The sequence below is a fragment of the Desmodus rotundus genome, chromosome 5 (genome assembly GCF_022682495.2).
Source record: "Desmodus rotundus isolate HL8 chromosome 5, HLdesRot8A.1, whole genome shotgun sequence".
In the NCBI taxonomy this organism is placed as follows: Eukaryota; Metazoa; Chordata; class Mammalia; order Chiroptera; family Phyllostomidae; genus Desmodus; species Desmodus rotundus.
In genome coordinates this window covers 81,339,519-81,411,607 of record NC_071391.1, presented here as the reverse complement: position 1 = coordinate 81,411,607, position 72,089 = coordinate 81,339,519, and positions in this window count along the sequence as shown.

The following is a 72,089-nucleotide window of genomic DNA, read 5'->3' as shown; positions in this document are numbered from 1 at the left end:
ATTTTTTTCATTTAACTCTTTTCTAAGGGCTTACTGTGTGCAAGCATTGATCCAGGGATGACACATCAGTGAACAAGGCAGGCAAGACAACTGCCATTACTGCATGCACATTTTGTAGTGGGGTTGGAAGGGGAGGAAGGAGAGAAATTGATGAAACAGATGATAAACAAGATGATTTTAAATAGGGCAGTTATAAATAAAAAGTGATGTGATTGGGAGGGTGGCTGGTAACCAGATGGAACTTTAGATAGTGATGTGTCCTGGGTCAAAACCACTTATTTGCTGGAAAAAGTTACTCTATTTTTCTGATCCTCAGTGTTCTCATCTATGCAGTGGGTATACTAATAGTACACACCGCATCATCACTGTGAGGATTAAGTAAGCTGTGATGTTGCTAGCATATAGTAGGCACTTGGTAAGTGCTGACTTGTTGCTACTGTTGGGTTAAGGGACTTACCCCAAAGGAGTTTTTAAAAATCTTTCCACATAGTATCATTTATGGAACCTAACATCACTCAGCCAGGAACCACTTCACAAATACTGGTGGTGGTGGTGTTGTGGGGAGAGAGGGTTGAGGAGAGTCTGTTTGAGCCAGTGAGCTCTCCTGACCTCAGCAACCCCCAAAGCCAGCAGACAAGCCTGGGGCACACTGTGGGGTTGGTGCCAACATAGTGCCTGGCCTTCAGGTGACATTCCATGAAATCCTGCCTCTTTCCATGAAAGGGCCTGCATCTCCATTGATGGCTAGGAGGTAAGAGATTGAAGATACTCAAATCTGCAGTACAACAGAGATGCCACAAAGCCAAACACAGCAGGTAAATTTCATGCTCTGGAGTTGATCTCTTCTCAGTATAAATCCACATACCACCACTTAGCAGCTGTTTGACTTTGGACAAGTTACCTAAACTCTCTGAATCTCAACTACCACATGTTGAGTTTTCCTATATCCCAGCTTGTCCAGGGGACAGCTCAGAAGTATGCCTCCTGTTGCCATGATGTAATCACTGGCATGATGCAACCAAAAGTGTCTCAGTCCAGATGATAAATTAATTATATGACCACTCTATTCACCTTCCTCTGCTTCTAAGGTTGCTAAGTAGGTGAAATGCATTAATGTTGGCTAGGACAGTTTATACAGCAAGTGTGAGAAAATGCAATTAACTAACGTAAAAAGAAGAAATTTGTGGCTCATATAACTAAAAATAATTATTTTCAATTTCAGGCTTATGGAGTTTATATTTTGTATTAATGTTAGTGGTAGCAGTAGGCATAGCATTCTCAGTATTATTACTCCTCCCCATCTCCTTTAAAGCTAGCCTGAAAATTTGGTTACTTGTGAACATGGTGAGGTAAACAGAACATGGGATTTGCAGCCAGAGGGCTTCCTAGATGACACTGAACTTCCTTGAATATGAGTTCCTTTGTCACACATACATCACTGGGCTTTTGTGTGGATCCACTGAGATCCTCTATGTGAAAATGCTCTGTGAACACAAGAAGGGTGAGTAATATAAAGGACTGCACAGCAGCTTATAACAAAAGCTGCCTTGTTTCCAAACACACTTGAGACTAACCTCTGATCTTCGATAGGAAGCAAGAGAATAAATACAACTGGGGTTCAGAAATGGTAACAATTGTAGAGAATAATAGGTGAACTTGAATGGGGAAGATCAAGATGTTTTAAGGTTACTAAAACAATATAGTTCATAATTGTGATGATAAAGAATCCTTAATTATTGAGCAACTGAAGTGGTAGTTGGGTTAAGGAATACAGAATTCAAATTGAGAAAGCTTGGGTTAGAGGATTAAATGGGATAATGAAATAAGATGCTTAGCACAATACTGGAAGTGATATATTAAAGGAAGCTGTTACTGTGATTATTATTAGCTTACCATGTGCCAGGCCCAAGGGGAGTGACATCTCCCCCAGCTTCTTAGCCCCTGAGTGCTAAGTGCCGAGGGAACTAGCCCTCATCTTCTCCAGTCTTAATGGCTGATCTGAACAAGTGAGGATGTCATCAATGGCTGGCAACTGGTGATTCAGTAGGATCCAGGGTAGGATTATTTCCTGGACACAGTGAATTTCCCTCACAAATTCCTCATAGAGAAAAACTTTTTACCAAGATGGACATTTTTCTTTAAAATCCCAGGATATTAGAGGCATGAGGATCCCTAAGTGAAAGGGTGTGAGGCAGGAAGCCTGGTTACTTCCTGCACTGCCAGAGGTGCTAGCCTGGGTTTTTGACGTTTTCCCCTGTTGTTCACGCTGTCATGTCAGGGAAGCTCTGGACTTGTTCGGTAGACACACTCCAGGAGGCAGGGCTAACCCCTGGCACTAACCACATCCTGGCTGCTCAATAATTTAGGTTAGGTTCTAGGCAATACAATGAGCATCTGTGGTTAACCTGAAGGAGTCCTGCAGCTGCCAACTGCCCTTCCCAAAGTGGGTCGATCTCATTATTCCTCTGTGGTCCTGTATGTTTGTGGTGGTAGTTGCATGAATCTCTACATGTGAAGAAGTTGCATAGAGCACACCACTTATACATGTACACACACGTGAGTACATGTAAAAACTAGCAAAATCTGAATAAGGTCTACCGATTGCACTCAACTTACTGGTTTTGATATAGTTCTAAAGTTATGTAAAATGCTACCATTGGGGAGGCTGGGTGTAGGGTACCGTTTCATAGCTTCCTGTGAAGTTTTAATTATTTCAAAATTAAAATTTTTATTGGGCCAGGCTCAAAATGAGGTTATTTCCCTGTTTTTCATTATTTACATTTGGGTAGGTGATAGGAGAATTTAATATGCATAAAAGCAGCTAGAACAATGCCTGCATGCATATTAAGTATTTTTGCTACCTTCAAATTCACTTAACCTACCTTCTTAGATGTTTCTTTCTTACAACATTATGGTCCTTATATTGAAGTCTGGGGATAGACCCTATCTCATAACACCAGTCCTGCTATGCCTGAGTGTTCTCAATACCATACTTCTCAATCTTTAATTGCATGCAAGTCATCATCTAAGGATCTTATTTTAAGATGTAGGTTCTAACACAGTTGGTCAGTTGTTGAATAGAGTTTCTGACCCCCAAGCTTTAGTTGACAAGAAATTAGCTTTCTTATAAAAGCATCTGACATAACTGTTTCCACAGCCCAGACAGAGAGAAAGTGTTTGGGGCCCCCATGTTAAGATGGTGAATTCCCAGGTGAGTGGTGGGGAGTGGGCTCCATTGCTTGCACATTATCTTATTAATTCTCACTTATGCATGCCATTACTGTGTTCTTTGACACCAGTGCTGTGCCATACTTGTAAAAGACAAAGAGGAATAAGATATGCCCCTTGCCCTCAAGAAGCTTCAGAGGAAGGTATATAATTAGAGGTATATAATTATCCTAGAGTGTCCTCTGTGCTAGGAGAGGAATGCGGAGGTGTGCTGGGAGCCCCAAAATGATGATTTCAATCAGATCAGGGATCAAGGAACACTTTGAGTGACCCTCACCCTGAATCTTGAAGAAACAGGCAGGGTGAGAGGAGAAGTAGGGAAACAACAGCACAGACCTTTGGGAGATGAGAATTGCTCCTGGAAACTACCCGGAGGTAGATGTGGCCAGAGCTAGCCTGTATGTTGCTGAATGGCTGGAGATGGTTAATAAGAGTTACTGGCTAAACTGGTTTAAGAAATTTGCTTCAGGGCATCCCAGAACCTGCAGTGTGTTCTCCCAAAAGTCTCCCAGAAGGGTTGTCAATACAGCATTTCCCACCCTTATGTGACCAGAACCTTTTGTTTAAAGACATCTTGTGGGGCACGAATTCCCTTGACCACAGTTGGGAAACAGTGGGCTACTCAGACATTCTGACCATGGTTGGTGTTTACCAGACAACATAAAGATATTTTTCTGGGGGATCACGGTGATGGATAACCCCTCCTATTTCTATGGCTTCATAGTTAACTATCGAATCACACCATATTAGACCAACCTAGTTTCCTCCAAGTAAGGGTCTGTAAGCAAGACTCTAGGGGACAGCAGTTTAGTGTTATGTTAGCACTGGGGAATCTGCCTGGTCTACTGGACAGCATTAGTGCTCAGTCTCTCTTTTGTGTACCAACTCACCTTCCCAGATTTTTGCAAAATTAGAGGCAAACGTGGCATCTTGTACAATGAAGGAAAATGTTGAAGTGGATAATCTTTTTGCAGTGATTACTCAAAAGAGAACAATAAAAAATCAAAAATTTCTCAAACCTTGAAATACAACCAGGCTGGGGAATTTTTGAAATTGTATTTTGTTTTCATAATAAGAGTAGGACTGACAATTTTATTATATATAGTTTTTAAAATGCTGGAGTGGGAAAAAAACACTCTGGAGTCAGTTCAAGTCCTAAAAATAAGTATCATAACAAATCATGAATTCAATCCTTCACTCCTCATCCCCTCTGCCTGCGCTGCCCCACCCCCAGAGTACTCATAAATTCCTTCAACCAAGAAAAATATTTCTCATATGCCTTAGTGTAGAATTTACTGCCTTCTTCTCTACTAGCCCTGCCTTGATTATCAGCTCACTAAATATTTATGGTGGTTTTTCAAGGTACAAGCACTCGGAGTTCAGTCCCTAGGGCCACTACACTGATGAAATGTATGACATTCAGGTTTACTTTTGCTTCACTGGTACCATCTATGAGGCACCTTTGCCTACATGGACTTCAGGCTTTATACCTTGGGGCTTTTATTCTTTCAAACAAATGATAAATACTAGTGGATCTAGCTAAAGAAAAGATAGAATCTATAATACCTAGCATATTGAAAATGGAGATTCATCAAAAACACAGAGTACCTTCCACATTTCGAGATATAATCCTACATGGAAGATTTAAAGGAATGATAGGTTAAAGTTACCAAAGCATGAATGCAGACAAGATGGGTAAAATAAGGAAGAGCCACCCCATAAGTCATCAGGATGGGAGTAAATTGTACCCTCATACTGCCTGACAATTAAATTAATTTCTGCCCTCTCTCATCAATTCAGACTCAGCTGATATATTAAGTACCTGACCATCTTTCAAGAACTTGGGGTATGGGAAAGTAATGGGACCCCAGGATGTGCTCCTAAAGTTCAGGTCTAAAAGCCTTTCCTGTGGTGGGGTCAGTGGAAGTGACCAGAGGCTTCACACCAAGCATCCTCTCTTTGATACTGTCCAGAAGGGACTCCATGCTTCATCCTCTTCACTTGGTAGCACTGACTATGCACAATCTGAGTTATCTTTAAGGCCACTAGACAGAACCAGGCAAGGTCATCTTTCTGTACTTTGAAAGCTCTAGCCTTTCCTTTCACAATTTCACAGTAAGTTTTATGGCAGTGGCAAGAGATTAGAATACACATATATACTGCCTCCAAGCCTATTCTTTTTACAGAGTGTAGCATATCTGCTCATTGTAAGTCTGCAGAAACCTAAAACCTGAAATGTTGATGGAAACAGATATGTTTTATTTCATGTGCTAAATGAAAAATTAATGAGGCAAATATTGTTCCTGTAGTCAACTTGGGATGGAAAAAGTGACAATCTCCACCTATATCATTATAACCATGAGGCAAGAAATAAGACTAGAGGACAAAGATAATCTAATTTTAAATTCCTTTGAGAGAAAAGTCACAGTTCTTATTAGGAAGCAGACATTCTGAGGGCTGTGATAAAGGATTCCAGAAATAAATACAATTGTCCCTTGAATGAATGTAAATGTGAGTGCTCACCTGAGGTCCAGCCCCTTTCCCAGGGCCTGTCCCCAAGTGCTGGATCAGTCAGAGGTGACATAAGACACCAGGGAGAGGGTCGGGCCAGGAGACCTGTAGCAAAGTTCTCAGGTCCATTAGTTTCGAGCTAGAGTAAAAAGAAGTTGGGCAGATGCCCAGACAGGAGCTTTGTAGGATTAACATTCCTCTTGTTGCCTGGGAAGGCAGTGAACCACAGCCTGGAAGTCAGAAGATGTGAGGGTGTGGGGTTTCCTCACACCAGGGAAACTTAACCTTATACCTCTAGTATATAGACTAAGCCCGTGGATTCATGATAGGAAAGAGGAACAAATTGAACAGCCTTCAAACCATGAGCTCACAGCAGAAAAGGGAAGACAGCCCAGGTTTTGAAATGCAACTGAGCTCCCAGGATATGGTTTCTGTTCCTGCCTTTCTAAGCCCACTGTAGTGTTTGAGTGGCTCTGCATGCAGAGAATGAGTGGAATGGGGAGGAACAGCCAGGTGGGTGCAACAATGCTGTGGCTGTTGGTGTGAGAGTAGAGTAGGGTGGGAGGCCTGGGCATGGGTGATCCCATAGTGGGAGTGGGTCACTGGGGGGAGGGATGCTAAAGGGTGATTTTGGGATACCAGAGACTAATTTAACAGGCTTAAACCTTTTGTATGAGAACACCCTGAGAGGGGAGGGGCATCACTTGAGTGGAGTTGTCCATTCATTTATTAACCATATGTTGTCATGGACATTGCAAACCCCACAGACTCTGGAGTGTGCTTGCCTGTCTTCACCAGCAAGGACTATCCTGGGGATACCCCATGGGTAGGAAACCCTCCCCCAACACTTTCAAATAACAGGAGGGCTGTGAGTCTTTGTTTGGGAGCTGGAATACTCCCTGTTCCTGAGTCACTAACCCCACCAAGCCGGAAGCGGCTCTCCCCCTGCAACAAGGCAATATCTGTGCCCTGAGACAAAGGCCAGAACCAAACTGATTAATCTACTATTCCTTTAAAATCAGCTCCAGCTTCCAGAGTGAAAAATCAAAAAATAACAATTTTTTAACAATTCTCTTCATGGAAGCATGAAGAGAAAACTTTCTGAGAACACTAAATTTGTCCTTTTCTTACCTTTTTGTACCAAACTTGCCCAAATGCTTTGACGGCATTTAGAATTCTATCTGTTATATGCCTAGGGATGTCATTCCTTTGAACATCCATTGTGAAACCACCCAAGAAGTTTAAAAGTCCTCACAGGCCAAAGTCAAAGCCTGCATCCGGTTAGAGTCTTGGTGATGACAATGTGAGCCACTGTGACATCCACCGTGTTAATGGCTGCAGTGCTGGGCTCTGCAGGATGTTCTGAATTATTGGGCATTTTCCCCAAGAAGAGCCTAATTAAATGAGAAGGGACCAAATCTATAAAATGTAAAATAGTTCAATGTAAAATTGCTTCCACACTGGGAACTGCAGAGAATTGCAGCTCCAGAGACAATTTATAGGGTATCTTGATGTTATAGAGCTTATTAAAATCATAGATCATCGATCTGGAGGGCTGGAGGAAATTTCAGCCATATTTCCACTATTTCCCTACCCCATAGGTAAGATAGTCACTTTAATCTCTGGGTTGAAGAGACTGCATAGTTATGACACTGAACTGACCTCTACCATCCTGAGCTTTTCCTACCCATATAGCCCCAGGATTCAGAATGAGTTTATTTGTCTTCCATGAGGGTTCCTGTGCTTTATCAAGACTCTCCACGTGTCAGAAAAGCTGCGTTAAGTCCTATGTCCCCTTCTTCCCTTTTCTACCACCTTTCTCCCCTTCTAGAGAAAAAGCAATTCCATTCTCTATGCAATTTCCCATACCTCTCATTCTGCTAGCCTTTTATTACTTCTACACTGGTCTTAGATTCAGATAATTGGGAATAAAACTGGGGTTATCCTTTTACTAGTTATTTCACTTTGAGAAAATACCCACTAATCCCTCATCAGTGTGCCCCAGGGTCTGAGAAAAAACAGTCTCACTCCCATAGTGGAGGGAGACCTGCCCCAGGAATCATAAAGTCTGGGTTCTTTCTAGTCTCAATTCTAGACTAACAGGCTGTATAGGCTTGGGAAAATCTCTAAATTCCTCTGACCCTCACCTTTCTCCCTTCTAGGTGGAAATAAATAATACCAATTTCTCAGAGTGGTTAGAAGGGTTGAAAATGATGATAGAAATGCTTTGTTTCTGTAAAGCACTAAAGGCATTCAGGTATTAGCTTCATGAATCTTCTATTCTATTGTTGAAGTCCCTAACATGGAGCTTGGGTAAATCATCTCTGTGTTAGGCAATGCCTAACATTTTTATTTGAGGATTGCTCCCCTTTACAGAGTGGGCTTGGGGAATTATATTTGTCTTGCACAATCTTTCCCTCCTAGTCAAGGAGAATCATATTCTCTTTCTAGGAAATCCAGAGTTAAGATTTAGAGACCCTAGTTAGTTTCTAGTGCTCACTTGAACTGAAGATGCGAATTTGAGAGAAGAGGAATAATTACAGTTGGTCCATACACAAAGAAGCCAAAAGAGAGAGATGGATGAAGGAGCCACTGGCATTCACATTCTTTCCTGTCCTAGATATGGGCTGTGGAACTATGAATGCTATAGCAGAAGGTGGACCAGTGGGTCCTCCCAGGTGAGGGAGGGTATGCAACTGGTGACCTCCAGACTTACCGGACACTCACAGCTAGGCCTTGGTGTTCTCCTGTTGAACATAAATAATTTTCCAGAATGCCAATTTCAGACAGGCCACTCTGTGACGAGGATAGTTCAAGACAAAAACAAGACCACTCCACAACCATGTCTGGACACAGAAAAAACATGAACATTGCCAACTATATACATGATCAAACATCCCCATCCTGGCTCATATGAGTGACTGCTGACTATTTACCAATCACAGTCTTAGCTTCGTCCAGTCTTCCCCTTCTTCTGGACAAGATAGCCCATATATTTCAAGCAGCCTTGAACACAGTAACAAGCTCTCCCCACAGACTAATCTAGGCACTTCACTGTGAAGGATTCAAATGGTGCAAAGGGAGACATTTCTCCTCTTTCTGTATTCTCCTGCCTTCCTTTTTCCCCAAAATAGCCTCACAGCTTATCGTCTATACTAAAAAGTCCATTCATATGCCTCAATGCTTCTAAGTGAAACAATAATGGGAGTCTTGGTGCCCTGCTTCTCATCACAAAAGAATAGGGTATAATTTCTCATACTTAAGGAGACCCAATTATCAGGAAACCAACAACATTCTTCTCACTGTTAAAATATATTCCCTTTGTATCTTGATGAAAAAATAATTTAAGTATAAAAATCAATCTAAAAAAAGCTGTAATTTTTGTTTTACTTTTGGGAGTTACTGAGATTTTACTTTTTAAAAGGCTCCTTCTTTTTTTTGCATATACTATATATTTGATTAATTTTTACTTAAATATACCCTCACATTACAAAGGCAGTATAGTGGAAGAATCTTTCTTTTGATATTTGTATCATCTGAAATAATACAAACAGAACCATGCATTTTAAAAAATCCTCTTTGAATACCAAAAAAAAAAAAAAATAGGACAAGTTCAACAAGAACAAAATGCTTTTCTCAGAGGTGGACATTAAAGTGGACCTAATTTGGTTTCCTTTTAAAAAATCTTCAAAGACAGAAGCAGCTTAAAATTGAATTAAAATTAATTTTAAAAAATTGTTTACTGAACTACTGGTCTCCAGAACAATTTTCTGTTTTCTGCTGTTTTGATGCAGATTCACCTTCATTTCTCCTTGTGTTCTTTTTACTGGTTCAGCTGCACCATTTTTTATCGCATTCATCATTACTACCAAATTTCATTTTCTTGCTCTAACACTGTACTTTTCCTTCAGCTAACCCAGCCTGGACAGTTTTACTTCCCTTTCTTTGTCCTTTAAATCTGTGACCTATTCATTTCCATTTATTTATGGGTTCTTGCTGATCTTCTATGATTTTTTTCCCAATGCTTCTTGTTCCACATCTCTCTCTAGCACTTCCCACATCACTTTATTCTTTAACTGTAAGTTAACATTTTGGGTTTTTGTTTGTTTGTTTGTTTTTTGCATTTTCATCTTTATCCAGTGGTTCCTTAGCTTTCTCTTTAAATAGAATTATTTCCTCTTTTGCTGCTCTGACCAAATCTATCCATTTTATTTCACCATGATTTGAGAAAAGGATGTGCAAATATTTTCTAGGTGCCTTCTTTATGTCCTCCTTGGAGAAGTGTCTATTCAGGTCTTTTGCCCCTTTTTTAAATTAGATTGTCTTCCTTATGTTGAGTCATATGACTTCTTTATATATTTTGGAGGTTAAACCCTGTTCAGTGTATCATTGGCAAATAAAGGGTCCAGCAGAAGTGAGGCTTGCTTGAGTGTAGTTGGTAAGGTATCGGAATGTCTTGCGTGAGACAGACAGCAATTTGAACTTTTCACTTAAAATGTCATATGGTGTGCTCGAGTATGATATTATGTTCCAGAATTACATGCTTATGATTTTGTAATAAAAGGTTTTATAATAAAAAAGGCATTATTTGTGCTGGACCCTTTATGTTATCACATATGGTTGGTTCCCTTTTCATTTTGATGATGGTTTCTTTACCTGTGCAGAAGCTTTTTAATTTCATGTAGTCCCACTTGTTTATTTTTTCTTCTATTTCCCTTGCCTTAGGAGATATATCAGCAAAAATATTGCTGTGTGGGACATCTGAAATTTTACTGCCCATTTTTTCCACTAGGATTTTTACGGTATCATGACTTATATTTAAATCTTTTATCCATTTTGAGTTTATCCTGATGTATGGTGTAAGTTGGTGGTCTAGCTTCATTTTTTTTCATGTACATACCAGTTCTCCCCGAACCATTTATTGAAGAGACTGTCTTTATTCCATTGTATGCACATGCCCTCTTTGTCAAATATCAACTGACCATAGAGACATGGGTTTATTTCTGGGCTCTCTATTCTGTTCCAATGATCTATGTATCTGTTCTTATGCTGGAAATATACCCTAGGAATCCCGAAACACCAATTCAAAACAATACATGCACCCCAGTGTTCATAGTAGTACTATTTACAATAGCCAAGCTTTGGAAACAACATCAGCACCCATCAGTTGGTGAGTGGATTAAAAAACTGTGGTATATTTACACAATGGAATACTACACAGCAGAAAAAAAGAAGGAATTCCTACCTTTTACGACAGCATGGATTGAACTGGAGACTATTATGCTAATTGAAATAAGCCAGCTAGTGAAAGACAAACGTCACATGATCTCATTTATAAGTGGACTCACATGAACAAAATAAGCTAGGGAGCAAAATAAAACCAGAGGCATAGAGTCATCGAACATACTGACAGCTATAAGAAGAAAGGGTGGAGGTGGGGACTGATTGAAAGAAGGTGAAGGGATTAGTGAAAGAACCTATAAGAAGGACCCATGATTGTGGAAGTCTGGAGTGAGCTGGGGGGAGCAAAGGTGGAAAAACTGGGACAACTGTAATAGCACAAACAATTAAGAAGTGATTTTCCTCTAAAAAAGAAAATAATGCTTTACTAAATAGTTTTGAACATTCACTTTTGTATTCTCTGATTGTTCTTTTAAGACAGATTCTTACATGATAAACCAGTACAAAATGCATGAACATTTGCTTTATTAAAAAGTTTGAAAATATGAAAAAATATTAAAAATAAAATAAAATAAAATAAAAGGTGCCTTCTTCTTGGTAGCAAGGAGCATACCTAGTTCTTTCATCTTGGATTCTAAATATCATTTTCCACTAACAGCAATCAGAGCTCATTAAAAAAAGAAAGACTGATTCTAGGGCTGAAGGAGTGAAAGCACAAGGTGACCTATGAGCCTGTGAAATCTTGTTGAACCAGAAAACAAGGACTGCTCAAATACTGGTAGGTTCATGCCCAAAACACACACAAATCAACTTGAAGGGGCCCACATTGGCCCAATAAATATTTTAAAAATATCTATGTGTCCACAGTGGTATTTAACACAAAGAAAAGGAGAGAAAAAGGGGAGCTAGATGGGGAGGAAAATCATCCTTTACAGAAGAATGCCAGGTAATAAAAATGCAATGAAAGAGAGAATTAGTAAAATGGTATTCTACAATCCTCAATATGATCATTGTTTAAGGCAAAGACCACGGACACTAAAATCATGAGGTAGAAGAGCAGAGGGTTTGGCGAGTACTAAAATATCAATCCGCATTTTAATTACTACTTCCAAAAAAGGAAAGTAGACATTTATGATGGAGTGATCTGGTAGCTGTTACCTTAACCAAGGGACCCGTTATAGCAGGGCAGCCTGACAGCACATGTCTACTGGCAGCACGGAACATGGAATATAAAACGGCACCTAGGAACTAATCTTGCCAAAAATGTTTTTCTGATTCTAATCAAGCCTCTGGAAGGTGTTTTGATTATAGGAAATAGAGGAGAAATAAGAATAGATTAAATAATGCATAGAAAACAATCAGGAAAACCCAGTGTGTGGGAGGGACATTCTATAAGAAAACTGGCCTGACTCTTCAAAAACTCATTATCATTAAAAAAATTCTAAATTAAAAGAGAATAAAATTCCATAACAACCAAATACAATATGTGAACCTTAACTGAATCCTGTTTTGAAAATCAATATCTATAACACTGGCTGGGTGGCTTAACTGGTTGAAGCATCATCCCATAAAACAAAATGTTGCGGCTTCAATTCCCTATCAGGGCATGTACCCAGGTTGCAGTTCCATCCCATTAGGGTGCTTATGGGAGGTAACTTATCAATGTTTCTCTCTCTATCTTTCTCTTTCAAATTAATAAACATATCCTTAGGTGAGGATTTTTAAAAAATTAAAACAGCTATAAGACATATGTTAGGACAATTAGTACTAGATATCAGAGAATTATCGTCAATTTCCTTAGGTATATTAATGGCATTGTTATACCATACTGGATTTGGGGGAAAATGTCCTGATTCTTAGCAAATACATGCCCAAGTATTTAGGAGTTAAGTATCATGCTCTTTGCAACTTACTTTTAAAATGATTCATCAAGAGAGAAGGAGGAGCTCTGGCAGGTTGGCTTGGTTTGTTGGAACATCAACCCATACACCAAAAGGATGTGGGTTTGATCCCTGGTCAGGGCACATACCTAGGTTGAGGGTTCAATCTCTGGTTGGAGCACATGGTGTGGCAACTAATCATTGTTTCTCTCTCACATGGTGTTTTTCTCTGTCTTTCCCTTCCTCTCTGCCCCTTCCTCTATCTCTAACATCAATATCCTTGGGTGAGTATTAAAGAACATAAGAGAGAGAGAGAAGAGGAGGAGGAGGGAGATTGGGAGAGAAGTTGCAGCTCTGGCTAAATGTTAACAACTGTTGAACCCAAGTGGAGGGCATATGAGGTCTTATTATATCTTCTTTTCAATGTTTCTATTGTTACCAGCTGAGTTCTCCAGGAAGTCAACTCTGAGATGGAGATTAGCACGGAGGAGGTTTACTAGGGAATGCTCCCAGGATCAATGCTGTGAGGGGAAGGAAAGGAAGTGGGGTGAAGCAGAGGATGAAGTTAGACTGTGTTGGAAATACAAGGACTCAGCTGAGCTGATCCTATGGGATGTTTGGAGCAAGGATGGCCCTTCCTAGTTGGTCCCTATTAGTGTGAGCAGTCAGGGCCTTTATTCCCACTGTCCCATATCCTGGGCATCAAACAGTCATTGGATATGGACTGCCTGGGAAGGGAGCATGGCCTTGGGCCAAGGCAGTGGTGACAACACCCAGCAGGTGAGAGAATAAACCCTTCAGTCTGAATGAGGGATCTGTGCAAGTACTAATATAAAAAGGGGCTTGGTTTGCCCTGAAAACTTTTGGTAACTACTGACCAACAATCATTACATCCTTATTAAATATTTTTTAAAATTTATTTTTAGAGAGAGGTGAAGGGAGGGAGAAAGAGAAGGAGAGAAACATTGTTGTGTGAGATATCAGTTGCTTTTCACACGCCCCCAACTGGAGACCTGGCCCCAACCCAGGCATGTGCCCTGACTAGGAATCAAACTGACAACCTTTTGGTTCACAGGCTGGAGCTCAATCCACTGAGCCACACCAGCCAGGGCTCATCCTTATTAAACACCTTAAGTGCAAATATTGATATCCCCATTTTAGAGATGAGGAAATTGATTTAAGTGGTAGGGCTGGAATTCAAATGCAGACTTTTAACCACTGCTCTGTACCAGCCCTCTTAACCTCTTTTGTCAGAGTTTCTGCTATTTCTGCCTGTTCCAACAGTCTTATTGCCCCATTTGCTTAAGAAGGAGTGGTTCTCATCCAGTGGCCAGCTCTATTGACAATAATTTTGTATTTTTTCCACAGAAGTCATTTTCTTCCTTATTCCATGCCTGCCTCCATCTCATTTAATAGAGAAGGAATAGAAGTGTATTATTTTAGCCTCCATGTGTCCATTTCTGAAAGGTCCTTTGTTTACACCGAGGAGGGAAGGCGTGAGTAGCTCTTAAACACCGAGTGTCACTGGCACATAATAGGAACTTGAGATTTGCTTCTCAGATAGTTGAATAAATGAAGCTTTAGTTGGATGCAGTAGGGAATCTTGTATTTTAAAGGAGTTCAATAGCAAAACTTTTTGCTTGTCTTTCTTGAACATCATTGTTCTCACCTTATGATTCCATAATGGTTCAGGTGTTTGTGTGTGGCATGTAAAGTGAGAAGTAGAAATCTCTCCCTCTCTATGTCACAAAGAGTTAGGAGGGCCCCCAAATCTGGTCAATTGAGACTCAAAATGTTAAGAGTTCAGTAGTGTTGCTTGTTCTGTCCACACACGTGTCATTTGTGTCCTCAGTGTGTCCACATGTCTTCAGAATGAATAACAAGACTGGGACACGTTTCTATGCAGCCACCTGGAACAGCACTCCCCTTTGACCCTCTGGGTTATCCTTGAGTCTGACTGATGAAACCTGGCTCCTCTCTCTAGGGTCCTTTTATTGCTCTTAAATTTCGCTTCTGGGAAAAATCTACCCACACATGAATGTGTTCTCCCACACAATCTGCATCTGAACCCCAATTATAGATATACTTGAGGTTTTATTTTATTTCCCCTCCAAACAATTGTATTTCTCATGTGTATTAGTACATACACTAGAGGGTAGGGAAAAGGGCATCATCATCATATAGTTTCTGTGTATGTATATGTGTATATATGCAATTATATATGCAATTCTAGATGAGGAAAAGGATATGGCTAGCTCTCATGTCACCTTTCTGAAGTCTTCCAATTCCCCTAAGCAGACTGAACAGCTCTGCCTTATAAGTTCCCTCAGAGTATAGTTACATTTCTACTATAACTCAAAATTTTAGTACAATTTACCTATACATATGCTTGTCTTCCCTACTAGCTTGAGAGCTCCCATGAGCAAAAAGCCTCATGGTTTTTTATTCTTTGTATTCCCAGTTCTTAGTACACAGTAGTTGTACAAAACTGCTGTATGTTAACAAAAGAATGGGGGCCAATCAACTGTATTATTTAGGGATGACTCAATCCACCAGGACATGCAAGTGTGGAAAAGGGCTCATATGTATTCTTATCTCTGGCCTAGACAAGCCTACCCTGTAGTAGTCCTTCCAGAAGACTTTTGTTCTTTTTAGAATAGAAATTCTTGAATTAAAAAAAAAATTCTCTCATCTGTTTTATACAGAGACCACTAAGGACTTCATAACTGTTTAATTTTAGTAAGCAATTTTATTCATGGCCCAATATTATAAAAATTGCTTTCCCGCCATGCTGCGGCAAAATGTAAGATTTCCTTAAGCCAGTCAGAGAAAGACAACTACAATATGATTTCACTTATATGTGGAATCTAATGAACAAAATAAACAAATAAACATAATAGAAACACTAAAAAATACAGAGAACAGACTGATTGCTGTCAGAGGGGAGGGAGAGTTTGGGGCTGGATGAAAAGGATGAAGGGATTAAGCAAAAAAACAAAAAATCAAAATAAAACAAAACAAACTCATTAACACAAACAATATGTGGGGGAGCTTTGCCTGAAGAGTCCCCCATCTGCCACAGATGAAAATGAGTCTACCAAGACATGATCTGCTTGGGGAGGAAAGGTGGATGATCTCTCAAAGGAGAAGGGCCTGAGCCTGTTCCTCAGTGGGCCTTTATTGGGTTCAATTTGCACAGGAATACAGATAAAGCTCATCAATCATTGTCAGGCAGTAAGGATCAAACAATAGATAACATACAAAGAACTCTGAGGGCTTATTCTGAGTCAGGGTCCATTAGCTATAAAACTCTGGGGAACAAACTCATTCATGCTTGGACCCTTATCAGAAAATTCAGGGCATTCTTAGCAAAGCAGGTTTCACAGGATTTTATGTATTCTTTCTTAGGCCTGATTGCCCCGGGAACCTGCCCTTTCCAGCACAGGGATTGATTCACCAGCCTCTGTCATTGTTTCAGGCTTAAGTCAGGCAGAGGAACTAAGGCAGCCAAGAGATTAGGAGACTTCTTGCAGACGGAATGAGGACTCAGGCTATGTCAAAGCCTAGGGGCAAGGGTCCATCACCTCCTTTTTCTATAGTCCCCCAAGCCCTTCCCTGAGGGCCTCTTTGTGACTGTGCCTGTCTTAGGTCATCCCTCCCTTGAGGAATCTTACCCATCATTGTCTAATTGGTCATCCACTCAGGGCCAAGCAGGGTGAAGTAAAAGGGGTCAGAGGCAGCACCCCTGCTAGAAAAATAAGCTTTGTCTCCTTAGTGGCTTAGGGTCCCAAGGTCTCTCACTCAGCCTCAGGCAGGGTGGTTCTCAATAACAATACAGTGATACCAGAGGGAAAAGGGGGTGGGGGAAGAGAGGGGATAAATTGTGACTGAAGGAGACTTAACTTTGGAACTGTACATTAAAATCTATATCATTGACCAGTGTCACCCCAATAAAGTTGAAAATAAAAACAAAAAATTACTTGCCTTTCTTATCCCTCATGTGTATGTGTATTTTTTTAATACACTCATTTTACTTTTTCACCTCTTTAGAGAGAGGAGCAGTCAATCTTAGTGGTTTATTTTTATAACTCCAACATACAACCATGTTTAATCAACATTAAATTATAAGAAGCTGTAACTGACAGCTTAGAAAACTGCTTAGGGAGCAGCTTTTAGCTAATTAATAGCTCAGGGATCAGTGTTATCTACATGACATTATCTACAGCTGTGTCTCCAAACACCTGGCATAGCAAATATTTGGTGGAGTTGGTCTTTGTAGTAAAAGAGCTCAATGGTTGGTTCCAAAGTAGTTTTGTCTGAGAGCTTTTAATTTCAGCAATGTGCATAGGAATTTTGCTACACATGCAGCCCTTTCCCTCTCTCCCCATCCCTCCAGAACTCTTGCTTTCCCCTACTATCTTTCTCTCTGGCTGAGCACCAAGGTCTCTTGTGGGCTTCTCTCAGTACCTTGCTCCATGGTGGCAGGAGAAGGGAAGAGCAGCTTCAAGTTTAAAAAAGATGTGAATCAAAGGGAGTTGATTCCTAAGTAGTGGTCAGAAGAAGAGCTAGGGGCATGGAGAGGAGAAAGAGATGGATCAAATTAATACTGTTGAGTGTTTATCATGTGCCATGTATGAGGTCAGACATTACATATATTATTTCATTTAAATCCCTGAATAACCTTATATATTGCATTCAGTTTACAGATAAGAAAATGAGGTTCTAATTTCCACAGTTATGCAACTAGGATGTGACAGGACCCAAGCCAGCCATCTCTGATTCTAATCCATGTGCTTTCCAGGATACCAGGCTGGGAGCTGGGAATCTTCTGATGGTTCAATCCCCCCACCGCAAATAAATTCACTGAATGAAATAGTTTGAGTTTCTTTCAAGTTTTTCATTTATGGAATACTTGACATAACAGTAATCTTCACATAACATCCTGTATTAATAAATTACACAATCTATATCTCTTTCTTACTGGAATAAAGTAGGCAATCACATCTCCCACTAAGATACCTATGTTCTCTTTTAGCTTAAATTTGGTGGGGAAGAATATCTTTCCTTTAACCCCATACCTAGCCAAAGTCTTAGTTAGGAATGACTTGGTTACAAATTTTGAAAAATCCCCTCAGTCAAACTTGTTCAGACAAAAGGGACTTATGAGAAAGAGACAGATGTGTCTTATAGAACCCAAGGTTAGAAAGTATAGTCAGTCCTCATAACCGACTGGAGGTGAGAATTAAAGAATCAACAGGAAGTAAAGAAATACTTTCTCTTGTTCTCTATTTCTCTTTCTCTCACTCTTTCTAAAAATTTGCATCATTCTTTGCCCCTTCCATGCCTTTGACCTTTTCTGTTTGGGCAAGTACCTGAGCCCCCACATGAGCTGTACATCTCTTCTCAGTTCAAGCACCTTACTCAATGTCTAGGTCCCAATTCAAAATTCTCAGAAGATAGAATCTGATTGGCCACTTTGAATCACATGTTCACTGCAATTCAATCAGTGGTGACCATAGGGATAGGTGACTTACTTCATTGATCTCTCCTTTCTGAGAAAGAGGTATGGGTAGGTTTTGAACAGGGTATAGGAACATGGAAGGCATGATTAAAAGGGGAAATAAATGGATCTCTAGTACAGCATGAAATGTAGCAAAGCCTATGTGTACCATCAATGAAAACTGAAGAGTCCAGAAACCATAGAGGACCCAAAAGAGAATTCATGTTAGCACAGCTGCTGATAATGCAATTGATGACTGCGGAGAGAAATTACTGGGATCATGACTGCTTTAACACCAAATTACATTTCTTTGACTTTTTTTTAAAGCATATTTTATTGATTATGCTATTACAGTTGTCCCAATGTTTTCTTCCCTTCATCCCCCTCAGCCCTGCACCCCCACCCTCCAGCATATCCCCTCTTAGTTCATATCCATGGGTCGTATATATAGGGTCTTTGGCTTCTCCATTTCCTATACTATTCTTAACCTCCCCCCATCTATTTTGTGCCCACAAATTATGCTTCTTATTCTTTGTACCTTTTCCCCCATTCTCCCCACTCTGCCTCCCCACTGATAACCCTCCATGCGATCTGCATTTCTGTGATTCTATTTCTGTTCTAGTTGTTTGTTTAGTTTTTGGTTTTTAGATTGTTTTTTAATTACTTTACTGTTGTTCAATTAGAGTTGTCTGCAATTTCTCCCCACCACGCCCTGCCACCCCAGCCTCCCTCCCTTGCTTCTACCCTCCCCCTTGGTTTTGTCCATGTGTTCTTTATAGTAGTTCCTGAAAACCCTTCTCCCCACTGTCCCCACCCCCCTCCCCTCTGGCTATTGTTAGATTGTTCTTAATTCCAATATCTCTGGTTATATTTTGTTTGCTTTTTTCTTTTGTTGATTATGTTCCAGTTAAAGGTGAGATCATATGGTATTTGTCCCTCACTGCCTGGCTTATTTCACTCAGCATAATGCTCTCCAGTTCCATCCATGCTCTTGCAAAGGGTAGGGGCTCCTTCTTTCTCTCTGTTGCATAGAATTCCATTGTGTGAATGTACCATAGTTTTGTGATCCACTCATTTGCTGATGGGCACTTACGTTGCTTCTAGTACTTGGCAATTGTAAATTGTGCTGCCATGAACATTGGGGTGCATAGGTTCTTTCAACCTATTTTTGCTCCATTTTATGCTTCTGCCTCCTTTATCAAATATTAATTGACCATAAAGACTTGGGATTATTTCCGGGCTCTCTGTTCTGTTCCATTGGTCTATGTGCCTGTTTTTATGCCAGTACCAGGCTGTTTTGATTACAGTGGCCTTGTAATACAGTTTGATATCAGGTATTGTGATCCCTCCTGCTTCGTTCTTCTTTCTCAAAATTGCTGCAGCTATTCGGGATCGTTTATGGTTCCATATAAATTTCTAAAATGTTTGTTCTATATCTGTGAAATATGTCATGGGTACTCTAATAGGGATTGCATTGAATCTATAAATTGCTTTGGGTAGTATGGCCATTTTGATGATGTTAATTCTTCCAATCCATAAGCATGGTACATAAGCAACTTAGGTTGCTTCCAGCATTTGGCTATTGTAAATTGTGCTGCTGTGAAGATTGGGGTGCATAGGTTCTTTTGGACTGGTTTTTCAGGGCTCTTAGGGTATAATCCCAGCAGTGGAATTGCTGGGTCAAAAGGCAGTTCCATTTTTAGCTTTCTGAGGAAATTCCATACTGTTTTCCACAGTGGCTGCTCCAGTCTGCATTCCCACCAACAGTGCACTAGGGTTCCCTTTTCTCTGCATCCTCTCCAACACTTGTTGTTTGTTGATTTGTTTATGATGGCCATACTCACTGGTGTGAGGTAGTATCTCATTATGGTTTTAATTTGCATCTCTCTGATGGCTAGTGATGCTGAACATCTTTTCATATGTCTCTCGGCCCTTTGTATGTCCTCCTTGGAGAAGTGTCTGTTCAAGTCATGACACCATAAAAGTCCTAGAGGAAAACATCAATAGGAAAATCTCAGACATTCCATGCAGCAACATCTTCACAGACATGTCCCCTAAGTCAAAGGACATAAAGGAAAGAATAATCAAATGGGACCTCATCAAATTAAAAAGCTTCTGCATGGCTAAGGAAAACAGCATTAAAATGAAAAGAGAACCAACTATATGGGAAAACATATTTTCCAATGATACCTCAGACAAGGGTTTGATCTTCAAAATATATATAAAGAACTCACAAGACTCCACTCCAGGAAGACAAAAAACCCAATTAAAAAATGGGCAAAAGACTTGAACAGGCACTTCTCCTAGGTTCAGTAAGTTTGTGAGTTTGTTGTCATTTTACTGCTCATAGTTTTTGATCTTCTTTTTCTTAGATAAGTCCCTTTTTTAAAAAAATTATTGTTATTCAATTACAGTTGTATGCCTTTTCTCCCCATCCCTCCACCCCACCCCCGCTGAACCCACCTCCCTCCCCCACCTCCACCCTCCCCCTTGATTTTGTCCATGTGTCCTTCATAGTAGTTCCTGTTTGGATGGAACTGGAGAGCATTATGCTAAGTGAAATAAGCCATATGGTGAGGGACAAATACCATATGATCTCACCTTTAACTGGAACATAATCAACAGAAGAAAAAAGCAAACAAAATAGATAAGTCCCTTTAACATTTCATATAATAAGGGCTTGGTAGTGATGGACTCCTTTATCTTATCTGGGAAGCACTTTATCTGCCCTTCCATTCTAAATGATAGCTTTGCTGGATAGAATAATCTTACATGTAGGTCCTTTCCTTTCATGACTTTGAATACTTCTTTCCAGCCCCTTCTTGCCTGTAAGGTTTTTTTGAGAAATAAGCTGACAGTCTTATGGGAACTCCTTTGTAGGTAACTGTCTCCTTTGCTTTTGCTGCTTTTAAGATTTTCTCTTTATCTTTAATCTTGGGTAACTTAACGATGCTGTGTCTTGGTGTGTTTCTTCTTGGATCCAAGTGCTTTGGGATTCTCTGAGAGTCCTGGACTTCCATGTTTATTTTCTTCACCAGATTGGGGAAGTTGTCCTTCATTATTTTTTCAAATAAGTTTTCAATTTCTTGCTCTTCTCTTCTCATTCTGGCATCCCTATGATTTGGAAGTTAGAATGTTTAAAGTTGTTCCAGAGGTTCCTTAGACTCTCCTCATTTTTTCAAATTCTTGTTTCTTCATCCTGTTCTGGTTGGATGTTTATGTCTTCCTTTTGTTCCAAATCATTGATTTGAGTCACCGTTTCCTTTCCTTCACTGTTAGTTTCCTATATATTTTCCTTTATTTCATTTTGTATAGACTTCATTTCTTCCATCATTTTGTGACTGAACTCAATCATTTCTGTGAGCATCCTGATTACCATTGTTTTGAACTCTGCATCTGATAGGTTGCCTATTTCCTTGTTGCTTAGTTCTTTTTCTGGAGTTTTGATCTATGCTTTCATTCAGGCCATATTTCTTTGCTTCCTCACACCTGTTACATTGTAAGGGGTGGAATCTTAGATATTCATCAGGGCAGGGCTATCCGCTTTGCTGCATTGTGGGGCTGTATGTGGGGGAGAGGTCAAAGGGGGAACAATACAGCTTGATCGCTTGCTCGGATCTTGCCCCACTTTCCATCACTTCCCTCACTTCCCTTGATTCCCACAAGTGGATTGTGCCATTTGAAGTGCTGATTTCCAGGTGGGTGTGTTTATGAATGTTCTAGGACTCCATGGGTCTCTCCAATGGGCTCTCCTGTAAGACTGGCAGTTTCTCCTCCCCGTAAACCCCACAAGTTTTTATAGCCAGAGGTTTTGAGGCTTTAGTTTCCCACTCTGGAACCCTGGGTTTCGTGGTCTGTCTCACTCCCTAGTTGTTCCTCCTGATTCATCCATGTGCAACTGTGGGTCCTCTTGGTCAGCCAGCTGCTTCCTCGCCCACCTTGTCTGCTGCCTTGCTGCACATCCTCTCTGCACCAGCTGCCTGTCTCCACCCCTCCTACCACTTTGGATGAATGTTTTGTCTTTAACTCCTTGGTTGTCAGATGTCCATGAAGTTTGATTTTCTGGCAGTTCTTGTTTTCTGTGTTTATATTGATTGTTATTCTTTTGGTTGTGTGAGGAAGTGAAGCACTTCTACCTACACCTCCATCTTAGCCAGAAGTCTTCTTTGACTCTTTGTTTCCATTTCTTTCTGTCAAAATTTAATCTATTGTATAACAAAATTCTGGAAACAACCTAAATGTCTATCAATGGTGGGTCAAATTCTGGGATAGTCATTTTACAGAACATTTTGCATCTCTTTAAAGAAATGAGTTGGTTCAATATGATTTAAGTTGAGAAGTAGTCAGGATTTTACTAAATTAGAAAATATTGTAGTCTGTTCTCTGTCTCTATGAGTCTGTTTCTATTTTGTACATTAAAGTGCACATATAAGTGAAATCATATGGTACTTGTCTATCCCTGAGTGGCTTATGTCACTAACAGACTGACAATTGTCAGAGGGGAGGGATATTGGGGGGATGGGTGAAAAAGGTAAAGGGATTAAGACAAAAAATAACAACTCATAGACATAGACAACAGTAGGGTGATTACCAAAGGAAAGGAAGGTGAATGAGAGGAGGTGGAAGGTAAAGGGGGAATAGATAAATTTTTAAAATATATATTGTAAAATAATGTATATAATATCCTCCTGTGTAAAATAACTAAATAAATAACAACAACAACAAGAAAATAAAGTTTTAGGCAGTAATCTATGTGTAGATACGTTTAGATGAGTAAGTATATACAAACCTTATACAAATCAATGTTGGCATCGATTACTTTGGAGGTGGGAGAAGTGGGATTAGAAGGGAAAGAGTAAATAATGTTTCTTTATATAACTCTGAATGACTTAACTTATTAGAAAACCCACATGTTACATTAGTAAGAAATTGAATAAAAAGGAATAGTAAGCTATTAAATTAGAAAGGTTTTTAAAATTCTGTATTTAAGAGTCCATCTTAAATACTACCATTTCTGGCCTTTCCTGTTCCCACATAGAGATGAATACCCTGTGTGAATTCCCACAGAATGTGGACCTCTGTCATGATTCTGATATCCTGCCTAGAATGACAAATGTTGACTACTATTCTTATCCTCATACTTACACTACATCTCCAACATAGACCCACTTTTGGACCCTCCCTATCCTAACATCTAAAATGGTGTTTTATACAGAAGAGGTACCTATTAAGTCTTTATTGAATAGGATTAACTCATTACTCTGCTATTCTTCTAACATGACCTGCATGTTTTCAGAAAGGTAGACTCTAAGATTTTGCCTTAGCCTGTACATGCAGCAATCCCTATTGACATTTTTCTAATACAATGGCGTATTATTTTCTAACCATTTCTAGCCAATTTATATTTTGGTTCATAATTTGAAGGGAACTAGAATGAGTAATTTCTTTTAATATTGTGAGCTGATAACTCAGTGAACTCCAAGCAGTCATATGTCTTTAAAATTAATTTGGGGTACCCAGACTGCCTTTGGCATACACAGTCCAGCAAGCCCAGGGCTTGAAAAACCAAAGTAGTGATTAACCCTGTCAGAGATGAAATGGCTGATGTCAAACTCCTCCAAATTATACCCATGCTTGACCAGCTATTCTCCTTCTGAATGCACCTCATTACTGAGAAACCATCATTCAGGGGATATATACTTAAACATTTAATAAATCTGTGATCAAAATCAAGGAGCATAATTAAACCTTTAATGAAAATGGGAGGGAATAAGAGCAGAACGCAGGTAGAAGACAGAACAAAGGGAAGATGTTTGTGTTAACTCTGTGGTCAGAGATTCTGACCCTTTAAATTGTCCTTTAGATCATGATACCACTTGGATCTGGTGACAGCAAATTTATAAGGGACTAAAGTCCAATTGCCATGGACATTTAAGAAACTTCCAGGGCATTAGACCAAGGCACTTTCAATAATGCTGGCAATTGAAGTTGACCTTGAGTTCACTCATTGCCCTACTGCAAGAATAATAGTCTCAGTTCAATATAGACCCAATAAATAAAACACTGTACCTCTAAAAATTACTTTAGATTTTTAGAGGGGGTTGGGAATTACAAAATGTATACCAAATAGAGTGAATAGCTAAATAATATAGAGAGGAGCTCCAAGATATGATGAGAAAATAAAGGAACAGGGGTCAAGAGACCTATTTCTGGTTCTTTCTCTGCCACAAATATCCCCATGTGACTTGAACAGATCACTTCACCTCCTAAAAGTCTCAGATTCCTAACTTTAAAAATAATGGGAATTTCGAGAAATTTCATTAAGGGGGAAGATGGCGGCAACATAGGTGGGAGCGGAGTCCACTTCCCCTCAACGCCAGGGAAATACCTAGCTGATCTGAGGAGCAGAGCGAACAGCCAACAGTATTCCAGCATATACGAAGATCAGAGACCAAAGATAGAGGACACTGAAAGATCTGACGGTAAGAAGAGTGCTGAAGGACAATAAGGTCCACGGGACCCAGGACCGCGCGGTACAAGGGCGGCAGAAGCGCCAGCCCTGGCGCAGGGGCTGCGGCAGGAGTCTTGGGAGAGGGCCAGGCTGCGCTGTGAGCAGCCAGGTGCTTGATTAGACCAGGGGGGCTTGAAAAGGAGGAATTTCTCAAAAAGAAAAAGAAAATAGAGACACTCAGGGGCTAATTAGAGAACTCTCGGTAGTAGCCGAGGCCCCTGGCGCCCCTCCCCCGCCACCCCTGGACTGCTACGCTCACCTGAGGTCCGGTCGCGCGCGAGCAGATTAGCGAACGGGACCCACACTTGAAACCCCGGAGGGGCGCCCACACCTGAAACCTCCGAGATAATTTGGACCAGAGTCTAGCTGCTCTACCCACAGGCCCAAAACCTCGGAACCGAGTGCCGCGTGATTCAGTCCCAGGGCGGCCCCGCCCGCCCCAGAGACTCAAGCCCAGGGCGGCTGGATCGGGCCCCCAAGCACAGAGCCTGTGGCTCAGCGGGCTGCGCGCGCTCACCAAGCACAGGGCCGGCTGGGTGCCTGTTTTCTAAATACAAAGCTGCTGGCGAGTGTCCTAACCCCAAGGCTGCTGAATCCGCCACCTGCGCGCCAGCGTTCCAAGCCCTGGCGGCTCTATTGGTCCGCCGGCTGCGCGCTCAGGGCACAAAATAACGTCACAGACCCAAAGCAGCTGGATTCCCCTGCTGCGCGCGCACGCGTCACGAGCCAAAGCAGCTGGATTGGCTGATCAACGGACTGATTGACTGCCAGGGACCACACTTACAAAACAGCGAAGAGTGTGACCCAGGAAGAGAGAAAAGTGAAACCAATCCTTCCAAACACCCCCTCCCGTTGCACAGACAGGACACCAGCAGAAATAACCTGACCGGTTTAAAGCCAACAGAAGGTTTTTTTTTGTTTGTTTTGTTTTTTTTTGTTTTTTTTTTATCCTTTTTCTTTTTTTTTCCTTTCCCCCTGAATTCCTTCTTCCTCTCTCTTTTTTTCTTTTTTTTCATTCCTTCTTCCTCCCATCCTTTACCATTTTTATGTCTTCTTCCTGCCTTCTTTTATCTATTTCTATGTTTTAATTTTTGCTAAAATTCCTTCTTATCTTGCCTCCGATCTTTCTTTATTCTTCCCTCCTTCCTTCCTTTCCTCCTTTCCTATTTCCTTTTTCCCTCCTTCCCATCTTTCTTTTGGTTTGTTTTCTGTGTGTGTGTGTGTGTGTGTTTTTTTTTTTTTTTGCTTTTCTTTCGCCCCCCCTTTCTCTTTTTCCCACAGGTGAGACAACAAAACCTGGAGTGCTGAAAAGACTAGAGATAGACCGTGTTAAACACATAAACGTCAGCTCAAGACCAGTGAGCACAGGAGAGTAAGGAGACAGCACCACCGAATCCCATTGGCATTCTACCATAGAAGTTCATATCATAAATCCAGGGAGTCAGAACAAAGCAATTTAAGACGCAGAGGCCAACAAGAAGAACCTCAGAAACAATGGGAAGACAAAGAAACAATTCCCAAATGAAAGGAAAGGAGGAAGTCTCAGAAAGAATACTAACCGAAAAAGAGGCAAGTCAACTATCAGATACTGAGTTCAAAGCAATGGTCATCAGGAAACTCACTGAGCTCTCTGAGCTCAAAGAGAACTACCAGAAACTACAAGGAAACTACAATGAACTCACTGCAAACTATATCAACATGAAAAAGGAAATAGAAAATATCAACAAGAGCCAAGCGGAAATGAAGAATACAATTTCTGAATTGAAGAACACAGTAGAAGGAATTAAAAGCAGACTTGATGAAGCAGAGGATCGGATCAGCGAGCTGGAGGATAAAGTAGAAAAAAACACCCAGAAGGAGCAAGAAAAGGAAAAGAGGCTCAGAAAGAATGAAGAGGCAATAAGGGAAATGCAGGACAACATGAAACGTAACAATATCCGTATAATAGGAATACCAGAAGGAGAAGAAGAAGAGCAAGGGATAGAAAACCTGTTTGAAAAAGTAATGATGGAAAATTTCCCTAATCTGAGGAGAGAAAAAGTCACCCAAATCCAGGAAACACAGAGAGTCCCAAGCAAGAGGAACCCAAAGAGACCCACTGCAAGACACATCATAATTAAAATGGCAAATTTCCAAGACAAAGAGAGGATCTTAAAGGCAGCAAGGGAGAAAAAGGAAGTAACATACAAGGGAGCCCCGATAAGGTTAGCAACTGACTTCTCAATGGAAACGCTCCAAGCCAGAAGAGAATGGCAAAAAATATTCCAAGTAATGAGAACCAGAGGCCTCCAACCAAGACTACTTTACCCAGCAAGGCTCTCAATCAAGATAGAAGACCAAATAAAGAGCTTCCCAGACAAAAGAAGTCTAAAAGAATACAGCTCCACCAAACCAGCTCTGCAAGAGATGCTAAAGGGACTGCTTTAAGGAAAGGAAGGAAAAGAGAAAGACAGAGGAACACAGGTAGGAAATAATGGCAATGAATAACTACCTATCGATAATAACCTTAAATGTAAATGGATTAAATGCTCCAATCAAAAGACATAGAACAGCTGAATGGATAAGAAAACATGACCCACACATATGCTGCCTACAAGAAACCCATCTCAGGACAAAAGACTTACACAGACTGAAAGTGAAGGGCTGGAAAAAAATTTTCCAAGCAAACGGACAGGAAAAAAAAGCAGGGGTAGCAATACTCTTATCAGACAAAATAGACTTCCAAAGAAGGGCCATAAAGAGAGACCCAGAAGGTCACTTCATAATACTCAAAGGAAGAATCCACCAAGAAGACATAAACATTGTAAATATATATGCACCCAACATAGGAGCACCCAAATACATAAAGAAAATATTGGAGGATTTCAAGAAAGATATTGACAGCAACACAATTATAGTAGGGGATTTTAACACCCCACTATCAAAAATGGACAGGTCTTCCAAACAAAAGATCAACAAAGATATTGTGTCACTTAACAATATCTTAGAGGAAATGGACTTAACTGATATATACAGAGCTTTTCATCCCAAAGAAGCAAAATACACGTTCTTTTCAAGTGTCCATGGAACTTTTTCAAAGATAGACCACATGATAGGACACAAAGCAAGCCTCAACAAATTCAAGAAAATTGAAATCATATCAAGCATCTTCTCTGACCACAAGGGTCTGAAACTAGAAACCAACGCCAAGGGTAAAAACCCAAAACACTCAAAAGCATGGAGACTGAATAGCATGCTATTAAACAATGAATGGGTCAAGAACGAGATTAGGGAAGAAATCAAAAACTTCCTGGAAACAAATGAAAACGAACTCACAACAACCCAAAACCTATGGGACACAGCAAAGGCAGTCCTGAGAGGGAAGTTCATAGCAATACAGGCCTACCTTAAGAAGTTAGAAACAGTTCAAACAAACAACCTAACCCTACGCCTACAAGAACTGGAGGAACAACAACAAAAACAGCCCAGAGCAAGCAGAAGGAAGGAAATAACCAAGATCAGAGCAGAACTAAATGACATAGAGACTAAAAGCACAATTGTAAGGATCAATGAATCCAGGAGCTGGTTCTTTGAAAAGATAAACAAAATTGACAAGCCTTTAAGTAGGCTCATCAAAAAGAAAAGAGAGAGGATCCAAATAAACAGAATTAGAAATGAAAGTGGAGAGATTACAACTGATACCACAGAAATACAAAGGATCGTAAGAAATTACTATGAAGACCTGTATGCTAAGAAATTTGAAAACCTAGATGAAATGGACACATTTCTAGAAAAATATAATCTTCCAAAACTGAATGAAGAAGAAGCAGAAAACCTGAACAGACCAATATCAGCAAAGGAAATTGAAGCAGTCATCAAGAAACTCCCATCACACAAAAGCCCTGGACCAGATGGTTTCACAGGAGATTTCTACAAAGCATTTAAGGAAGAACTAACCCCTATCCTTCACAGACTATTCGAAAAAATCCAAACTGATGGAAGACTCCCAAACTCTTTTTATGAAGCCAACATCATCCTAATCCCAAAACCAGATAAAGACACAACAAAGAAAGAAAACTTCAGGCCAATATCGCTGATGAACATAGACGCTAAAATTCTCAACAAAATATTAGCAAACCGCATCCAGCAATATATTAAAAAGATCATCCACCATGACCAAGTGGGATTCATCCCAGGGATGCAAGGATGGTACAATATTCGCAAATCAATAAACATAATACATCACATCAACAACAGCAAAGACAAAAATCACATGATCATATCAATAGATGCGGAAAAAGCATTTGATAAGATACAGCACCCATTTCTGATAAAAACACTCAGCAAAGTGGGAATAAAGGGAGCAGTCCTCAACATAATTAAGGCCATATATGAGAGACCTACAGCCAACATCACACTCAATGGACAAAAACTTAGAGCTTTCCCACTAAGATCAGGAACTAGACAAGGATGCCCTCTCTCACCACTCCTATTCAACATAGTATTGGAAGTCCTAGCCACAGCAATCAGACAAGAAAAAGCAATAAAAGGCATCCAAATTGGAAAGGAGGAAATGAAACTGTCACTGTTTGCAGACGACATGATAGTGTACATGGAAAACCCTATAGACTCCACTCAAAAACTACTCGACCTAATAAATGAATTTGGCAAAACAGCTGGATACAGAGTCAATACCCAGAAATCAAAGGCATTCCTGTACACCAGCAACGAAACTGCAGAAACAGAAATCAGGAAAAAAATCCCATTCGATATAGCAACAAGAAAAATAAAGTACCTAGGAATAAACCTAACCAAGGAGGTAAAAGACCTGTACTCAGAAAACTACACAACACTGAAGAAAGAAGTTAAGGAAGATACAAACAAATGGAAGCATGTACCATGTTCATGGATTGGAAGAATCAACATTATCAAAATGGCCATACTACCCAAAGCAATTTATAGATTCAATGCAATCCCTATTAGAGTACCCATGACATATTTCACAGATATAGAACAAACATTGCAGAAATTCATATGGAACCATAAACGACCTCGAATAGCTGCAACAATTTTGAGAAAGAAAAACAAAGCAGGAGGGATCACAATACCTGATATCAAACTGTATTACAAGGCCACTGTAATCAAAACAGCCTGGTACTGGCATAAAAACAGGCACATAGACCAATGGAACAGAATAGAGAGCCCAGAAATAAACTCAAGTCTATACGATCAATTAATATTTGACAAAGGAGGCAGGAGCATAAAATGGAGCAAAAACAGCCTCTTCAACAGATGGTGTTGGGAGATCTGGACAGCTACGTGCAAAAAAATGAAACTCGATCACCAACTTACGCCATACACGAAAATAAACTCAAGATGGATAAAAGACTTAAATATAAGCCGTAACACCATAAAAGTCCTTGAGGAAAACATTGGCAGGAAAATCTCAGACATTCCACGCAGCAACATCCTCACAGACACATCCCCTAAAGCAAGGGACATAAAGGAAAGAATAAACAAATGGGACCTCATCAAAATAAAAAGCTTCTGCATGGCTAAAGAAAACAGCACCAAATTACAAAGAGTACCAACAGTATGGGAAAACATATTTGCCAACGATACCTCAGACAAGGGCCTGATCTCCAAAATATATAAAGAACTCATTCGACTCCACTCCAGGAAGACAAACAACCCAATTAAAAAATGGGCAAAGGACTTGAACAGACACTTCTCCAAGGAAGACATACAGAGGGCCCAGAGACATATGAAAAGATGCTCAGCATCACTAGCCATCAGAGAGATGCAAATTAAAACCACAATGAGGTATCATCTCACACCAGTCAGAATGGCCAACATAAACAAATCCACAAACAAATGTTGGAGAGGATGTGGAGAAAAGGGAACCCTTGTGCACTGTTGGTGGGAATGCAGACTGGTGAGGCCACTGTGGAAAACAATATGGAATTTCCTCAGAAAACTAAAAATGGAACTGCCCTTTGACCCAGTAATTCCGCTGCTGGGATTATACCCTAAGAACACTGAAACACCAATCCAAAAGAATCTGTGCACCCCAATGTTCATAGCAGCACAATTTACAATAGCCAAGTACTGGAAGCAACCGAAGTGCCCATCAGCAAACGAGTGGATCCAAAAACCATGGTATATTTACACAATGGAATTCTACGCAGCAGAGAGAAGGAAGGAGCTTATACCCTTTGCAACAGCATGGATGAAACTGGAGAGCATTATGCTAAGTGAAATAAGCCAGGAAGTGAGGGACAAGTACCATATGATCTCACCTTTAACTGGAACATAAGCAATAGAAGAAAAAAGCAAACAAAATATAACCAGAGACATTGAAGTTAAGAACAATCTAACAATAGCCAGGGCGGGGGGTGGGGGGTGGGGGCGGGGATAGTGGGAAGAGGGTATTACAGGAACTACTATAAAGGACACATGGACAAAACCAAGGGGGAGGGTGGAGAGGGGGGAGGGAGGTGGGTTCACCTGGGGTGGGGTAGAGGGATGGGGAGAAAAGGCATACAACTGTAATTGCATAACAATAAAAAAAATTTAAAAAAAAAAATAATGGGAATTTCATTTGTTGATCTCAAGTACAACTTGCAAAAGAACCACTTGGGAATCTTGTTAAAATGCAGATTCTGATTTAGCAGATCTGGGGTAAGAGTTTATATGTTAAGTTATTCAGAGCTATATAAAAAAACATTGTCTACTCTTTCCCCTCCCTAATCCCACTTCTCCCACCCCCAAAGCCATCAAACTAGCTCCTGAGTGATCCACAAACTACACCTTGAGAAGCAAGGAATTAGATGATCTCCGAATCCCATTCCAGCTCTAAAATTCCAATTCCTAAACCAGGATCTCCACCTTCTTAGGTAAAACCTTCTGAGTTTCTGCCCTTCTCCTCTTTGCCAGCCCCCTCTACCCCCTACCCTAGGTTGGCCTCTCTCTGCAGAGATTCAGTCTGCCTTCCTTCACAATTTAGCAGTGCCACAATTCCCATGATCACCTGGGATCCTCCACCTCAACAAAATGAAGAAGAATGGAAATTAAGCAATCATTCCTTTCCCATCTTCTAAGTTTAGAGGCAAGCACATAGGTCCTTTTTGATTAAAGAGACTTTATTGTTAGTCATTTGAAAACCAGGTAAGGGGAAGTTCTAGACATTTTCTTCCAGTGTTATCAGTATGGGAATTAAAGTGGATATATAGGTCTGTGCTCCCTATGACATTGAATTTTCTCATTTCATGAAAAATTCTTTGAAATTATAATTTTAATGACACTATAATATTCCATCATATGAATTTCCATTATTTACACAGCAATTGTGCAGTTAAGCAGTTGTTTGCAATTTTAAAGAATACTAGGATAAACATTGCTTTTATAGCTACCATTTGTTATTTATGTCATACACTAGGCCAGTTGCTTTATATACATCATTTCTTTTAATCCTCAGAATCACCTTTCAAGTTGAATATTATTATGATGTCTATTTTACTGAGAAGGAAACAGACACAGAGAAGTCAAATGACTTACTCAGGATTACACAGCTAGTCAGAGATGGAACTAGACTAAAGTCTGTGTGACTTTACTCCAAAGTGTACTCCAAAGCCAAACTCAAAGCTACTGCATGACGACATCTCTTTATATATAAATCCCCAGGGGCTTCTCTGTTTATTTCAATAGGATAAATTTTTTATTTGTGTGTGTGAATTTTTTAATTTAATTACAAAAGTGGAATAAGTTCATAGAAACAATTTGAGCAATACATGGATATAAAAGAAAAATCTACACCTCATCCAGCCCCAGCCTCTTCCTCCCCTGGCCTTCACCACACCACTGTGTGTGTCCATGGCTATGCACATATGTTCTTTGTCTTGAGAAAGAAGAACAAAGTTGGAGGGATCACAATACTGGATATCAAACTATACTACAAAGCCATTGTAATCAAAACAGCCTGTTACTGGTACAAAAACAGCCATGTAGGTCAATGGAACAGAACAGAGAGGCCAGAAATCAACCCAAGCCTTCAGGGTCAATCGATATTAGACAAAGGAGGCAAGAACATATAATGGAGTAAAAACAATCTGTTCAATAAATGGTGTTAGGAAAATTGGACAGGATCATGCAAAAAAAGTGCTCTTTTTCCTCCCTTCTATGATTGAAGTATATTTCTATTCTATGCATTTTCTATGCCAAAATAGCACACACAAAAGCATGAATCATGTGTTTTTCACCACCATATTTCCAGTGCCTGACACAGAGCTAGGTAGGCCTTAAAAATATTTGTTAAAAGAATAAATAATTGACTACATTTATTTTAATAAAAATGGAGTCATCACAAATATACCTCTGAAATTATTCTTTTCACTTAATCTCAAGCAACTTTCCAGAGCAAAAAATATATATTAATTATTTTAAAAATAACTGTATAATATTCTATAATATGGATATATAACAATTTATTAAGTAATTTCCTATAAATTGATATGCATGCTTATAGATTTTGGGAGTTACTATGGATGGTGCATTAAATATTCACATGTGCCTTTATATGTTGATGGTTTAATTTCTTTAGGATAGTTTCCATAATTCGAATTACTGGCTCAAAAAGGATGTATATTTTAAATTTTAATATATAGTGCCAGGGATTTTCCTAAAATGTTGAGCCAATTCACATTCAACCAAGCAATATGTAAAAGAGGCCATATCCCCATATATTACCACTTGATCAAACTTTGACATTTTTATCAGTCTGGTGGCAAAAAAAATCTTGGTGTTTTGATTTTCATTTTCTTCATTACAAGTAAAGTTGAATGACCTTTAAGATTTTTCCTTCTTTCTGTATTTCTTCCTTTTTTTCTGTGAATTGCAGGAAATGTACTCTAATTAAAATTGCCAAATTAAAGAATATGAACATTTGAAATGTGCTTGATGCTTAGCCAAGCTGCCCTCCAAAAGTGATGGGACAACTTACCCTTTCCTGCTTCACCTAACTAGGTATTGTAATTCTAAAAATAACATGAGGTATTTGCTAACTTGAGAGCCTCTGTTGATTTACTTGGACATTTCTCATTTTTCCTTCAGAAAACCAGTTGTCTTTTTTAATTTTTCTTTTCCTTCAGAAAGGTCCTGTGAGTAGCTCCATCCCTGTGAGACAAGGGTGGGTGGAGGGAAGGGCCCCCAGTGGGAAGGGCTTGTAAGTACAGCCAAAGTTGTAGTGGGAGGTTAAAAGCATTTCCAGAACACAGCAGAACAGGAGAATGAGCACTGGTCTTTATCCAGAAGAACTGAGAGCTGGTCTAGAGGGTGAGGGCAAATTTACACTGGCTTTTGCTGCAGGGCCCAGCCAGGGTGACATGGAGGTGTTGGGTGGGAGGGATGGATGCTGCTCTATAAAATGAACTCCATTTCTCCAGTCACATTCCCAGAAGAGTTGGCCACAAACGGGCACAAAACAACTCAACAGAATTTAATTCAAATGAAAAGTACTATTCAATATTTGCCATATGCAAAGCCCTGAGCCAGGGAACAGATTTCTGCTCTAAAAATTACATAATCAAATGGAATACATTTAGAGGTTGTTTATAAAAATCCTGAAGCACCTTCTTTCTCTCTGTTGCGTAGAATTCCGGAGGGACAAATACCATATGATCTCACCTGGAGCATAGATCTTAACTGGAACATAATCAACAAAAGAAAAAAGCAAACAAAATATAACCAGAGACATTGAAGTTAAGAACAATCTAACAATAGCCAGAGGGAAGTGGGGAGGGGATGGTGGGGAGAGGGGTTTATAGGAACTACTACAAAGGGCACATGGACAAAATCAAGGGGGAGGGTGGAGGCGTGGGGAGAAAATGCAGACAACTGTAACTGAATAACAATAAAATTTTTTTTTTAAAGTTAAAAAAATCCTGAAGCAGAGTATTTGTAACTGCAAAACCAGCTCAAAATGGCCCAATCTGTTTAAGGAGATAGTGAGTTGCTTTTATGAGACAACAAACCAGATCTGCAAGTCATGCAGCCAAAGCATGTGCAGAGGAGAGAACTTTGATCTCCAACTGCACACAGAACCAAAGGACCAGGGCATAACTAGAACTTGAACACTAGAACACTTTCAGAAGCGAAAAGTCCATTGTCCAGGAAGATTCAGTGCTGACTCCCCTTACCATAAATGGCCAAGCTTCAAGCTCCTCCAAATAAAACTTGCTCCACCAGAGATTTCCCTACCTGTTCCCCCAGCACCTTAAAAACCCATCTGAACCCTGGAGCAGAGAGTTCAGGCTTTTAAGTATTAGCTTCTCATTCTCCTGGGTGGTGCTATTCATAATAAATTAGCCAATCTTTCTCCACTGCAATTCTCAGTGTCTAATGTTTGCCTCTGCTGGGGCCAGGTGGACACACTCTTTCTGTCCTGTAACAAAAGGTGTGACTTATGATGAGTTGAAATAGAAAGAGGTTACATCCAGGTAGTAGGATCAGGGAAGGCTTTCTGGACAGAGATCAGGAGGTTAGAGGGATATTTCACTCCAAAGGAAGGTGCTATGTTGCTCCACAACCTCTCCCAGAGAATTCAGGCAGCAGTTTGGAAGCCCGCACCAACCCATGCATGACACTCATAACTCTCACAGATCATCTGCTACCCTCACAGGTCCATGCACTGTGGATCTGACTGAGTCAAGTATGTTGATTAAAATCCACTCTTGTGCATGCTGAAGTTTGGAGGTTCCGTCCGAATTATTAGCATCTTGTGTGTCCCCAGATAGGTCAAGCTGGGAATCAGTATGGCTGTTTAAGAAAACACTAGTTGGTGACCTCTCTGGATCTATAATAGATAGGTTTTTCTGAAGAAAGTGAGGGGGTTGTCTGCAGGAGGATGAGTCAAAGAAAAAGAAGTAAGGGATGGGTGTTTGGTTCTGTTCTCTTTGGACCTCTGAGGTCCAAAACCTCAATCCTGAGGTCCAGGATTGGTCTTGAGGAGTGACGCATTCCAGACTAAAGACAGAGGATCTGCTTTTTTGAAAGCCGTGGGTGCCTGGACTAAAGCAGGAAGGTTTCCGGTTGAGGTGAGCACTTCAGGAATGAGAAGTCCAGCTCTCCTCCCTGGCCACCATAACCACTGAGTCATTCACCAGAGGGCCACTTGCTGTTCTGACAGCCCAGACCAGTGAGCACCCAAGGAAGCTATTTCTGAGAGAGTGTGTCCTCATGAAGGGTATCAGCAACAGAGCTGACTATAACCCTGAGAACTTGGGAATACTAGAAAGACTGAAGGAGAGAGAGTGTGAAGTTCCTACATCCTGCAGTGAGAGCTAGAAGCAATCAGGATTTGGACATTAGTGTTGATGTAAATTCATTTGTACCAACACTTTTCTGAGGCCTGGAAATGATTTAGTTAGACGAGGAATGGTATATGATATCCTACCTAAAGTTAAATAAAGTCAACAAGTGCTCATTGTTTTTGGAGAAAATAGAACTCAAACATCTTTATAAATTAGGACACCCAGTCATGTTAGATGAAGCCTTCCAGCTCTAGCTCAGAGGGCATCTTAGAATCCCATATCCTGTCGTGATGTGCTGTTCACTGGGTTCTGTGAAAAGTTCAAACTCAGAGTCTGGATGCATTGGTAAGAACTTCCCAGGAAGCCAGAGTCACTTGAATTGAATTAAAGTTCCATCACATGGTGTTTAATATCAGTTATATATTGGACCATGAATATAGTAGATGTTTAATACTTATTTGGTTTGATTTAATGTCTTAATCTAGTGCACGTATTTTATTTTTTAAAAATTATATTCAGCCATGAAGTTTGTTTTTACTATACCCATGAGGACCACAGACATCCTCTCTCCCTATACATTTTTCTTTTTACCTTTGCTACTATTGAACTATTATTGGAACCTCTTGTCTGGTTACCTGCAGGGAGGCTCACCTGACTCTCCCTTAAAGGCACATATAAATGTAGCAGGAAGAAGAGGTAAAAGGCATGCAACTTCCTTTGGGGTCCAGGCCTCATTTTCATAAGTGCCTCTATTCCCTCTCCCTTCTCCTCTTCCTCTGGGCTCCTTTCTAACCAGAAAACTACAAAAAATGGAAACCCTTTACTTCTCTAAGGTCTCTCCTTCAAATTTATCATTTGGTAAATGCCATATTTTTTGGGGGGGGGGGTATGCCTTTCTGTTTGCAAAGATAAACTAAATCTGAGACAAAGTTAACATGGGCCATTTATTCAAAGACTAGCAGCAAAGGAACCTTTCTGCTATCACTTTCATTTAAGCAGGATTCCAAGGTGTTAGGAAAGAGTAAGCTTTATAGAATAAAAATAAATACTGAGGCAAGATTCTGATTGCCAGGTCTTCTGTGAAGGTGGGATATGGAAGCTGGGAAGATTTTTTAATTGGTCTTTGGGTATATTCAACAGTCCTTGGTTAGCTGTGAAGGGCAAGCAAGCAGTCTGGAGACAATTGAAAAAATGAAATGCTGTTGTCCCATTCCCCCACCCCTGCCTCACTCCACTCCATCCTGCCCACCCCCTCCCTCCCACATTCCCCCCAGAACCAAAACTGCAGACACCTTGATCTTGGACTTCAGAACTATGGGAAAATAAATTTCTGTAGTTTAAGTAAAAAAAAAATGAAATGGTGTTCAGTGTTGGGCAAAAGGTTTTCTGTAGTCAGTCATTTTCTGAAACAAGTGGGGATCCTTGTGTGCTCTTTTATAATCCTTATGAGAAGCTGACCACCATGGCAGGAAGTTTCTTACATTAAAAGCCAGTAACAATAAAATTTCAATAAAAATTTTTTGCTGAAAAATAATTAGCTAAATCTTGATTCTAAACTGGAGCAAACAATGATTGGGAACCATATTTATTTTAAAAAGTGTATACTTCTTTTTAAATGACCCACTTGGCTACACAAAGTTCAACATTTATCAGAATGTCCTGCCTACTTTTAAAGGCTGCATGGAGAAGGCAAACATGTTTTCCATAGTCCTCCCTCCTTGTCATTTGCAGTGCAGGCCCTAGAATGCTGCCCCAGTCCTTCTATGAACATTTATCTGCCCCCCTTCTGTACCTGGAGATAGACTTCTCTTTGTCTTTAGTTATTCTTCCCTGTATCCCTGAATTCTTCCCTTAGGTTCATTCCTTTCAAGGATGGTGGAGAGTAGGCTATAGCTCTTTGAAAAGCCCTACTGAAAGTCAGAGATGGCATAAGGAAAAAAGAAAAAAACAGACTAACTGATGTGTGATGTTTAGAACTGCTAAGACTAGAAGATCCTGGGAGGTCTTCCTGACTTGCTCCCAGATGGCCACCCTCTGGAAGGGAGCATCTTTCTTCTCTTCAGGAAGAATGTACTACAGCATGTCTCCCTAAGAAAAGCCCAAGACCAACCATCATTTACTCTATGGAGGAAAAAGTATCCCCTTGCAATCATGGCCCACCTCCACTGTCTTGGTTTCCTGTCCCAGGATTGACTTTGACCTTATCCAAGACAAGATGTCAGTTGTGATGCTCAGTTCACTCAGGGATAGTTCCACCCCCAATCACAAGGGTGTGGTCTTACCCTCTAGCTTCCATCAAGACCATTAAATCTCTTAAGAACATGGCTATCAGCCTTAGTACATTCCAGGTTAATCAGTCATAAGAAAGACCAAGGGTATGTCCTTGGGCAGGATACTATATTATAGGACCTGTAATGTGCAAGAACCTGAATACACTTTATTTTGAATCCTGCTGAGTATTGCAAGGTAGGTGCTGTTAACCTCATTTTACAGATGAGGAAACTGAGGTCCAAAGATGTTAAGTAACAAGCCCAAACTCATTCAAGTTGAAAAACAATGAAGCCAAAATTTGAATTCAACTCTTTCACTTTTAAAACCTCTGTTCTTTTCATATAACTAATGGCAATGCCAGATGTGATTTAAAATAGCCATTGTTAGGGTATAATCCCTACAATGGAATTGCTGGGTCAAAACGCAGTTCCATTTTTAGTTTTCTGAGGAAATTCCATACTGTTTTCCACAGTGGCCTCACCAGTCTGCATTCCCACCAACAGTGCACTAGGGTTCCCTTTTCTCCACATCCTCTCCAACATTTGTTTGTTGATTTGTTTATGTTGGCCACTCTGACTGGTGTGAGATGGTACCTCATTGTGGTTTTAATTTGCATCTCTCTGATGGCTAGTGATGCTGAGCATCTCTTCATATGTCTCCGGGCCCTCTGTATGTCCTCCTTGGAGAAGTGTCTGTTCAACTCTTTTGCCCATTTTTTAATTGGGTTTTTTGTCTTCCTGGAGTGGAGTTGTGTGAGTTCTTTATATATATTTTGGAGATCAGACCCTTGTCTAAGGTATCATTGGCAAATATGTTTTCCCAAATAGTTGGTTCTCTTTTCATTTTAATGCTGTTTTCCTTAGCCATGCAGAAGCTTTTTAATTTGATGAGGTCCCATTTGATTATTATTTCCTTTATGTCCCTTGTTAAGAGCCCTGAAACATCAATCCAAAAGAAGCTATGCACCCCAATGTTCATGGCAGCACAATTTACAATAGCCAAGTACTGGGAGCAACCTAAATGCCCGTCAGCAAATGAGTGGATCACAAAACTATGGTACATTCACACAATGGAATTCTACGCAACAGAGAGAAAGAAGGAGCCCCTACCCTTTGCAAGAGCATGGATGGAACTGGAGAGCATTATGCTGAGTGAAATAAGCCAGGAGGTGACAGACAAATACCATATGATCTCACCCATAATTGGAACATAATCAACAGAAGAAAAAAGCAAATAAAATATAACCAGAGACATTGAAGTTAAGAACAATCTAACAATAGCCACAGGGGAAGGGGGAGGGGACGATGGGGAGAAGGATTTTCAGGAACTACTACAAAGGACACATGGACAAAACCAAGGGGGAGGGTGGAGGTGGGGGAGGTAGGGGGGTTCAGCCAGGGTGGGGTGGAGGGATGGGGAGAAATGGCACACAACTGTAATTGAATAAAAATAAAAATTAAAATTAAAAAATAAAAATAATTAAAAAGAAAAGAAAAGAAAAGAAAGGAAAAAGAAGCCTCCTTCTTCTCTTTTCTCCATGTCCTCCTAATCCTTTTTCCTTCTCCAATACCTTGTCCTCCTTTATCTCCTAAATTTAAAACAATTCTTATGTTTTCCTATCCATTTGTAAACCTTACTTATCAGAAGTGACTGGCAGTATGGTTAAGGGGTAAGTCCCTTGTCTTTTTATGAGAGTATTTTTGCTTTCCAAGGAGACCAGTGTGGCTGTCAATGATCCCATATTTCTGGTACAGGTTAATTTCTTTTAAAAATGTTAGAGTTCAAGGTCTGTGTCCATATAAATAGTGAAACTGCAAGCACAAGTTATAGGTCCTTGGAGAAGAAAAGTTGCCTAATTGGGTGGACAGCTTCCAAAATTCCCCTTGGTAATCCTTCCTTATGACTGTTTCTCTTTTACAAAATAGTTTCCAGAAGAGTTTGGAATTTGCCTTCTGAGGTGTCAGAGCACCTATCACAAAGGCTACTCCACTAGCAAAATAATCTGAAACAAATTGTTACTGGAAGCAGTGAGTTCAGGGCTTGCATTCAAATGTTGGGAATGTGCTTACTAATGGTGGCCCTTTAAAGCACTGTAGGAGAACAACAGCTTTATTCATGTATTGGAGGGTTTTTTTTTCTTTTTAAATCAACTTGAGGACTACTTGTATAAGCAAAATAAAGCAAAAACTGAAAAGAATTATCTGCATAACTTGACAAATTTGCTATGGAAGTAGAAAAGAAGTGCCATAGCCTCCACTGCACTGGCTCTCAGTACAGATCAAATTCTAAGGTGATGGCTCAGATTTCCCCTACCCTGTCAAACTGGGAAAATCACTGCAAATCACTTAGCTCTTCCGTGTCCTCCGTAACTCTTCTCTTCACTCTGCCTACATAGACACCAATTATAGCTCTGGGGTCCAAAGAGTGGTTGGTAAATTTTCCAGAGAGAAAAGCCCCTTCCTCCTTTCAGGGCTTGCAAGCCCTGCTCCAGAGTTTCTTTCTTTGACATCCTGGAAAGAGAGGGTTTCCATATTGATTTTCAGAGTATTTACCACTAATTTGGGTCCATTGTGGGCTTGGCTTCTTTTGTTTCAAGTTGTGGCCATGAAAGTTTTAGAAATGAGGAAGCAAGGAAGACATCTATGAAGAAAGTAAGGAAATTAGGTGGCTTGTAGGTATTAATATTAATGAATCTTTGAGTATTAGCTTTAAACCAGAGGGGAACTTTCAGTTTTATACTCAAGTATTTGTATATTCATTGGCCATAAAGAAACTATTATCCATTTGCCCAGCTATCCTCCAGCCTTCCTTGTGGACTTTTACATTTCCAGAGACAAGTAGTTGCACAAATATATGCTTTAGGAGAAAAAATAATGCCAAAATGCCTGGATTGTAAGATAGTCCTACCAAAAAGGCAAGTAGAACCAAACATAATTGAAGCCAGTAGAAATGAAATTCTATGTCTAATAACTAATCCCTAAGAGATTAGTGCTATCAACAAGGTTGTCAGATATAAGGTTAACACCCAAAAAATAAATTGCATTTCTCTATGGCAGCAACATCCAACTATGAAATACAATCAGAAATTAGATAGCATTCACCATAGTAACAAAGGTTATTAAGGATATAGTACTTAACAAAGAACGTCTAACACTTCTATATTCTATTAAAGGACAGAAAAGAATTCTCATTAACTGGAGAGATAGTTCAGTCTCTTGCATAGGACAACTTAGTTTTGTAAAAAAAAAGTTCAATTCTTGCCAAAATTTATTTATAAATTAAATATAAATGTAATGCAATACCAATCAAAATTCCAGCTAGATTTTTTTTGAGGGAGGTGATAAAGTTATTTTAAAATGCATGTAGAATAACATCAGAAAACAGCTTATGAGGTCCCAGCCTTTATCCTCCCTCCCCCACCCCAACAAAAACAATTTAGCCACTACCCACAATTGAAAGTCACTCTGGGAGAGTTCCAGAGGACAATGAAGAACTGCTGCAGCCCAATAGAGCCCAAAACTGAGGATGGCCACATAGAAAAGCACAGAAAACATTTTATCAGGATTGCTCCATCGCCCAACCTGACAGCTCAGCAGCAAGAAAAATCCCCTCGGCTCTGACCTATCACTTCAAGGGAAAAGGAGAGCAGGAGAACCTCAATAGCCCTTGCCACCACCAGCTACACCTGTAACTTTTGCCAGTGAAGATGTCTGTAGTCTTTGCTGATGTTCAAAGTCTATGCTGCTGCACCCTTTGAAATAGAAGCCTGCCCTCCTCCCACCACCACCATCACACATGTGGCAAGGATGCCCACCCCTACACTTTTATTCAACATAGTACTGCAAGTCCCAGTAAGAGTAATTAGATAAGAAAAACAAATAAAAGGCATCCAAATAGAAAAAAAAACAGACAAAATTGTCTGTTTGCGCTCACCATGATATTATCTATAGAATACCTAAAGACTCCTCCAAAAACTATTAGAATTAATAAAATAATTCAGTAAAGTTGCATGATATAAAAATCAACATAAAAATCATGTGCATTTCCATACATAAACAATGAACTATACAAAAATGAAATTAAGAATATTATTCCATTCACAATAGCAACAAAAGGAATTAAAATACTTAGAAATAAATTTAACCAGAGGTGAAAGACTTGTACACTGCAAATTACAACATTAATAAAGGAAATTAAAGAAGATACAGATAAATGGAAAATCATTTTGTGTGCATGGACTAGAAAAGTTAATATTGTGAAAATGTCCTTACTACCCACAATGATCTGCAGATACAATGCAACCCCCATCAAATTTTCAATGGCATTTTTCACAGTAATAAATAAAACTATCCTAAAATGAGTAAGGAACCACAAAGACCCAAAATAGACAAAGCAATTTGACCAAGAAGAACAAAGCTGGAGACATCACATGTTCTGATTTCAAAATATATTACCAAGTTACAGTAACCAAAGCAGTATGGTACTGGCCTAAAAGCAGACATATAGACCAATAGAGCACCCAGATATAAACTGACACATCTACACTCAACTTATTTTTGACAAGGATGCCAAGAACACACAATAGGGAAAGAATAGTATCTTCAATAAATGTTGCTGGACAAAATGAATATCTACATGCAGAGTAAAATTGGAACCTTATCTCACACCGTATACAAAAATCTCCTCAAAATTGATTAAAGACTTCAATGTAAGACCTGAAACCATAAAACTAGAAGAAAATAGCTTCTTAATATTGGTTTGTGAAATGATTCTTAAGTGACACTGAAAAAACAAGCAACAGAAGCAAAAATAGACAAGTGGGATTGCTTTAAATTAAAAAGCATAGCATAGCAAAGGAAACAATCAACAAAATAAATAGGCTACCTATAGAATGAGAGAAAATATTTGAAAGCCATATACCTGACTAGGAGTTAATATCCAAAATGTATAAGGAACCCCTACAACTCAATAGCAAAAAACAAATACAGTACATGCATTGCTTAATGACTGAGAAATGTGTCATAGGCAATTTTGTTGTTGTGGGAACATCACAGAGCACATTTAACACAAACCCAGATGTTATAGCCAACTACACAGCGAGGCTACATGGTACAGCCTACTGCTCCTAGGCTATGAATCTGTACAGGATGTTACAGTGCTGAATACTAAAAGCTATTGTAACACAATAGGAAGTATTTGTGTGTTTTGACATGGAGAAGTACAGTAAAAATATGACATAAAAGATTTTAAAATGGTACACTTGTATAGGGTACTTACCATGAATAAGGCTTGCAGGACTGGAAGTTGCTCTGGGTAAGTTGGTGAGTGAGTGCTGAGTACATGTTGAGACCTAGAACATTACTGTACACTACTGTGGACTTTATAAACACTGTCACACGAGTCCCACCCCACCCCCGCTTCCTTCTGACTGGGTCAGAAATAGAACATCAAGGCCATCAATGCTTGTTTACGAACAGGGATGTTGACTGGACTGATTGAAAATATCCAGGAGAAACTGGCTGGGTAGGGCACAGATCAGCATAAAAGTGACTGTCAGGAGGCAGTGAAAGATGGCCTGAGGATCAGTAAAAATAAGAATCAAGATGGAACGATACAGGGTTGTCATGGCGACGTGGTTTGTTTATTGCATACTGGAGCAGTGGTCAGATGAAGAAACTTTGTGGTAGTCATTTAAAAATGGGAGGGATGGTATTTAACACAGAGAGGGTATAGAACAGAGGATTCAGTATTTTGACTTTGGAAATGTTTTCCATTCTACTGTCCATCTGGCACAAAGGGTTCTCTCTGGCATTGAATTGATGAACGAAATAAAACTTATACGTGCTTTACATCACTGCTGTCTGAAAATATTCCCAAAGTACAGGGCCAGGCTGGCTCCACACTATCACAGAAAGCTTTTATGAAAGTGGCAGTGACACTCAATACCTGTTAAGGTAGCTCCTGTGGACCTGTGTGCTTGCACAGGATCTTAGGTCCTCAACAAAGAATTTAAACAATGTAATCTGAAGACCATCAGGCTAGATCTGGGAAGGCTGTAGCACCCCCTGGATATGTAGCTCTGGGGGGACAAGCTCCTCTGTGCTGAAACAGGTCAGTAGCTGACCGACTGGGATATAATCTGCGCACCCAAAGTTGAGGTGCTGTGAGTGAGAGTAAATCACTTGCCAAGCCCCATGGAGATTGCTCCCATCAGGAAAAAAGTCCTCCTGGCCCACATAGCCACATAGCCTTTCATTTCTTACAGGAAATTCAGTTCTGTTATAATCTTATGGGACCACTGTTGTATATGTAGGTCATTGTTGAAGGAAATGTTGATATGTAGTGCAGGGCTGTCATCCCAATTTATAAAATGGGCAAAAGATCTAAATAGATATTTCTCAAAATAAGACATACAAACAGCCAACAGTCATAAAAAAGGCACTCAACATCATTAATCATCAGGGAAAGGCAAGTCAAAATTTCAGTGAGCTGTATCATTTCACAGTTATTAAAACAGCTATTATTATAAAGACCAGAGATGCTGGAAAGTGTGTGGAGAAAAGGGAACATTTCTACACTATTGGTAGGAATGTAAATTGGTATAGCCTTTATGGGAAAGAATATGAGGTTTCAAGAAATTAAAAATAGAACTATCATAGGATCCAGATATTCTACTTCTGGACATATATCTAAAGGATATATAAAATCAGTATCCCAAAGAGATACCTGCACTTTTTTTTATTTGTCAATTATACCTCAGTAAAGAGGGGGGAGATATATTTCCATAAACAGCTAAGTCAACTTAGGTTTTTTAAAAAAGGGCCAAAAGATGAAAGAGAGCTTGCCTTGTCAGCTATGATCATGCTACAAGCTCTAGTACAAAAAAAAGGAACAGTACTGGTGAAAAAACAAACAAATGGACTGATAAAATGAAACCAAAATGTTCAGAATGAACTCATATGTATGACAACCTAATAAGATGATAAAGGTGGTACACAAAACAATGGCACAAACAAACACCACTTAGTAGACGGTGATGGAAAAGAACTATTTCGGGGGTGGCGGTGAGGGGAGAAGGCCAGCAGATGAAAACCAAAGGGACAAGGACAATCAATGAATGCTATCGCACTTGTGGTTTATGTCCCATCCATGTAAAATAAGACAACTACTATTTTTCAAAAGTGTGTGACAATTCTTTGAAAGGGATTAAATTTTGAGCTGTCTTTTGTTATGTTTTTTAAATGTAAAGAAACCACATAGTGGTACCTCTGGCTGTGCAGGAGTGTGGATATAGAAGACAAACACAAGTATGATCACAGCTCACTGCTGTCCCAGCTACCTGGCAGGGATACAAGTTAACTAAGCCTGTGTGGTATTCTGATGTCTAAGTTGGGCACTGCCCAAAACAGAGAGTAAATTCAGAGGGCAGGAGGAGGGCTGAAAATTGGAGAGAAAAGCAGGACCAGGTTTACTGGCATATGCTGGGTGAGTGGGAGGAGCTGCACTAAAGGCACTGGGTCCAGTGGATACCCCCAGTTCCCATTCTTTCTTGGACATTGTTTTTAAGTAGGACTTTCTGGGATCAGCCATGTTAGCTGAATTGACCTATTAGTGTGTTCAAATAAAAGGTGTGGGTGATCTTTTGTCCTTGAGCTGACCAAACTCCCAGATGTTTTAGCCCAGCCTCTGAAGCCTTAAATCACATTGCACAGGGGCCTGGGAATCATGTGCCACCAGAAAGCCTTCTTCCCTGACAGCCTCTGACAGCTTTCCTGAAGCCCTGTCCCCTGGGTCAGGTGGAGGGTTCAGATACCTCCTTCCTGACACAGATGAAGCACTACTACTTCAAACTCTGATGGCTGTCCGTTTCTGTTACATTGAAGTGTTGTTAGATTAAAAATTCCTTGAAATAAGTGGGTTACTGGTTGCAACTATTTCCAGGATGAGATGCATTTTTTTTAAGAAAGGATTGTGTTGTGGGAACAGGATTTTCACTCATTAGGATAATACTTTTTTTACTTTTTTCTTTTCAAACTTAAATTCTGACTAATTCCCTTTACTTTCTTTACCAGTTTGCCAATAGATGCCAATGCTAAATCTTCCCAAAGTGACCACTTCAAAAGCATCAGGTTTCATGTGACCCCAAAAGCTCCTGGCCCCTTCTGGAAGCAGTGATATAATAAAGAGCACATGGGCTTTGGAATCAGGTGGGCTCTGGATCCTGCCCACCTATGGCTCTCTCCAGGTGTGATCTAGAGGAAATCTTTTACCTTTATTTCTGTTTCCTGTTCTATAAAATGGGGAAATAATATCTACTCCATGGGGTTATTATGAGGATTACATGACACAATGAAGACAAAAATGCTTAGTGACTACCATAGATTAAGTGCTTGAAGATAGTTCTTGGAGTTAGTTGTTTGTATGTTTATTTTGTGTTATGTGGTACTGGGCAAGATGTCAAAGTTAAATGAAGTTCCACTAAGAGCCACTCAGGGGAAATTGGGCCAATGGCCAATTTGGAAAATTCCCTGTTATGTAAAAGAGCAAATATTTGCAATACAAGTATTTTTTTGTGTGTTGTAGGTTGGTTTGGTTTGGTTTGTGTTTCTAAAGTTCCAGGTGGAACTTGGGTGGGCACAGAGAGATACCCAGGCCACTCTTTGCCCAATTATAAGTGCTGGCAGGTAAATAACAGTGCAGTTCTAATTCTGTAAGCCAGTTCACCAGGCAGTGGCTGGAGAAGGCTTCTCCCAGTTAGTAGTTGCTACAAAGCTGCCAGTGGAAGCACTCAGCACTTTACTCCACAGCCTACATTTAGGAAGGTGTGATCTCACTGCTCCTGCAAAAATTTCTGAAAAACATGTTTCCTCTCTGAGCCTCAAATACATTCCTTACAGAATATCAAGACAGCTAAACTGTTCATCTTCTATTTCTTCAGATACAGCAGGTTCAGACTATCTCTGCTAGGTCTAATAATATACTTTGAGTTAATTTTGACCATGTAAGATACTTCCAAGCTCCTCTATCAGCTGTGGTCTAGTAAAATGGTCCATAGACAATTAGCAAGCCTCAGAACAATCGTAATTATTTGTAGGTGACACTGGTCAGGACTGTGATGACTTTAGTGGTCTGCAGAGATCTGAAATGTCCAGAGGGAGTCTTTGGGCCTCATCACCAGTCTTCTGACTGAATCTGCAAGGCCCCTTGAGTAAGTTATGACCAGTCAGACACAGCCCATGATGGATACTTCTGTAAGCTGAGCTCTTTCTTGATTTTGTGTCCTAGATGGTGGGTCTTTGTGCTCTATATTAAATATCTTTGTCTTATTTCCAGAACTCATTTTGCTCTCCCTCATTTCTGGGTCTTTACACATGTTCTGCCCTCTTCCTAAAATACTTTTCCCCAAAATCTCCTCTCCACATCTCTTCAATAAAATTGCATTTGTCCTTTGAGTCTTAGATTAGCTATCACATTCTCTAGGAAAGGTTTCCTCTCCATTCCCCCAAAGCAAGTCAGGGTTAGGTGACCTTTCTCTGGGTCCAAAACACACTGAGCTTTCCCATCAGGGAACTCACCAAGGTGTACAGTAACTGCATGCTCACATGTCACCTAGCCCATTAGCCCACGAGTTTGGACAATCAGGGCTGCATCTTGTTCCCTTAGAGTTCTCAGCACTTGCTCAGTGCCCAGCTTATCCAACTGCTCATTGACGCAGGCCAAGATTGTTCACTATGAGAACAGATACAAAGCTCTTTCATGTTTCTTTCAAGATATAGGATTTGATTCCATGAACACATATATTATCAGTAAGAATAAAGAATAGTTGGGGAGAAGGATAAGGAGAGGGAACAACCTGTTTCTTGTGTGTCATAGTGCACATGTGAAGAACAGCAACTAACCTACAAATTTTACAATCTGTTTTTAAGTAGGTAACAGTCTTAAATCAAGTTCATATCTTTAGGACTTGGACATCACTCCTCATTGGCAAGTCATTTAGGACTAGGGGAAAACTTTCAGTTGGGATTAGAAATGCAAAATGTACCTCAGACCTCGAACTGTTTCTGGCCTATGAGATTTTGATGATTTTAAGGTACATAGATTATAGATCTGTGGATAGCAGACCTCATGAATTATGTAGATTTTGAAATTACAAAGAAAAGTTCTTGGGGCAAAATGTGTTTTGCACTTGGTTAAACCAAACTGTGCAAAGAGGACTAAAAACTGTTATTCTGAAAGCAGTTACCTTTTCCTCCTGTCCTCATTTTAACTCTTCTGACTTTTAAAATTTTGTGGAAAGACTATGAAATTTGGAAAAATGAAACTTTAGATTCAAATGATCTGCAAAAAATAAGCTATCTATTGTGTTACTTAACTACTGTAAAACTGGGTGTGCTTCTTTCAAAAAATTTCAACAGTGATGAACCAAAGAACAAACAACAGTTTGGCCCAAACATATACGAAATTTTAGATATGACAGTGTTCTAGGAGCACAAGAGTTTTCTCAGTAAGTTTCTTACCCCTGCTTACCTTCTACACATGAAATTCTCAATATTTTATTAGGGTTTGCTTTAGGAAATATCAGTGATCAGTAAACATAGACTTGTATATTCATAGGAAGCAAACAATATAAACCAAATGACTAAAGACAAAATGTCCTGTCAAACCTTGGTGGTGGTGGTAGTTGCTGGTGGTAAGGATAACTCAGCAAAGCAAAGGAAAAGCTGGAGAACCAGATCTCAACAAGGACCAAAAGCACATCTGTGGGAAGCAGGAACTACCTGTCATTGAGGGAAAACATGTGGGTCCTTGTCTGAAAAGCTTACATATTTCAAGGAAGTGATCTCCTACTGTCAGAGAATGGCTTTGAGTAATTGTCCTCACTTTTTTGCTGTAAAGTATAATTGTCCTAAAATTTGGGGATGGAGACCAATAAGAGGAAATGCCTGTCCATAAAATTTTAATATTCTGCACTTGGAGTCACTTGGCTACTAGTGAATGATTAAGAATAATGAACTCTAGATGCTATTTGGCAATGATCATTTTTCCTAGTTACTGACTGGGAAGATGGATTTATTTTACTTTAAGTATTATTGACTATAAACTTGTCATGAGATTGCCTAGGGTCAAAGAACTGATGGATTTTTTAAAGATTAATTTTGAGTAGATGAAGGACATAATCAAATCAGTAACTGGATGAATTTGGGTGAGGAGGGAATCAATCAATACTGAAACTTTTAGCAGGCCAAGTATGTATAAAGTCACTTGAAGGGTATTCTTTGATTTCTGTCCCTCATTAGTCTTGTCAGCACCTGTCTCTGAGATATGTGGGGTGCTTGGGTGTTCTGATACTGACACTGAAATGGGTTCCAAGATGTGATAGATTTTATCAAAGTTGCATGGGAGTCAGACTTCTTAGTAAGTGATGCTGAATTACTTCCTCTATAAGCTGAGCTGATGCCTCACTCTGGAGGAAGAAAGACTTATTATAAGAAACTGCATTCATACAAAGTTGAGCAGTCTCTGTGTCTAAGCCACGTCTGATTGAGGCCTTTCATAACACAAGACAGTCAGTACGTCAGAGTCCAGGGGCCTCTGTATCATCAAAGTCCTTCCCACCCACCTTCCCACCCACTGGCAGTGTTAGTACCAAGGGCACATTCCTTGGGTACAACCATCCTTGTGTACAGCTACTGAGCAGAGCTCCTAAGCCCCTCTTCCTCCTCTAGCCCTGTTGTGGCAACTGCTTCCAGGAAAGCTTCAACAACCTTTGTGCAGGCTCCTCCTGACAGCATCTACCTTGGGCCATCCCATCCTTGCTACCTGCCCTAGAACCTCTCTGGAAGTGTGAAACACAGAGGCAGAAGTTAATGGACAATTATCATGCTTCCTTCCATTTTCTGGGTGATTGTAGGCTCTTCGGTATGTCCCAGGGAATGAGCATGATGGTGACCTATTCAGTATCTGTCCTTCTATTGACTTCCCTCCTTCCCTGGTTTGTTCCCTTGTCCCTCCCTCCTCTTCCCTAGGATCACTTTCTAAGTCAACTATTTGAGTACAAGCCTCTCTCATGCTCTGCTTTGGGGAGGACCCTGGCTAAGACAACCTTCCAAAATTGTCATCTGAAATAAGCCTACCCATTTTGCTTAGGTACCTAAAAAGGATCTGATTTTCTCTCATAATACTTAAATTTTAAGGAAAGATTTGAATCATTCCATGTTTTCACATCAGCATTAACACATAAAATAATATCACTTTCCTATAAGTGGCACTTTATGTTTTCAGAGACTGACTGCTTTATTAAGCACTTGAAATTGAGTTCTTATTGTTCTGTAACTTTAGCACAAACTTCCACTACAATCTATAGCTCACCTGACAAGCATCCAGGACATGAGTTGGCTCACTAACCTCCTGAATAAGGCAATAGAGCTTTATTGTTCTATCTCATTGCTAACACAACAGTTTCTGATGACTTAGAAGACTGAACAGGGAGGAAGTAGTGGTTTGTGGGCAAGGATGAGGGAGAGGGTCATGTTAAAGAAATTATAACCCCATTTATTACCAGATTTCACTGATGGTGCATTTGTCTGAAGACTTGCTGTGATTAACATTCCAAGTTCCTGATATGCCTAAGTGTCTGGCATCATGCTAGACCCTGCTGGGGGAGAAAAATAACAAATGTTTTCAGTCTTCAGAGAACTTGCAGTTGATTGGAAGCAGAGTTATTAGAAAACAATGTTTGAGTGTAAATAGAATCAAGGTCTAAACTATTTGGAGAGAGTAAGTTCTCTATGATTTAATAATAAGAATACAATGAGCGGAGATAGAATTTCACCCAGAAAGAATTTGCAGAAGACATATGCATTAAGTTAGGAAATGGTCCAACTGGCTGTTAGGAAGCTAAAAGAAGTTCTTTGAGGCAATGCAAAGAACATGAACAAAGATATGGAAAATCATTTACTTGGGCATTTGCACCACTTTGTGCTAATCATACTCCCTGGTGCTAGGGATAAATGATGAATAAGACACACTCAGTTCCTACCTCTAGAGCTGGAGGCCTTGAGGGATGTGTGAATGAGCTTGGTCTGCACTGAGCAACCTCCAATTGGCAAGTGTTGTTCTGAGTAGCTCCATGAAAGACAAAATAAGAGAGATGTTGATAATTTTATGAAAAAATGTTTTATAGATTTTTAATTTTGAGGTATAAAACATTTGTGTCAATCAAGGATAAAAGTTCCCTTTTATCATTATCTTACATTCAAACTCTATATATGTTTCTTTCTCTGAAAAAATAAGTTAATAAGCAAACAGCTGTCTTTTTGATCGGTAAGTTCTTATATTTTTTCTTTCCATAAAATAAATAAGGACAACATCATATATTGATATTCAGGACTTCTCATTTATTCTTTCCTGATCAAAGTCTCAACAGATGAATATTTCTATCTACTAATAAAACCCTTTTCAATCAGTCTGGCTTTAGGCTTTAGATAAATATTAGTTTCGGAATTTCTCAAACACATTTATGCTCAAATTCTGATTACTGCAATTTTTCAACCTGTCCTTTCAAATTGGAGATGAAATTAAGAAATCGGATATAAAGTGATGAAGACTACTTAGAGATATCATAGAGCTTAAGCCCCTTCTTATCATATAGTCAGCCAGATTTTGAACAAATACCTGAGGTAAAATGGGGAGTCATTGGAGCTAGCACTCACACACTACTTCATCACAGTTGAGGATTTAGTGGGAAATACACCTGTCTCCATAAATTACCTGCACTGATATTGTTTGATCTTATATATTTCAAAGATAGGAGAGAGACACAGAACTGACTTGGTAGTTGTTTTATAGAGATGAATATTGTCTCTTTTTGAAGAGCAGAGAGAAGTAATTTGTGTGGATTGTGGCTTCCTGACTCCTGATTACATGACACAGAAAGCCGTCTGTGTAGAAAATTGATTTCAAAGCAATCGGTGGCTGTATCTAACATAAATTTGATGAGTAAAATGAAAATGCTGTGCCTATGTCAAAGTACATTTTTAAAAAATTGCCAGCATGAAGACCTTGGAAAAACTTCATTCTGATCTGCTTAGCACAGTGCCCAGCACCTTAGCCATTGTCCTTTCATCAATTAGCTTCATTCTCTGGTTCACAAACTAGAGACAGGTCATGCCAAGGAGTGAGAATTGCCTCCAAGTTCAAGTTCAGTTTAATCTTTATTGAGGATCTACTATATTTCAGGCACTCTGCTATACCAGAGGACATAAATGCATCGATTTATTCATTTCAAAGTATCTATTGAGCATAGCTATGGACCTGAACCTGGGGATACAGTCATGAATAAGAGAAAATCCCTTTGGAGCTGAGATTCATTCTAATGAGAGAGTCCAGCTACAAGAGTGTACAGGCATGTTAATGATACAATTTTGGGCATGGCCCTTATCCTCTAGAATCTGGTAGCCTAATGGGGGAAGTGAATACACATCAGAATAGGGAAAACCAGCTGGAAATGGAAGGACCTGGAAGGCCAGCAGTCTGTGGTCAGGGGCCATTTCAAATTCACATTGGCTTGTAATTCTCTCTCCTTTGGTTTTTGGACTATCTGCTTGCCATGCAGGGACATTGATTATATAGGCATTTACAGTCTCTTTCTGTGATTTGTGTATAATTGTATAGTCAAAGTCAAAATTCTTACTATTTCTACACTTCGCTGTTGAGTATCATGTAGAAATATAGGGAAACAAAGTCTTGACATGAATATGTCCAGGGAGCCCTCATCCCTCTAGAGACTTTTCCAGGTCTAGTAGGTTGATGCTACTTATTCCAAGATGCTATAAACCCACAAAAGCAAAGATAAAATGACCTGATAAGACATTTGAATCCAAACATCTCAAGATCAGGGCCACACTTGCAGACCTGCTCTTTCCATCTCTCCAAATAAAGCTATGCTTGCCCCTAGCCAACAAATTCTGCCTACAACTCCTCCTCTTCTTTCCTGGGAGAAAATGGGGAAGGATGCATTGTGAAAGAGGCACGAGAGTTTATGTACTTGTTTAAGCAATAGTCAAAGTTGAGCCTTTCCAGCTAAGCCAGAGACCTTTCATTGCCTCCCCCACAAGTCCACGTGTATCTTGAGGTCAGTAAAGATTCCTCATGGTCTGCAGATCAGCCTGGTCACCATCCTCTCTGATTTTCTTTGGAAGGTCAGTGGGGCAGGAGGTCCCAGCACACTAGTCCCTAACTCCACCTCCCACTTCACTTAAAATAAAAAGTTGGGGTGGGGGGAATTTAAAAGGAATTCTGCAAAAATCCTACTAACAAAATCCTAAAAGCATGTTTTAACTGATAAATACAGATGGTTTGGTTTCTGTGTCATGTTCTTTCTCTTGTACTCTCTCTGTGATTTTCTGAATAAATGCTCAGTTTATTAACTGTGACACCAACTATGTTTTTAAATAATTTTAATTTAAATTTCATAAGTGTTCCTTGTGCACACTTGTTCTTTACTATGTGCTACCTAATAGAGGGAAGACCGATTGTAAGTGCACTAATGGCCTCAGTGAGCAGAAGGCTGGTCCAGGCTGTGGCCCAACAGTAGACCCTCTCATAGCCTCCCCTTCCTAGGTGATGTGGCCAGGTGGAATGTGATGTTGTGGGCCCAGAGATAGGGTTTTTTTTGGGGGGGTGGTTATTGTGAAAATTGTTCCTCAGGAGGAAAATAGCAAAATATTTTTCAAGATGCTATTCTGAAAAAGAAAGCAGATGTTTTTAAGTGAGCAACTATGAACTGGGAACAAAATTAAACATGGAGCTCCAACATAGATCTCAAGGTGCTCTGACAGAGATGTACCTGAAGCAGCAGGTCCTATCTCCTATGAGGGTTGGTGGACAAAGCCTGTTTGTACTTGGGCTATTGAGGATGAAGTTACTAAAGTAGCCTATGAAGCTGGGCTGGTGTAATGATTAATAGCAATTTGATACACCATAAACTTTTGGGATTTATTTTATTTTATTAACTTAGACTTATTTTATTTATTCATTTGGCATATATTTTTAATATCTATTCTTTGCTAGGGACTATGCTGGCAAATAGAGTGATGAACAAAGGACGCTCTGTCCCCCTTAGCTTTCAATATACAAACTAAGTTTAATGAAGGCATCTTCTGTTTAGTTACAGCATAAGAAGACATGTCACCAGCCATTTGCAAAGAGCAGTGCTGAGGAGAGCAGGCAGAGCAGAGCCCTGCCTCCCTCTAAAATGGCACCACTCCCCTCTGCCTTCTGCATTCTGGATCCTCCTGTGCTGCATTCATCTTAAGGTAGACAGGTCCAGGAAAATGCGGTGATAGTCAAGGAGGGGAGGCACTGGTAGCCAGGTTGAGTCCTGTCTTTTTTTTTTTTTTTTTGTTATTCAATTACAGTTGTATGCCTGTCTTAAATAATTATGCTTGAACTGTAGAGGGTGGAAAATCCCTGGGTTATATGCAATCACCAAGAAACTCATTATAGATATTAACCAGCAATAGTGTTGAGGAATCATGCACTGTGGCCCATACAATAAAAACTAACAAATCTTTATAATTTATATTGTTACCTGTGATAGTAAAAATTCACGAATGTCTGGGAAGTTGAACCACAATCCATTTTACAAAAGATAACAATAAAGCTTTTTCCAATTGGCCACTTGTTAATGGAAGTGCCAGGACAAGACTTCTATCATACCCTCAGGTTCTATCCATCATGGAATGCTACTTCCTTGAATATTAGTAAATTACTTTGAAATATACTATTTGCTTTACTTAAGTTTCCCATAGTGTCTGAACAGTGAGAATTTCTTACTGGTAGACTGAATATCTCTTGAGAAATTTTGCAAATGAAGGTGTGAGAACAATTCTGCTGAGGTAGAAATTAGATTTCAATGGTGGTGTTCAAGATTACCATTTCATTCTTTCCTGGGAAGTGAGAAATCATGAAACAAAGTGACAGGGTCATTATTTTCAACCTCGCCATTTGTGGGCTACAGGAGTATTTGCCAAGTATAAGTTTAACATAGTGGGATTGATTTTTCTTTTTTTTCCTTTTCTTGAAATTATTTTATTATTGTTCAATTACAGTTGTCTGCATTTTCTCCCCACCCCTCCCCCCCAACCCCAGCCAAGCCCACCTCCCTCCCTTGCTTCCACCCTCCCCCTTGGTTTTGTCCATGTGTCCTTTATAGTGGTTCCTGAAAACCCTTCTCCCCACTATCCCTTCCCCCCTCCCCTCTGGCTATTGTTAGATTGTTTTTAATTTCAATGTCTCTGGTTATACTTTTTCTTTTGAAATGAAAACTTTGAGGACAAAATGCTGAGATTTTTGACTGAGAGTAAGTTGATTTTTTCCATAGGTCTAGCTACTTGGGTAAATCAGTTAGGAACTGGGAAGGTCCCAAAGTGAATAAAACATAATTTGCAAAAATGCTTACACTCCATGGCATGTCCCTAATTCCCAAAGTGATGCTGTCATCCACCTTATCTATGCAGCACCCCTGTGTTTAGGGTGTGTGCAGCCCTCTGCTTGTCATTTAATACATTCATTTTCTCATATGAGCCTCCTGGTAATCCTGTCAGAGGGGTAAGGTGACATGCCTGTGGTCATAGTCAGTAAGGGAGCTTGGATGACACCAGGGGCTGTATGGCAGGCTACAAACTTTCAATACCTGTGGTTTTAAAATTTGTCCTTCAGGGGAGGGTGGAGGTGGGGGAGGGAGGTGGGTGTGACTGGGATGGGGAGAAAATGCAGACAACTATAATTGAACAACAATAAAAAAAATTAAAAAAAATTTGTCCTTCAAAGATGCCTTGGGATACTGAAAGGTCAAATAGGGGCAGGATCAGGGCTATTCACTTGCTTTTTGCAGAGCATCCACTACTTTTATCTTTTTTATATATGGTGGGATTCCTCAGGTTTAGAGCTCATAAAATGTACAGTATAACTCACAAGGAAATGCACAAGGAAAATACAATTTCTTCACTTGTTCTATATTTAATTGAGTCTCCATTAACAGGCCTCATCTGAGGGCAAGCAGAGAAGAGAGAGTTAAATAAGTGCCTAGAAGGGTTTAAGTTTAGTTCAATCTAAACAATTTAGTGTGTGTTTTAAAAAACGTGAGGTGGTTCAGAGAGCTGCCTTGGCCCCTCTTTCCATCATCCTCAGAGGACCTCCAGGTGTGTCAGGGGAAGTTGTATGACTTTCCTGTTCACATCCAGTGCCATGCTCCCTGGTGGCTGGGGTACCAAGCACCCAGATTTTCTCCAGTGCTAAAGCAACTTGGGGTTTACTCTTCTAGCTCCAGCATGCTCCTGGCAAAGCTCCCTGGCCAAAATGGCCTTCTTTTCTTGTTACAACTCTTCTGAGGTCTGGCTGTGATTCTCATTTGGTACTTGTCCAAGTAGCCAGCTCTGCAGTCTTTATTGAGTAAGAGACACCTCATCTCCAGAAAGAGGGCCCTTTCTGGCTAAACTGGCTGCTTATACAAAGTCAGACAATAAGACTTTCCCTGCTGAGGTTAACAAATCTACTCTCAGAAAAGTTGTGAGCAGGACATCTTTTTACACATAAAACTGAAATGATTGCTCTTCCTCAGTCAGTACATCAGTATCTTGACTGAATCCATAAGTGTTGTGAATCAAAAATTGCAGAATGTTAGTACTACAAAGTGACTTAAAAGCCATGTACAGACTTGAGTTTATTTCTGGGCTCTCTGTTCTGTTCCATTGGTCTATGTGCCTGTTTTTATGCCAGTATGAGGCTGTTTTGATGACAGTGGCCTTGTAATACAGTTTGATATCAGGTATTGTGATCCGTCCTGCTTTGTTCTTCTTTCTCAAAATTGCTGCAGCTAAGAACCCTGAAACACCAATCCAAAGGAACCTGTGCACCCCAATGTTCATAGCAGCACAATTTATAATAGCCAAGTACTGGAAGCAACCTAAGTGCCCATCAGCAAACGAGTGGATCCAAAAACTATGGTATATTTACACAATGGAATTCTACACAGCAGAGAGAAAGAAGGAGCTTATACTCTTTGCAACAGCATGGATGGAACTGGAGAGCATTATGTTAAGTGAAATAAGCCAGGCGGTGAGGGACAAATACCATATGATCTCACCTTTAACTGGAACATAATAAATAGAAGAAAAAAAGAAACAAAATATAACCAGAGACATTGAAGTTAAGAATAATCTAACAATGGGCAGGGGTGAGTGGGGAGGGGACAGTGAGGAGAGGGGATTACAGGAACTACTATAAAGGACACATGGACAAAATCAAGGGGGAGGGTGGAGGTGGGTTCAGCTGGGGTGGGGTGGAGGGATGGGGAGAAAAGGCACACAACTATAATTGAGTAACAATAAAAATTTAAAATAAAATAAAATAAAATAAAATATGGAACAACTTTAAAAAAAAAAGCCATGTACACTCTTCCTCCCTGCCTTACAGAATAAAGAGCCTGAGGCCCATAGATTGAAGTGGTTGGCCATGATCATATCATATTATAGTGAAGTAAGAGCCTAAAACCCCTTCAGGTATGACCTTTAAGACCCTCCCACCATCCTGCCTATCAGTTATAAGCCCATGTCAAAATGGCTGGGTCCTGTCCCTAGTACCTGGGCATGGAAGTAATACAAACACCACACTTTTACAAAGTTAAACTGTCAGAGAGAATAACTGCAATTGTTTGGGCATATACCAGTTTTCTATGCAATCCTTTGAGTCCAAAGAGATCAGCCATGTTTCTCTTTAACTGACTTGTCTTTAAGTCTCTTATGTATTTGGTAGGCATCTGAGAGGAGGAAATGGTAGTGCACAAAGCAGCTAAAAAAGATTTTTTTCAGTTCTTTATTTCTACTCACTGTAGCTTCAAAATAATGCCACTGTGAAGGAGCACAATAGGAGTATTTCATCAGAAAATATACAATGAGAACATAAAAAAGCTCTTTCATAAGTACTAATATGTTGCTTAAATATTGTGTCTCTGATTTTCCAACCAGTGAATTATCCAAAAGCAAATGTAGAAGTGATTATTTTGGGAATGAGATGCCATGCCCAAGAAGGGTGGAGTGGGGACTTTAAAAAGATCCCAAATGACTCTAAGAAACAGGAAAATGGTCTAGATTAAAAGTGCCTTTTCCCCTGCAGTGCAGACTACTGGTCCTGAGTTTCTGTAGAAAACAGAGCCTGAGGCAAAAAGTTTATGAGCTGTGTCTTTAAGCAGGAGGGCAATAAAGGAGGGGGAGCAAGGAAGGGAGGCAGGACTCCAGGTAGGATGGGGGAGTTTGAGGAAGCTTGTGTAATTCTGTTTTATTCTTCAGATGCGCACAGTTGCCTGGACTATGTGATTCTTCAGTGATTTGTGTTGCTTCCAATTCCATGTCTGTCACAGATCAGAGTCTACCCCACTGGGCATCAGCAACATCTGGTGTCTCCTGGGTTGGGTTACCTGCCTTTCCAGGAAGCTCTAGGAGAAGTGACCTGCTTCAGTGATAAAGAGGTGTGAGGATCACTCACTAGGGACAGTTATGCGTTAACTGTGCCTTTCTCAAATGTTGAAGTCCTAACCCACAGTACCTCAGAACCTAACCTTATTGGAAAACAAGATTGTTATGGACGTGATTAGTTCAGATGACGCCATACTGGAGTAGGGTGGGCCCCTAATCCAATATGACTGGTATCTTTATAAAAAGGGGAAATTTGGACACAGACATGCATAGAGAGACAATATGAAAAGACACAATGGGAAGAACATCCAGAAGCTAAGAAATATGTGCCTGAGCCTGGTGAAAGCTAGGAGAGAAGCATGGAACAGACTCTTCCTCATAGACGTCAAAATGAACTAAACCTGCTGATACCTTTGACCTTAGACTTCTAGCCTCCAGAACAGTAAGATAATAAGTATCTGCTGTGTAAGCCACCTAGTTTGTGGTACTTAGTTACTTTGTTAGGAAATTAATATAGGGAACTTCCCATTTCCTGCTTCTATCCCACAGCACCTTTCTCCTGGCCTTTGCCCAATCTTCCCTTTTAAAATGGGGATGTCCTCAAAGAGCTTTATTTGTACTATAGTAAGGTTTTGCTCCTCTCCCAGAAATTTCATATGTCATTTTGAAATGTAAATTTTTGTCCCATGTTTTGGGAAGCAATAAAGCATGGGAATCAAAGCATAGATTTGGCAGTCAGATAGAACAGCATTTAATTGCTCACCCTCTATACAACTTTGGTAAAGAACCATGAACTTCTTGTCTGTTAAATGGGGCAATAATGTTTCTCATTTTGTGGGACTGAGTTTGTAAAAGTAAAGCACTTAGCACAATTCCTAATACATAAACACTTCAATTAATGAGAACTAGTAATAATAATAGCTATCATAGGAGCTTCAGACATCGAGGAGCAGGGTTGGGAGAGTGTTCGTGGAGTCTTTTTGGCTCTCTGAAATTAGAGTAGACAGCTGTTTGCTCAGTTATATAACTCTAGAGTCACACGTGTAGTCACCATTAAGCCAAATAACTACATGACACCTATGTGCCTTGGAGAGCCTAAGTAAAGATAAAATTTTAACATTGAAAAGAAAGGGTTTTATAAGCCACAAAATGTAAGTGATACTCAAGAACCAGGTAATGTCCCCTGCATCTTCTAGAAGGGAGGAGGAAGCAGCAGCAAAATAGGTCAGGTATTTGGAGTTGGTGATACCCAACAGTGAGGTCAGAAGACATAGCCTTCCTTCAAATTACCCTGGTGACCATGTGCCAGCGTCTCAGTCTCTGAGTTTTAGGTTCCTTAACTGTATGGTATCATGGAGCATGGTATGATTATTCACAAATATACTCTGCCCCTCTTTGGGGGATGTTTATAATTCTCCACCCCAATAACATCAAACTTGTCCCTATGACTTTCTTTGACCAATAAAAAGTCAGTGGACAGGACAGCCATGCTTTTGGGCCTTTTCCCACCTCTGTTATCATGAAAGCATGTGTTGGAGAGGAGTTGCTGCTTGCTTGGTTCTGAGTGTCGATGATAAGAAGTTCATCTTCATGTTCTAAAATGGGTATGGACCATAAGCAATGAACTAACTTTGCTGCTTTAAGACACTGAGAATTAGGGTTCCTGGTTTCCACTGTACAACCTAGCTCAACAGGATTGATGCGGATGGTGGTCAAACATCTGCATCATGGAGCTTTTGACAAAGAACTTGGCAAATACACAGTGCTACAATTATAGGACAATACTTTAGGAAAAAAAAGAAACTTTAATTTCCATGACTTATTTTCTACTCCCACTGCCCAAATTAAGTGTGATTAATAACTAATATTTAGTTATTTTATAAAAGGGGAAAAAAACAACCAGCCAAACTTCTTTATCTCCAAGTAGGTAGGAAAGGAGTAGATACAAAGCAAAATTATTAACAACTGATGTAAAATGAAGCATCTTGGGAGTTGTTTAAATCAGGCTTCCCTCCTACCTACTATCACAAGTCTCTAACTTTCATTTTGCCTTTTCTGCAACTTTAAAATGTCTAAAAGGGCAAAAATCATGCTTCTCTTTATATTTGAAAGAAAATTTATCAAATATGCACATGAAGTCACAATGTTCTAGGCAAAAGGAAAAAAAGAAGGAAGGAAGGAAACAGAAGAAAGGAAGGAGGAAGGAGGAAGGAAAAGAGGATGGAGAAAAAAGGAAGAAAATACAGAATTGATTATTTAAAAGGTACTCATTGTTACCTACAGAGCTCACAATATACATTGTTTATTGTGTAAAGAGAGTAATATGGGCATTTTTTATCCATGTGGTAAATTCACCAAGGATCCTAGAAAAAAATGGACAGATTTTCGCTTTGTTGTCCTTAATGTAGAAAGTGTTAGCATGAGTTGTTAAAATAAAAATAAAAATATATATAACCCCCAAAACACAGTTGGCCCAGTGTTTCACGTTTATGTTTACATTTCAATAGTGAATGCCCCAAACTCTGGAATTCACCTCAACCACACTAAGGAAATCACACAGAAGACTTCTCCCAGAAGTATCTAATTTCCCAGTTCTATACCCTGCTTAATTCCTCCCTGCTTCACTCCAGATGAACAATATTAACTCACAGATTTTTTTTCTCCAAGTCCCTGAAAGGGTGGAATTGCTTTTTCTCTTGTGAAAAAAAAAAATGCCTTCTACTTGGCTTGCACCTTGTTGCAAATGAGATTTCAATTGTTTTAAAACAGAGGCAACATCAAGTCCCCTTTCCTTCCAATTCTTTCTGAGTTATAGATTCAAATTAAAAGGAAATACATGATAATAACATTAAACAAGAAGACTTCTATTAGGAAAACTGAGCTGGAGGGGCCTGGGGTGGAAAAGCTGAAGAAATCATAGCTCAGAGATGGTCTGTTTTAGGACATCAGTCAGTCCCAGCCGGTCAATTTGGAAATGTGCCACTTTTGGGAGGTGTGGGACTTTATTGATTTGAGTTCCTGAACCACTGTACTGTCATTATGTGACTATGGAGACAGTAAATAGATCAGTGGTTACCAGGGATTAGGGAGGAGAGAGAATTAAATAGGCAGAGCGCAGGTGATTTTCAGGATAGTAAAACTATTCTGTGTGATACTAGAATGATGAACACAGTTCCTCTCAATGAACTGTAAAGTAAACCATGGATTGGGGTGATTCCAATGTTTCAACTGTACCCCTCTAATAGAAGATGATAATAGGGATGACTATGCATGTGTGGGGGAAGGGTGCATGTGGGAAACCTGTACTTTCTGCTGTTTTGCTGTGAATATAAAACTGCTGTAAAAAGTAAAGTCCTTTTTTATTTTTTAAATGATTTTATTTATTTTATTTTTAGAGAGGAGAAGGGAGGGAGAAATAGAGGGAGAGAAACATCAATGTGTGGTTGCCTCTCATGCGCCCCCTACTGGGGACCTGGCCTGCAACCCAGGCATGTGCCCTGACTGGGAATCAAACCTGCTACCCTCTGGTTTGCAGGCCGGCACTCAATCCACTCAGTCACACCAGCCAGAGCTAAAGTCCAGTTTTAAAAGTTCCATCTTTATGAGCTCCCTTTGAGCAATCTTTGCATTCAAGAACTAGGTTCCCCAACTTTCAAATATTCTTCCCCATTATCTCCATAAGCCTTTGAAGTATACTAGAAGCTTCACCCCCAACATTTCTTCCTTCACTTTTTAAATAGTTAAGTGCCTATTATAAATTAATCATTTTGTGATGCTCTAGTAATACTATGCTTCATTTATAGATATTTATTTTACTTTGTAAAAACCTAAAATCGTATTTATCTTAAAATAAATGGCCATGTTATACTTGTCAGTGTTTTTTCTTTCTTAGTAATATATAAAATAATGATGCATAGTCAACATATTAGATTTCACAAAATAGGTAAAGTAATAAAGAAACAAAAAAATGTGCACCTTCAGCCAAATAAGGAAGACAAAATTAACTGAATAATCATGCAAATCAGTTAAAATTATAACTGTGATTAGTGCTTTAAATGGATGGTACATAGAGCTTTGAGAGGATGGTTTCTGGAGGAAGAGGTGGTGGCCTAAGAACTAAGAACTACAGGAATAGTAAGAATTAACTAAATAAGGGAGAAGAGGATGCTCAGTCAAGGTGGAGGGAACCGCATGTACAAAGGGCCTAGAACAGAAGAGAATTTGAAGAGTAGAAAGCAATGTGAGAGAGGTCAAGGTGAAAGGGAGAGTGTGAGGTGAGCCTGGGAAGGTAAGGAAGTTTTCTTGGAAGCACCCAAGTGAAAATGCCAAATAAATGGTGAATTCTTTGCAGGCCAGGAACTCAAAGGGGATTTCTGGGATGAAGATGGAAACTGTTCAGTCATCTGAATCAAGGTAGTCATAAAAGCCATGGGTAGGGATGACATAACCAAGAGATGTGATTCTAAACTTGGGCTGCACTTTAGAATCCTCTGGGATGCTTTTAAAAATCCCAATGGCTGGGTTTCTCTCAAAATCAATTACATAAAAATCTCTTGGAGGGGGATGTCCCCAGAATCAATATGATTCTTAATATTCCCCATGTGATTTTTGAGGTGCAGTCATTTGAGTACCACCAGCCTAGGTTGTAAGTACAGAGCAGGAAAGGAAGAGGGGTCTAGGATGAGTAGTTGAGAGTTCTGAAACTGGTGGGAGAGGATGAAGTTACAAAGGAGACAAAGAAGGAAAAAGCAAACAAAATATAACCAGAGACATTGAAGTTAAGAACAATGTAACAATAGCAAGGGCGGGGGTGGGGGGTGGGGGCGGGGACAGTGGGTAGAGGGGATTACAGGAACTACTATAAAGGACACATGAACAAATCCAAGGGGGAGGGTGGAGAGGGGGGAGGGAAGTGGGTTCACCTGGGGTGGGGTGAAGGGATGGGGGAAAAGGCATACAACTGTAATTAAATAACAATAAATAAATTAAAAAAAAAAATTTAAAAAAAAAAAAAAAAAAAAAAAACAAATTTCAGTGTCCATAAATAAAGTTTTATTGGAACACAAAAAAAAAAAAAAAAAAAAAAAAAAAAAAAAGAAGGAATGGCTAGGTGATACAGAGAAAATCCAGGGAAAGTAAAGTCACAAAAGTCAAGAGGAAAAGGATAGAGTTGTCAGCAGTGCTGATGATGCTAAGAGTTAGAGAGCTAAGGATTGAAAACATCCTTGGGACTAATTACAGAGAGGTCATTGGTGACATTTATGGGAACTGTTTGTTGTATGATGGAGTTGTAAGCTAGATAATGTTAAGGTTAGAGATGGCAGTGAGAACACGAAGCACTGGGGACTTTTTTTGGCAAGTGAAAGTAGATTGAGATCATGGGGATAGAAACAATTTTATTTTGCTTTTGTTAATTAGAACCATCTGACACTGTTGGAAAGTTAAAAGAAAACAATAACTTTCATACACAATTTATAATATACATTTTCTGAGAAGCTGGGAGAAATGAAAACCCACATATAGGTGAAGGGGTTGGATTTTGATAGGAAGAGGAGATGGCTCTTCTATTGTAATGGGAAGGGATGGGAACAAATGTGTGTTAAGCAGATTTTCAAGTGCAACTATAGGAAAAGAAGGGAGTTCTTGTACAAGTTTTACCTTTCATATAAGAAAGCTGCTCAAATATTTCTTATTAACCCATCTTGTGACTCCACTATCTTCAACATGTGGTTTCCAAGGTTGACAAGGGAAAGGGCACAGAGGATCACACATGGGAATTTTTTTGGATCAGGCTTAAAATCAGCCACACAAAACTTCCAACCAGAGCCTGCTGGCCAGAACTGAGACATAAATTCACAAGAAAAACAGGGAAATAATCTCTCTGGCTTAGAAGGAAGAATAAACTGGTTTGGTAAATATCTAGTCAGCTTCTGCCATTCTTTTATCCCACCTAATCTTCAATTTTTAGACTCATCATGATAGCTAACACTTTAATCATTCTACTTCCTTCTGACAGCACTCTCCTGGCTCCTCCCCTCCTACTCTTCCTGACTTGATACTTGAACTCTGTCAGTGCTATTAACTCTCTTATGCACTTCTCATTTTCTTATACATATTTACAAAAATATAATCACAGATCTATCTAACCACTCTAATTCTCAGCTCCTATAACTAGGTTGCTGGGGACTACTAGGAAAGCACACACAGAGACAGACACAGACACACAAAACCAAATGGATTGGTGCCATCAACATTTCCTTTATCCCCAAAAGCAGGCCCCTAATGTTGCTGGGCAGTACTCCTACATACTTCTATTTTTTAAAAATTATTTTACTGTCGTTCAATTATAGTTGTCTGCAATTTCTCCCCAACCCTACCCCCACCCCAGCCAAACCCACCTCCCTCCCATGTGTCCACCCTCCCCCTTGGTTTTGTCCATGTGTCCTTTATACTAGTTCCTGAAAATCCTTCTCCCAATTGTCCCCTCCCCCTTCCTCTCTGGCTATTGTTAGATTGTTCTTAATTTCAATGTATCTGGTTATATTTTGTTTGCTTTTTTCTTTTGTTGATAATGTTCCAGTTACCGGTGAGATCATATGGTATTTTCCCCTCACCACCTGGCTTATTTCACTTAGCATAATGCTCTCCAGTTCCATCCATGCTGTTGCAAAGGGTAGGGGCTCCTTCTTTCTCGCTGTTGCATAGAATTCCATTGTGTGAATGTACCATAGTTTTGGGATCCACTCATTTGCTGATGGGCACTTAGGTTGCTTCCAGTACTGGGCTATTGTAAATTGTGATGCTATGAACATTGGGGTGCATAGGTTCTTTTGGATTGGTATTTCAGGGCTGTTAGGGTATAATCCCAGCAGTGGAATTGCTGGGTCAAAAGGCAGTTCCATTTTTAGTTTTCTGAGGAAATTCTATACTGTTTTCCACAGTGGCTGCTCCAGTCTGCATTCCCACAAACAGTGCACTATGGTTCCCTTTTCTCTGCATCCTCTCCTACATCTGTTGATTTGTTTATGACAGCCATTCTGACTGGTATAGGATAGAATATAATTGTGGTTTTAATTTGCATCTCTCTGATGGCTAGTGATGCTGAGTATCTTTTCATATATCTCTGGGCCCTCTGTATGTCTTCCTTGGAGAAGTGTCTATTCAAGTCCTTTGCCCATTTTTTAATTGGGGTGTTTGTCTTCCTGGAGTGGGGTTGTGTGAGTTCTTTATATATTTTGGAGATCAGGCCCTTGTCTAAGGTATCATTGGCAAATATGTTTTCCCATACAGTTGGTTCTCTTTTCATTTTAATGTTGTTTTCTTTAGCCATGCAGAAGCTTTTTATTTTGATGAGGTCCCATTTGTTTATTCTTTCCTTTATGTCCCTTGCTTTAGGGGATGTGTCTGTGAAGACATTGCTGTGTGGAATGTCTGAAATTTTCCTGCCAATGTATTCCTCTAGGACTTTTATGGTGTTATGACTTATATTTAAGTATTTTATCCACCTTGAATTTATCTTTGTGTATAGTGTAAGTTGGTAATCGAGTTTCATTTTTTTGGATGTAGCTGTCCAGATCTCCCAACACCATCTGTTGAAGAGGCTGTTTTTGCTCCATTTTATGCTCCTGCCTCCTTTGTCAAATATTAATTGACCGTACAGACTTGGGTTTATTTTTGAGTTCTCTGTTCTGTTCCATTGGTCTATGTGCCTGTTTTTTTAATGTCAGTACCAAGTCATTTTGATTACAGTGGCCTTGTAATACAGTTTGATATCAGGTATTGTGATCCCTCCTGTTTTGTTCTTCTTTCTCAAAATTGCTACAGCTATTTGGGGTAATTTATGGTACCATATAAATTTTTGAAGTGTTTGTTCTATATCTGTGAAATATTTCTTTGGTACTTTAATAGGGATTGCATTGAATCTATAAATCGCTTTGGGTAATATAGCCATTTTGATGATTCTGATGATTTTGATGATTTTGATGGCCATTTTAATTCTTCCAACCCATGAGCATGGTACATGCTTCCATTTGTTTGTGTCTTCCTTAAATTCTTTCTTCAGTGTTGTGTAGTTTTCTGAGTACAGGTCTTTTACCTCCTTGGCTAGGTTGATTCCTAGGTACTTTATTTTTCTTGTTGCTATATCAAATAGGATTTTTTTCCTGATTTCTTTCTGATGTTTCATTGTTGGTATACAGGAATGCCTTTGATTTCTGAGTATTCACTTTGTATCCAGCTGTTTTGTCAAATTCATTATTAGGTTGAGTAGTTTTTCGGTGGCGTCTATAGGATTTTCCATGTACACTATCATGTCATCTGCAAACAATGACAGTTTTATGTCCCCCTTTACAATCTGGATGCCTTTTATTTCTTTCTCTTGTCGGATTGCTGTGGCTAGGACTTCCAATATTATGTTGAATAGCAGTGGTGAGAGAGGGCATCCTTGTCTTGCTCCTGATCTTCGTGGGAAAGGTCTAAGTTTTTGTCCATTGAATATGATGTTGACTGTAGGTCTCCCATATATGGCCTTTATATGTTGAGGAATGCTCCCTCTATTCCCACTTTGCTGAGGGTTTTTATCATAAATGGGCACTGTACCTTATCAAATGTGTTTTCTGCTTCTATGGACATGATATAGTGGGTTTTTCTTTCCTTTTTTTAATGTGGTGTATTATGTTTATTGATTTGGGAATGTTGTACCATCCTTGCATCCCTGGGATGAATCCCACTTGATCATGGTGTATGATCTTTTTAATGTATTTCTGGATGCGGTTTGCCAATATTTTGTTGAGGATTTTAGCATCTATGTTCATCAGTGATATTGGCCTGAAGTTTTCTCTCTTTGTTATGTCTTTATCTGGTTTTGGGATTAGAATGATGTTGGCTTCATAAAAAGAGTTTGGGAGTCTTCCATCTTCTTGAATTTTTTGAAATAATCTGTGGAGGATGGGGGTTAGCTCTCCCTTAAATGCTTTGTAGAATTCTCCTGTGAAACCATCTGGTCCAGGGCTTTTGTGTGTTGGAAACTTTTTGATTACTGTTTCAATTTCATTGGGTGTTATTGGTCTGTTCAGGCTTTCTGTTTTTTTTCATTCAGTTTTGAAAGGTTATATTTTTCTAGAAATTTGTCCATTTCATCTAGGTTTTCACATTTCTTAGCATATAATTCTTCATAGCAATTTCTTACACTCTTTTGTATTTCAGTGGTATCATTTGTAGTCTCCCCTCTTTCATTTCTGATTGTGTTTATTTGGGTCCTCTCTCTTTTTTTCTTGATGAGCCTGCTTAAACGTATGACAATTTTGTTTATCTTTTCAAAGAACCAGCTCCTGAATTCATTGATCCTTAGAATTGTGCTTTTAGTCTCTATGTCATTTAATTCTGCTCTCATCTTGGTTATTTCCTTCCTTGTACTTGCTCTGGGTTGTCTTTGTTGTTGTTCCTCGAGTTCTTGTAGGTGTAGGGTTAGGTTGTTTATTTGAGATGTTTCTATTCTTTTTAGTTAGACCTGTATCACTGTGAACTTCCGTCTCAGGACTGCCTTTGCTGTGTCCCATAGGTTTTGGGTTGTTGTGAGTTCATTTTCATTTGTTTCCAGAAAGTTTTTGATTTCTTCCCTAATCTCGTTCTTGACCCATTCATCGTTTAATAGCATGCTATTCAATCTCCATGTGTGTGAGTGTTTTGGGGTTTTTCCCTTGAGGTTGGTTCCTACTTTCAGCCCCTTGTGGTCAGAGAAAATGCTTGATATGATTTCAATTTTCTTGAACTTGTTGAGGCTTGTTTTGTGTCCTATCATGTGGTCTATCTTTGAAAATGTTCCTTGTGCATTTGAAAAGAATGTGTATTTTGCTTCTTTGGGATGAAAGGCTCTGTGTATATCAGTTAAGTCCATTTTATCTAGGGCATTGTCCAATGCCACAATATCTTTGTTGATATTTTGTTTGGAAGATGTATCCATTTTTGACAGTGGGGTGTTAAAATCTCCTACTATAATTGTGTTGCTGTCAATATCTTTCTTGAAGTCCTCCAAGATTTTCTTTATGTATTTGGGTGCTCCCATGTTGGGTACATATATATTTACTATGTTTATGTCTTCTTGATGGATTCTTCCCTTGAGAATTATGAAGTGACCTTCTGGGTCTCTTTTTATGGCTCTTTTTTTGAAGTCTATTTTGTCTGATATGAGTATTTCTACCCCAGGTTTTTCTTCCTTTCCATTTGCTTGGAATATTTGCTTCCAGCCATTCACTTTCAGTCTTTGTAGGTCTTTTGTCCTGAGGTAGGTCTCTTGTAGGCAGCATATGTGTGGGTCATGCTTTCTTATCCATTCTGCTATTCTGTGTCTTTTGATTGAGTCATTTAATCCATTTATGCGTAAGGTTATTGTTGATAGGTATTTATTCATTGTCATGTTTTCGTACCTGTGTTCTTCTCTCTTTCACTGTTTTTCTTCCTGGTCTCAAAGCAAGCCCTTTAGCATCTCCTGCAGAGCTGGTTTGGTGGAGCTATATCCTTTGAGGCTTCTTTTGTCTGGGAAACTCCTTATTTGGCCTTCCATTTTAATTGAGAGCCTTGCTGGATAAGATAGTCTTGGTTGCAGGCCTCTGGTACTCATTATTTGGAATATTTTTCCCATTCTCTTCTGGCTTGGAGTGTTTCCATTGAGAAGTCAGTTGCTAACCTTATTGGGGCTCCCTTGTATGTTACTTCCTGTTTCTCCCTTGCTGCCTTTAAGATTCTCTTTGTCTTGGAATTTTGCCATTATAATTATTATGTGTCTTGAAGTGGGCCTCTTTGGGTTCCTCTTCATTGGGACTCTCTGTGTTTCCTGGATATGTGTGACTTTTTATCTCATCAAATTGATGAAGTTTTCCATCATTACTTTTTTAAACAGGTTTTCTATCCCTTGCTCTTCTCCTTCTCCTTCTGTATCCCTATTATATGGATATTATTATGTTTCATGTTGACCTATATTTCCCCTAACCCCTTTTCATTCTTTCTGAGCCTCTTTTCCATTTCTTGCTCATTCTGGGTGTTTTTTTCTACCTTGTCCTCCAGTTTTCTGATCCGATCCTTTGCTTCATCAAGCCTGCTTTTGATTTCCTCTACTGTGTTCTTCAGTTCAGAAATTTTATTCACTTCCTCTTTTCCCTTGTTGATAGTTTCTATTTCCTTTTTCATGTTGATATAGTTTGCCATGAGTTCATTGTAGTTTCCCTGTAGTTTTTGGTAATTCTCTGTGAGGTCATTAAGCTTTCTTATAACCAATGCTTTGAACTTAATATCTGATGGTTGACTTTCATTTAGCATTCTTTCTGAGGCTTCCTCCTTTCCTTTCATTTGGGGATTGTTTCTTTGTGTTCCCATTGTTTGATTTCTTCTTGTTAGCCTCTGTTTCTTAAGTTGATCCGTTCTTACTCCCTGGATTTATGGTGTAAACTTCTGTGGCAGAATACCTGTGAGATTCAGTGGTACAGTTTTCTTGATCTCCTGAGCTCACTGATCTTCGGCTGTGCTTTATGTTGGCTCTGTGTGTGTCTTTGATTTTTGGTTGTTGTTGGGCCTTTCTTTCATGGGTCCTTCCCACATGCTGGTTAACTGAGGGTCACTCTGTCCACCACCTTTTGTTTTCTGTTGTGCAGGTGTGGGCAGGTTGTGTTGCAGCTGGTTCTTCCATGTGTTCAAGGTTTTCAGGCTTTTCTCTTGCTCTTGTTCAAGAGAACAAGAGTTGTTTGTTCTGAGTAATTTCTCCACCATTTAGTTGTATTTCCAGATAGGTCCTGGGTTGGATTAGTGTGGCTTCCACTCTCTCCTTCACCTTCCTCTGTTGTTATCTGTTGGTGGTTCCTTTGTAGGTGGGTTTCTTCTTCCAGGAGGTATCCTGGCATTCACAGCTTCTACCTACTCAGACTATAACCTCCCAGGGGTCACACACTGTGTCCCTTTTGTCCGTCACTGGATACTCAGTGCCCAGCACAGTACTTGGAACAATAATTATTTTTTTTAATGATCCCAGGTCCCTGGAGGCACCAGGAACTCAGAGAATCCTGCGTCTCCATGACCAGCCCCTCCTACATATTTCTAATCAGCTCTCTTCCTCTCTACCCACAGTGACTATATCAATTCACTAATTTCTCTAAACTGCTTTTTATATATCTTCTCACTGAAGTCTCATTATATAACTTCATTTTAAATATTACAGGGAAAATAAGAGCCAGCATTCCTGACCTAGAGAGAACAGTCACTAGAATGCTTTTAAAAGATGCAAGTGCTCCCCAAAGCAATGGATTTCTTAATACCTTGGTGAAGGGACCATCTTACGGGTCCTCTATGGGACACATAGTTATGGTGTGGGTTTGTGAACCTTACTGGATAAATCCATTCTAACATTGCTATCTCCCTATGTTGTTGAATTCCTTCTTCTCCATTATAGCAAGGAACTTCTAGCAACTTATTTTCATTTGGTATGGCCCACTGTTGTGTCTAGATTTTATGGAACCAAGCAAACAGGTAGAATATATTGAGCCAACATATTGAGTTCAGAATGTCTGGTTGGTTCATGCATATTAACAAATTCAGTTTTACTTAGAATTATGTTCCTCTTTCCTCTATCTTGTGATCTCAGAATTGCTTCCCACTGATCTTTACTAGATTTTGCTGAAACAATTAGCAAATTCTTGTAATTATATTTTGTGTGAAAATAATCTCTTCTTGGGTTTAATTTTATAATTGGCCCACGGATACATTCTGAGATATGACTCTAGTTACCTGGCAGGGTTTGGGGATGTTGGTGCAATTGGGAAACAGGAGAATTGGCTCCTTCCTTACAAATCTTTTATTAGGGGAAAATAGCCTCATTAGACATGGATAGAGTGCTTATTTTCAGAGCAAGAAAGACTCAGGGAAAGTTGATGGCTTAGAGGATTCTGAATCATCTGTGATGGTTAATTTTATCTGTCAATTTGACTGGGCCATGAGGTGCCCAGATATCTGGTCACCTCATTACTCTGTGTCTATGAGATTGTTTTTGGATAACACTACATTTGAGTCAGTATATTGAGTAAAGCAGATTCCCCTCCCTAATGTGGGTGGGCCTCATCCACTATTATGAAGGACTGAGTAATGGAGAATTCGCTCTCTCTGACAGTCTCCAAGCTGGATATTGGTTTTCTCCTGCCTCCAACTTGGACTAGAACTTGCACTACTCTACTGGGCTCTACTGGGCCTCAGTCCTTCAGACACCAA